The sequence below is a fragment of the Pseudopodoces humilis genome, chromosome 5 (assembly GCF_049639895.1).
Source record: "Pseudopodoces humilis isolate 2021_Gansu_Grassland_sample_001 chromosome 5, ASM4963989v1, whole genome shotgun sequence".
In the NCBI taxonomy this organism is placed as follows: Eukaryota; Metazoa; Chordata; class Aves; order Passeriformes; family Paridae; genus Pseudopodoces; species Pseudopodoces humilis.
This window is the reverse complement of record NC_142204.1, coordinates 29,030,815-29,087,421: the sequence shown is the minus strand read 5'-3', so window position 1 is coordinate 29,087,421 and position 56,607 is coordinate 29,030,815. Positions and strand designations below refer to the sequence as shown.

Genomic DNA, 56,607 nt, shown 5'->3' with positions numbered 1-56,607 from the left:
CTGCTCCAGCCACACCAGCGGCTCTGGGGACCTTCTCGAGGACCTGCTCTGCAGATCAAGGAATGGCCTCTTCTTGTAGCTCTCTAGGGAAAGAGGCTGATCAGGCCCAGGCAGCCATGCCCAGAAAGGGGCAAATGCTGAGGCTTCCTTGTCTCCTGTGGCTGGTGGCCTTTGTCACAGCCCACAGCTGCAGAGGTGATGGTGTCCCTGCTTGGACTTCTGTTCTATTTAACTTCCCTTAAGTGTTAGTTTAATCCCCTGGTTCTATGCCGAGAACATCTGGTTGATGCTCCTCAAGCTACACAAGTACCTGTGCTTCTTCCTGCCCCAGCAGGGCTGCCCCTGCAGCTGTAATGACCTCTCAGGGTGCTCCTGGGTCTCTTCTGCAATCCTGGGGTGATCGCAGGATCCTGTCCTGACCACCCTGTGCCACCAGCACTTCACACTAGATGAGGTGAATCTCTTCTTGTTTGTGTATCTGAAATAATGTTTTCTGATCTCCTACAGGTGTTACTCAGATAAAGCCCAAGCAGAGATTATGCAGCAGATTTGACCACACAGAAGCTTCACAAATGCTTGAGGTCCAGATGCAAGTTGCACCTGATGCAAATGAAGGAAAGCTCTGATGAACAGCAGAGACAGAGAGCAAACATATTTTTTAAACATATACACCTTGAGGTAATAATGTGAGAAATATCTTCTACTAATCCAGGGAGAGATTGTGTGTGAATTTGCCACAGGAAATGCAGTGAGGAGTACCCTTTCTTCCAGGTTAATGCCAGCCTAATGGATGGTTGTTTGGTTTTGATATTTTTTCACCTGTTTATGTACCTTGGCATGTGCTCTGAGCCTGGAGCTGGGCTGCATTTTGCACCTGCTAGAAGGGGTGCATATCTATGTGCACAGCAAGTCAGTTCAGGGAAATTTCATTAATGTTTGATTCAGGAAACAACTTTATTCTTCTCAGCAATTTTTATACAGATCTGAGGGCCTTTTGCCAGCCCTCATTTCCAGATGGCTTAAAAGCCATGTTCTGTGCTAAATAACTGTATTTAATTTCTCTGTGTAAGTCTGAGACAAGAGGTCAAAGAAAGAAATGACATCAATGTGAGCAACCTGCTTGGTCAGGGGGAGCTCAGAGACATGGGCAGGGAAAGTATCCTCTGGGAAATGAAGAAATGAGCATGGGGATGCACATACACACCTTCATCCATGCTTACAATCCCCCTAGACCTTTCAGCAGCCTGGCAAACTGTTTTTATGTATGTTCTACAGCCCAGAAAATGTCCAGGTAGTACTTGGAGATACCTAGAACTGCATATGGCATTGAAACAAAGCTTGAGCATGATGACCTTTTTTTGGGCTACAGGACTCGGTTGGGCTTAAGTGTACCTGTGAGTCCATCACACCAGTGATACATCACATGTTCAAACAACCCAGCATTATTTTTGTTCCAAAGGACCCCTAAAAGTGATGGAGAAGTGAGGAGATGTACTAGACACAGAGAATGGCTCTCCTAATGCCTGCTGTAACACATTGGCCTCTTGGCCATGCTAACATTTTCAATATGCTTACAAGTTTCCCATATATAGTGTATTACCCAGCATTTGAGCCTTGCTGAGGCATCACTGCCTTCCCTTGGAGCAATACAAGGCATTCGTGAAGTTTCTGTGCTGAACTGTGGGAATAGAGCAGCAAGAAGCTCTGACCCCTGGGTAAGAGCATGCTTTGGAAACGCCATCATCAAAAAATGAACACATCAGCCCAGAAGGCCCACAGACAGCTGATCCTCTCCAGCCTTATCAGAGACACAGCTTCTGTGGATGCTGAGGCAGCAGCCACCGGACATTTTTGAGATGTTTATTCTATCCTGTGTTGATATGAAGTCAATATGATAACTAAAAATAAAGATTTAAAAAAAAAAATACACAGCAGCTATTTGTTCCTGAATTGTTATGTTTACCCATACCAGCCCAGATTTCCATTTAGGCAGGCCTGTAGTCCCAGATGTTCAGTCATTTTCAGCAACACGGTCATATCCCAGAAGATTTAGCCTGCTGGAGCAACTATATTAAACATGCCTGTAATTTTCCACTGTAACTGGAAGATTGCATTCCTCAGAGGCGAGCAATTGCTGACTGGACAGGCCCCGTGCACATGCAGGCAGCACAGCCCTGAGTCCTCTGCAGCCTCTCACTAGGGCAGGAGGGCACAGCACTTCTGTAGCCCAACAAGGCTTGGTCTGGGATGAGGAAACTCCCATCAGCAGCACTCCCTAGGAGAGGTGGCCATGCAGCTGGAGATACCTGGCCAGTTGCTGCTGCAGGGATGGATGTGGCTGGGCCTGCAGGTGGCTTCTCTGCTGGCCCTCCTGGCACTCAGAGCTGTAGGCTTTTTGCATCACCTCTGTTGAGGTGATCCAAAGAGAAAAATGGTCTTTAACTGAATAAAAACAGATATTTCACCCTAATCACCTCCTGCTTCCTAATGAATGGGCTGGGCAGAGGTACCCATCACAAGGTCCTGCACAGCTGGGGAGTCTCACCCTGCTTCCAGGCACTGGTGTAAGGCCACTTCTCTGAGGAAGGATGGGGCATGTCTCTGAGTACAGCCTCCTCTAAGAACCCAGCTTCAGGTCAGTGAGAACTAATGGACAGATCTGTGTGGTTTATTCTGCTTTCTTCTACAGGTAGCAGTGGTGGCAGAGGACAGTGGAGAAAGCCACAGTGGCTTAGTGCCTGTTCCTGACAATACTTATGGCATAGGATTTCCCTTGGAGAGTGCAAGGAGGCACAGAAATCCAGTTGGAGCCAGGTGTTCCCTTCTCTGTGCCAAAGCATCTGCTGAGAGTTCATGAGCCAGAGAGTGGAGTGCTCATGTCCACCAGAAGGAGTGAAAGATGTGTCCTGTGAGTGTCTTGGAGGAACACAGGTTTGGATGCTGCTGTGCTGGAGGGGCCGTATTGCCCTCACAGCCAGGGTTGGTGTTGTGGTGGCAGCTGGTTCCAACACACCTGCCTTACCTCCTCCAGCTGAGCACAGGTTACCAACATGACTCACTCCTGCAGTGCTGACAGACAACCAGGAGCACAGGGGCTCTGGCAGGCAGCCCCAGCCCCTATCACTGATCCCTGGCCACTGCTTACATCTGGCCTCCAGCCTTGGAGAAAGGAAGACTCCACCATGCTTCCTTCAGCAGCAGGGAGGTAGCTGTTCTTTTGGTGCAGGTAAGGTATAAGGACATCTCTAGGGAGAACTGTGGCAATTCCCATCTTTGGTTCCTGAAAATCCAGCACTCACCTCTTGATAGGAGCAGCATGATCCAGAAAGGGCAGCCTGGCCTCAGCTGCCAGCTTTGCCTGTATCAGTGGGGCAATTCTGGAAGAAAAGACCCCTAACTTCGATTATGGCTGGGTTGGTTTTCCTGCCACTGATTTTTGTCACACAGAAGGATTGGTCAAGGCATTGCTGCTCCTGGAATCATCAAGCAATGTATCTGCTCTTCAGGTGGGCAGAGCCAGACATCCTCTTCTCATACACATAACAGAGGGGAGTAAACAGATAAACCAGGCAGGCTGCTTCCACTAACTCACTGAGCTGCAAAGATTTAGTGTCCAAAGCAGCTTTTCCTGCTAAGGAGGGCCTGGCTGGCCGTCTTGTGATCTCATATGAATAGAGGGATAGCAAAGGTCTGGAGGGTAAGTCCTGTGAGGAATGGCTAAGGGAGCTTGATTGTTCAGCCTGGAGGGAAGGAAGATCAGAGGAGACCTCTCTCTCTACAGCCACCTGAAAGGAGACAAGAGAAGAGGACATAGTCTCAAGCTGTGCCAGGGGAGATTCAGGTTGGACATCAGGACGAATTACTTCACAGAAAGGATATTAAACACTGTAATGGACTGCCCAGGGAGCTGGTGGAGTCACCGTCCCTGGAGGTATTAAAGAAACATGTGGACATGGCACTTAGAGCCATGGTCTAGCTGATCAGCTGGTGATTGGTCAAAGCTTGAATTCAATGATATCAGAGGTTTTTTCCAACCCAACCGATTCTGTGATTCTTTTATATCCAGCTCACCTGCTCCTGGTAATGGGACACTTCTTCCAGCCAAAATCCCCTGACAGAAGTTTCTCATGGGCAGATTTTCCCTACAGAAGTTAACCCTTTTCCTCCATAAAACCATCAGTGCCCTGCTCCAAAGCTAGGACAGGAGTCAGACAAGATGCATAAGCAGCACTGCCGACAAAGGCATCCTGGTTTCCTACAGTGCTCAAGCTGGCTGGGACAGTGGGATCACACCCTCCAGCTTCCACAAGGTCACATGAATCAACTACCCATTGCCAATGTATTTTTAGTGTCATTAAAATAGAATGAAGGTAAAAATATGTCAAGCAGGTAAACACACAATTTCAATTCAAAACAGAGCTATTGGAGGCTCTTGGTCACTGAGGGCCTCATAGGAGAGCCTGTCCCTTCACTCTCCTCCACCAGGGAGATGGGTGCTGCCGTAGTCACTGATTAACCACCCACCCAGGGAGCTGCTGCCCACACTGTGGATTATGTCTTGACCCCCTGGCCACTAATTTCTGATGCTTGACTTCACTCTGCAGTGTTTTTGTAGACCTTTTGCCACAGCATTTGTTTCCCACAGCTTTTTGTTTCCTCTTAGTAGCTTCAAATGTAGGGAACAAACCTTATTTCTTGCTTCTTATAAGTACCTGTTCTGCAGCTCAGCCTTCAAGCCTGTGTGGAGGCAAGGATCTGGTCAGCTTTGAAAATATTTAGGTACAGTTCCCCTTATAAGAAGAGCTTATAAACTTCCCAAAACTAGAGGTGAGATGGGATTTTTGTGAGCCAACCATGCTACCTCTCTTTCTACCACGTGTTGCATTTCATCTCCCAGCCAGAGAGGAAAGTATCCCCCATGGCAGCTTCTCCTCACCCAGTGCAATCTTTGCTTGTGCTCTTTAGTGCAGGCATGAAGACCCTGCTGCCATTGGCAGCAACAGTAACAGGAGAAGAAGATGTTGAAATCATATTATATTTATTACATACATGAGATACAAAAACAAATTACCAAAATAGTATCTTTTTTTTTGTGAGTCCACAGGACCTTGAAAGAAAAAATACATATGTAAAGTGGATTGATAGACCAGTGACTTTTCTGGTGTTGTATGTCTTCTTTCCCCTCACACTCATGAACAAAATACACTCTATGAAATGTGGTTTAAAGATGCTTTACAGAAAAGATATATTTTAGTGCTGAAAACTGCAGTAAACTGTGCTATATTTCATACTGGTGTTAACGAGGAAGTATAATGGCTGTATATATTGCAAACAATAACACAGAAGAAAACAAATAAAATGTTCAGTTTTAAATACTAACATAAAAATAAAATAAACTCCAGGCCCACCATGAATCGCTGGGTTGTGATATGTGAATGCAAGTCCTTTCCATTCTCTGTATCTACTCCTTTTCCTGCAGTCAGAGATTTTCTCCTCTGGCAAATTGCATTTTTATCTCAAAGTCTCTTTTCCTCGCTCTGTTTGCAAAGTCTTGCTGGAGTCCTGCCCACGGGGTCCAAGTGCTGGTCTGAAGCTGGGACTTCAGTGCAAATACTCTATCTTTCAGATTGCATCCTCAGATATTCTGAGTGGCCAGTGCCAGGCTGGCCATTCCCTTTATACTGTTAACGCTGTCCAACTGCGGGGGGTCTTCGGGAGTGCTCCTGTTTCAGGGAGTTTTTTTCATGTGCCACCTTCAAATTCTTCTTTCCCCAACACAATTAGACTTCCCGCACCGTGAAGTGGCAGGTAGTAAAGTGCTTTATACAATGAAATATTTACACTAGGGCTAGGTTCATTTTTTAACACTTCAAGGACAAAAGCTCAGAGACGCTGCACCCTCTGCAGCTGGCTCTTCTCTGCAGCCAAGCAGTGGGCGGAGAGCTGGCCTCTGCCCTGCATCCCCCCTGTGCCAAGGCAGAGGGATTCAATTCACTCCAGCAGCTCTCTCCTCAACAGCATCAGCAGAGAATCTAGCCCCTGAAACCTTCAGCAGGGCAAACAGGTTACAAGCAAGTGGCACCCAATTCTCTTTGACGGGTGCCAGGTCATAACCTGCGAGGGGGTGTTTCTAAAGAGTGGTTCTCACTGCCACGCTGGTGCCAGCACCTACCCACTGCTGTGGCCACTGCCTTCCCCACAGCATCCTCTGGGAGCCCCTGGAAGTCACTCAGGATCCACACTAGTAGTACTGGCAGTGTTTTGCTTCTCAGCAGTAGCTCTTCTAGGATGGCAATTTAGTCTTGGGTGAGCAGTGGCTTCATGGGAGTTGCTCCAACATTGCACTGGAGCAAGACAAGCATCCACCACCTTTCCTTATGTTTCCCTCAACATTACGATAAGCAGGGCTCAGGGTGAGGCCCTGACAAGGAAGCTATAGGCAAGTGAAAGAACATTGGCCAGAAAGAGTTAAATTAGACAGTGCCTACAACTCTGAATGCCTCGCTACATGTGTGTTGGCACTATTTTCTTACATTCCAGTTTTCATGCTAGAGGTCTTCGCTCTGTGGAGGCTGTTGCATTTTGTGCATAAAGAAATGCCCTAGGCAGTTTCACAGCACTAGTTGCAGTCTCTTTTCAAAATCTCCAAGACCTTTCTTCCAAGAGCCGACTTCCACTGATGGACAAAACTTTTCATGTTGACAATGAGTCTGCCCGTTCGGACGTCCTCGTGTCCTGCCACAAGATACTCCAAGCCTGCAAACCAGCAAAGCGGTCAGGGACTGCACAGTACCATGCTTAAGAGGCCTATTGAGCTGCAAAGTCAGCCTGGATATCTAGTCCCATGTAAAAAAGCACTTACACAAAGAAATATTTACATATATTGACCCTCACATATATCTGTATATCTATAGCTTCATCTGTATCTATGGCAAAACGAGCCCTGTGGCTACCTGTCAGTGAGATGCAGCACCCAAAACGTGACTTTGTTAGTTTCTAAATATAAATGAAAGCTGAACTCTGGGGGCAGCACTGCAAGTTTTTATACCTTTTCTGGGAATTGCTATTACCTTAATTTGGCAGCCATCTGCCTCACTTCTCCTTGAATAAATCTGGGCCTGGAAATCAATTCAGCAAATTCAAGGAATGGAACAGTGCAGGATAGTCCAGTGCTTGGTATCTTGCTTGGAGTGGCCAGCGGCCCCTTGGAGGAAAAGGCATGCCAGACCCCAGTGAGAGGCAACATGTGCTGGCACCAGTACCCTAGAAGAGCCTGAAGGAGTGGCTGTCACACTGAAAAAACCTGCTAATTTCTGCCTCTGCCAGATGTTTTGGAGACATGACAGCAGGGTCTGACAAGAAGGTCTGACTGGTTGTCCAGAAACAGATAGAAAGGTCTGGAGTGTGTCCCTGTAGTGCCCTGCTGCAGGTCTTTCCTCAGCCATCCAGGTCTGTGCTTGACTTTCAGGACACAACTCAAAAGAGTGCTTGCAACCGGGTAACTACTGATAAACAGGGAGATAGAGCAAAGCCTTTGGCTTGGATTAGCTAAAGAAACACTGCCACAGATCCAAAGAACCAAAATGGGCCACAAATGTGCCATAAATGGGGATAATAAGGAGGATAATCCCTTTCATGGCAGGAGGAGCTCCCTGCCAGAGTCAGCATCCCACTGCAGCACATTTAGGATATAGCCAGCATTGGACTTCTCCTGTACCCACTCCTTCTTGCACCAGTCAGGGGAGCACAATGCGCTGGTGCAAACCAGCCATGGGAGATGGGCCTTCCCCGGTGCTCTCAGTCATCCTGCTCCATCCTGGCTGCAGCTTGTGCTGTCTTGGGTTTTCATTTTGCAGTCCAGAATAAAGGGAGGGTACCTCCCAAGTCAGAGGTCAAGCAATGCAATTCGCTTTCTACTTTATCTGAGTTTTTTGGGCATGCACATCCTCTCTTCTGCCAATTAAACACAGCATATGTGTGTGGCAGCATTGTCCTTCACAAGGCATTCATTTTGGCCAAGTCAGTCTTACTGTTACAAGCATCACTTTTCAAGGGTTCCTGGATTAGAAATGTGGTATGCACACTCAGAGAGCAAGCAAATATTGCCGTGGTTGCTGACTGTGTAGGGCTTTCTAGATTTTCAGCCTGATGCTACAGAACTGTAAAATTAAAATGAGTCAAATGACTGAGATGCCACAAGCCAGGACTTGAGGCTGTGCAGTTTGCCCTGGCAGGCTGCTCTCTGCCTCTCTGTGACTGTGCTTGGCAGAGCTGTGGAAGGGATGGGCTCCTCTTACCTTGAAAACAAGGTTTAAATCTTTCAGCTCAGTGTCCCCCCCAGAAGCAGAATCTGCCTCTGTGCGTGTGTGGAGCAGAAGGTGTGCAAGGGTGGTGAAAGGGTTCCCCTTGTAGGAACTTAAGCATGTTTTTCATCTGAAAATAGCCCACAGAGATTTGATAAATGCTTGGAGTTTTTTTTTCTTGTCAGAATCTTCAAGAGCCTACTCTACTTTTGGTATCCCTTTAGTTCTGTAAAATAGTATAAAAACACATCTGCCTTACTTTTATGTTTATCTTTGATCTCCTCTAGGTTTTTGAAGATGTGATTTTCATTATAGCTGTATGTCAGAAAATTGTTTTATGTCAGCTTGCCTTTTCATCCATCTGGTTATGGTTTATTCACCTGTAGGCCATAAGCTCTTACTGTCACAGAGGGTTGAATCTACTAATATTGTATTGCAAGCCACTCAGAAGTGAACGTGGTAGCTAAAGAAAATAAGGAACTAAAAAAAATTCTGGGATCCTTTTTTCCCTCTTTGACATTACTGAATCCCAGAAATTCACTCAATGGATGTTTTCAAGTTTCCTATTAGCAACAAACTTCATGACTTCTCTTCAACATGAAGGCTGAGACTAATTTATGGGACCAGCAGCTGCATTTCAAAACAATACCAAGTTTCACAGCATTAATCATGAGAGCTGGCAAGGAAGTAACAAGGGAATAACACCTGATGTGTCAGACACCTGGACTGTAACTAAAGACAGTTGCATCTCAACCTTTCTGCTGTTGTCTAAGAGACCTCCATTGGTTCTGTGATTAATGCTGTCTTTTCATCAGTTGGGGAAAATCAGTGAAGCTCCTCTGATGTTAGTCGAGTGGCAAAGCTGGGTCTCAGGTGTGAGGCTACCCTGCAGGCTCAGTTTTGGACAGCTTCCATTGCATTCCTTCAGGTTCACATTAAGGCAGCTGCATCTGGGCTTTCTTGATTGTGTTTTCATTGCATATGGAAAAATAAAACAGCTATAGCTATTTGATTAGTGATTTATGGTGTTCCAGCAATATCCAAAGTCTTACTGCACTTAAACAGCAGAGCCCTGCCTAATGCTGCTGGTTCATCTGACCTTTGCACCTGACAAGACTTCCTAGCTACAGCTGTGCTTGCCTTGGAAACCAGACAGTCACTCCTGTGGACATGAAAGAAGACTGCAAACACCTCATCAGTGAATAACCTTTCTGCAGGACCCAGCCTCACAGACAGCCCTGTACCCCCTCGTTCCTAGTGCTGCACATGAAAGGGACCTCTCAGCACCTACATCAATGCTTCCATTGCCAATTTCCCAGAGGTGTACACACCTTATGGAAAGAAAGCCCTTTATCTGAATAAGCTGGTAGCTGCTCATTTATCTTGGAGTACTAAAGAGAGGTGTGTCAGCTGGAGCTCAGTTTTACTCTGTGGAAGAAACCCCTGAATCTGCATGTCCTTGTCCATACTGGAGACTGCATGCCCAGTTTAGCCACCACTGGTTATACTCCATTTCAGTGAAAGAAGACGGGAAGAAACCGTGGAGCTCTCTCCTCACTGCATATGAAAATTTCTTCCAAATCTTGAAGATGTAAAGTTGTGTTACTTACAAAGAGAAATCTTCCCTTGAGTTTAGATTAGATCTTTAGTGCAGTATCACAACTCAAATTAGATTTAAATGTGGTTTTATGGATTCAAATTAGCTTTAGTTTTGAAAGATATATCAAGCAATTGTGGCGTGATGTGCACCTCCCTTCCTCTGGGAACAGAGACTGGTAAAACTGAAAGTCTGTTGCTATGCTACATAAAGTGAACTGTATGTTTCAAAGTCCATAGGATGAACCAAGTTTTTCTCTGTGAAATTTCAATTTGATGGAGATTGCTGTTGGAATCCAAGTGGTGTAACAGCCAATAATTTTTAATCAGCACTGGGCTGCAATCTCAGCTCACTGGTATGAGGGGACAGAGGGGCAGGAAGGAAATCCATGTATATGTGGTGGGGCTATACTGTTCAGGGACTCAAACTTACCAGGATTGAGGATGGGACAAGTACAGCCTCTGTTAGTCCAGGATTCAGGGTAGAGTGTCCTCTTGCCCCGGAGGATCTTCAGCTTTGTAGATTTCAAGACTTTCTTGATCTTCACACTGACTTCTGCATGGGAGCCTTTGTCATGAGCTGATAAGATCTTCGTCTTGATCACTGGGAATACAGGAGTTCAAAACCAGGAATATACAGACTATTTACAGGGCTCTCTTTTTTTCCCTGGTCTAGTGCTGGTGTCTGGATGAAGCAGCGAGGACAGTTGCTTTGCCACAGTGGAGTTAGCCCAGTGCTCCTTGCTGGGGAGCCCAGGATCAGAGCAGGCACTGGGGAGCACGTACATCCCCACACCCATGGGCAGAAATGCTGTCAGTTGTTTTGGCCATGGCCCCTGGAACTGCCATGAGGGCATGAGGTTCCATTTTCCCCCAGAGCTCAGCAAACCCTTTGTGTTCCTTAGCACTTTTGGAAATCAATTTGATTTAGGGATGGCCCTGGAGGCTTTGCTGGCCTCAGCCTCATCCCACCCTGGTGGCAGTCCTGCTGCTTTGCAGAACTGCCAAATCCAAATTCAGTGGAGAAGAGTGAGACATTGGTGGGGACTGGGGCAATTCAGGGAGTACTTTGAGCTCACCATACCCACAGGCACATTTCTACCACCTGGCATTCCACTGCTGAGCTCCTGCATGATGGAGGTTCAGGGCTCAACTCCTCCATCCCACCTGCACTGGTATCCCCATATGGTGGTGCTTTATTCAGCACGTACTTTGGGAAACTCAGGGCAGCCTCTCACAGTGTGGCCTCCTGGAGCTCATGATGAGCCCCCTAATTCATCTGTCTCTCTAGTTTAGCTGACACCTTCACATGTTGACTGATGAAAGGGGGGGAAGCCTGAGTGCACTTTAGATTTATGAACTTGGAGGTTTTGTGACTTTTTTTTTTTTTTCCTTTCAGTTTCTTATATTTTGCAAGATTAAACACAGTTACTATTGTGTCTGGAAAGCAAAACAGAGCAGAATCAAATTTTTTCCTAATATCACTAAGCCAGGGATACATTTCAACAACTGGCAGCCCCTTGAACTCCACTTTGTGGACTGCTCTAAAGCCTGCAGAGGTATGGGCTATCTCTCTGTGCATTTTCAACTTCAGTGTGAGATGAAACAGGTAAGAGACCCCTGCAAGAGATTCCTTGCAAGGGAAGGGAGTGCTGCACAGAGCATTCCTTGCTCTGCCACAGTATGAAGAAGGCAGCTCATTGGCATACACCAGGGAAGTCTTGTGACAACTTGCAACAAAGTGCCTCTTCTCATTCATTTAAATCTAAGAGACACGTAGACACATACATCATCCCATTGCAACAGCTGAACTTTGTTGACAGGGGAAGGTTCCCAGTAGCTGCTGGAATTATTTTATCCATGGAGTGGTGATCATGGTCCCTCCTTACTTTCAGTCTCAGATCACTCAGATACAGCCAGTTCTAGATTCCAATTGTGGCACCTTGTCTACAGACAGCGTTTCAGTGACCCATTTTTGGTAAGAGTGGTTTATAGTCTGTCTTGGACCTAGACAATCTCCCAGGGACACTTCCAGCTCTTGTCCTCCCATGATTTTTGTACAAGGGTGTTTTGCTTGATAGCAAGACAGAGGGGTAACAGAACAAGATGCTCCACCCACCTTGACTTGGAATCATGGTAGCTGTACAGGTTGGTTGATGATCTGCCTTTAGACAGAGTATCCTGTGGGTTTGACAGGATGGAGTGGTGCACACACAGCACCTCTCATGCTTTATGCACACTTTTGCACTGACTTGCAGCACCTCCCTTTACAGCCCCCTCACCCACAACTCACCATAGGTGTACTTCATCCCGCAGAAGACCTTGGGATTCCCTAAAACTTGCTCTTTACATTCGCATTTACCTGGGGAAAAAGAAGGAAGCAAATGGCTGTGAATTGTGCTCGAAAGACAGGAGCATTTGCAGGAAGAGACTGGGAACTGCCAGAGGTTTTTCAAATGGTCCACAAGCCTCCTGCAAAAAAAAAGGAATTTGCAACTGTTTTCAGACTGAGAGCGAATACAGACTCTTAGTCCAAGGGCAATTACTCCTTGTTTACAATAAGAAGAGAAGGAAAACAAAGGCCTTATTATTTTGCCTTGGGATGCAAATAACATGCGTATCTTTCCCTGTGGTATTTTCCACACCGTAATGTACCAGACAAAATTTTAAAAGGAAACGTTGCAGAGGTTAAGGCAGATTAATGACTTCCGTGATCTTAGAACAAAGAATAACATGATAGACTTATTTACGTTTAAAATGAAATCTCCTAGACAAATGATGGAGCTTTCCCCTCAATTAACTCAATTATTGTATCTTCAAGATGTTATCAAGCCGCTCTCTGAAAATGGAGGAAATGACGCTTGCCTGCTTGCATGCAGCAGCTACAAGGGAGGACAGCTTGATGCTGCCCCATGGGGCCAGCCTGCCTTGCACCAGCCTTCATGTAGCACCCACCTCCCACAGCCTGGGAACACAGGAGGGAAATGACTTCTCCAGCTGCATGCTAGACCATCTCAAATTGCACCATAAGCTGCAAGTGATGCCAAAACCGTTGTGGGTATTGGGGAAATAAATTCTGAGTTAGAAATCCCTTAATTGCCTGCCACTGAAGTGGCAAACCCCACTCTTTAAATAAAGTTGCTGGTTTGTTGAGTTTTAGTGCATATAAAGATACTTTAAAACATGATGGTCAAGTAAAATGTGAGGGCATTCAGCCTTGAAATTCAGAGCTGGAACTGCAAATTCTTGCCTTACAACACCTAAATGCTGGGTACAGGTGTTCCCAGCTGCATGGAGCATCTGCCTAATGGGTTTGCACAACCTTGCATTGATGGGATGAGCCATAAGGCTCCTCTGGGTCTTGGAGGGGAAGGAGGTTGTCACAAGGACATTCCTCCACATGTTAGTGGGGGAATGTCCCTTCCCCCCTGCAACTGCCAGGGTGCTAGCTACAAGTCAGTGCAGAAGACGAGGTCTGAGGTGGCTGCTGGTGGGAGGGATTGGCCAGGGGGAGCACGTGCAAAGCCGCAGTCCTACCAGAGTGCCGGAGTGCTGAGAAGCCCTGCTCATCCTCCCAGCCCCAGGTGGGCTCGCTGTCATTGAGCACTGCCTGGAAAGGAGGTGCTTCATTGTGCCAGGTCACATCTGAGCTGTTGAGGGGAAAGGAAGATGATTAGCCTTCCTCCAGGAGCCAGTGGAAAGGAGGGCCACTAGCAGCCCATCCTCCAGACACAATGTGACTGTCTTGATGATGGTAAATGCAAGAGGCAGTTTTGGAAGGTGAATGGGTTGAGTGTTGTCAGAGAGGATCATGGATCCATTTTGGGTTTAAAATACATTATAGGGATTAATATACCACGAATATCTTCAGTTTGGTAAAAAAAGCAACACGTCAGATTTGGAGAGTGGGGTATTATTAAAATGTGCTGTTTTCTAAAAGTCAGAGCTTGACTCCAAGCCACAGTCAACATAAGCTGAATTACAACAGCAAAATTAAGCCTTTTGTCTTCTCTCACTCAGATGTCCCTGAGGCCCACATTTGCTTGTGGAGAGGAAATGACTGTGAAGGTTATGGAAAACACTCGATACATTAGCACCAGCACTGAGAGCAAAAATTCCAGCATCGCTGGTGCCCTGCCATGGTGCGCCAGGTACCCAGGAAGCTACAGCCTCAGCTCCCACTCTATCCCCACTCCTTACCCATACCAAACCCCAAGGATTTCACACAATGGATACTTTTCAGCCTGCTTGCCACGTGTAAACAGAGCCTTCCCTGGCACTGAGATCACAGAGGTGTGGTGAGGTATGGTGAGACCCCCCCAACTCACCTGCTGCTGTGGCAGTCACCGGTGTGGGGGTCGCAGCTGCGGGCGCAGTCGCAGGGGCGGCAGCCGTAGGCACCGAAGCCCCAGTAGCCGGGGAGGCAGTGGTCACAGCGGGGCCCTGCCACGCCGGGCTTGCAGGGGCAGTCACCGCTGCTGGGGTCACAGAAGGTGCGGGGGCCCAGGGGGAGCACGGCCGATCCCACGGGGTGGCAGGAGCAAGCTGCAGCAGAGGGACACGGTGAGGGACAGAGCAGCTGTGAGCGCACAACCTCTGCATTGCAAAGCCGCAAGAGATGCCTGCAAAACCACCTCTCTGCCTAGGTGGGGTTTCTGGGCTTTTTTATCCCTCACCCAGAGAAATCTGAGCAGAGTCTCCCTTTGGAATCTGTAGAATTTTAACTTTTGTGAGCTAGTTTTTAATTAGTTAGCCTACCCTGATGTCGTGTCATGTTTTGCCAAACAGGCCTTTATTACTTTTCTTGCAGCATCTGGATTCTAATCCGGCCAAGCACCCAGGGATGTGCCTGCCTCACTGTGATGTTTAAGCAGCTGCGGGTGCTTCATTGCAAAAATGAATCAGAGCATAATTGCTTTTTAAAGTAATAACAACTGTCTTGCATCCAGGAGGTTAAAAAACCCCTCAGAACAGTCATTTTAATTAAAGTGAAGGCTGAGCAAAAAGTACCCCTCTGTCTGTGTCTGATTTTTAAAACCATCAATTAAAAACATTAGGAAAAAAGAATGAGAAAACTGACACTCAGAGATAGGCTTTTGCATATTCTCCAGGACACAGGTTTGCAGAGTGCACATCAGAAATGCCAGCTGCTCTCTTTTGTCCCTCACAGCCCCTTGCATCAGAACAATGCACTAGAAGTGTGCTGTGGTGCATGTGGTGGTGTGAAGTTTTCCTTACCTACTCCTTAGAGGCTTTTTTTACATAAACATAATTTATGTCTGTTACAAGGCTACTTTCCCCCAAAGATGTTAATGTTTTCAAAGAACAGAAATACATTTTTGAGCATAAGCCAAACCTCTGACTCTGTGGCCAGGTCAGCAGGCGATGCTGTGGCCCACAGAACCAGTAACTGCCTTGCTTGTGCTCTTCTTGCCCCAGGGTTTGGTTCTCTGACCAGGACATGGTACAGTCAGCCTTACACATTACAGCAAAAAATTCCCTGCTGAGAGACCTTTGCCCAAAGCTTCATTTACATAAAATTGAGTTTCCTGAGAAAATTATACCTGTAGGGAATACTTTCACTAAATTCTAATACCAATCTTTCTATTTTGCAACTGTGAAGGCAATAGAGCAGGAAAGCCACTACAGGCAACATATTTCTTTCTCTTAAAATACTTATTGCTGCACACTTACATTTAATTTTGCTCTGACAACATTTTTGTGGTTTCAGGAATCTGACATACCCAGAGTATAGTTTCAAAATATTAAAGGATAGATTAGTATTGGCAGTTAACTTAGAGGCGACTATGATTCCAACATCTTTGCCAAAGTAATCCCCAAAATTTCCCCACCCTTCCCACTCGCAAACAAATACAATTATATAAAATTAAAAGATTAGAAAGCCTCTCCACAAACTGTGTAAGTAGCTGCAGGCAGTGAACTCTGGTACCTTTAATAGCATAGTTTTCAACAGTGTGCACTGAGACTTGCATACCTTTCTCCTGAAGTCTGTGAAGTGTTTTACACCTGATACATATATCCAAATGCTCTCTTTTCCTACTAGATCAGGAGGGTATTTCTGGCATTCCTCAGGCCCTTCAGGGGAAATATCAGGCACTTAAGGCTCTTCTATTCCCCTCCAGTTAATGAGATAAACCCACTGCTCAGCCAGAGATTTGGTCCTGTTTTGGTCAGGTTTCAGCTGAATTTTACATATAACCCCATTGGGGTTGGAGCTTTTATGTTTTAGACAATTCTTTTACACACTTCTTTATTTCTAATATAAAATTTAACATCAGTAGCAACACTATGGTGAAGCATTAATATTAATTTTACAAAAGCTGTTATGAAAAAGAGCAGTAAACTCATTGGCTATCTAAAAGACAACTAAAAATGAGAATGTACTTGGCTGTACATTTTAATAAAAGCCACAAAGAGACGTGTTGTAAAGGCTGGTAATCTCTAACAGGCCTGCATATCCACTTCCATTGATTCCATCCTTCCTGGCTGCTCCTCAATGAGCCACCAAGGTGTCAATCTGCTTTCCAATGGTGGCTGGCAAATTGAAGGTTTCTACTCTTGTATTTTGGGTGAAGGCCCGGAATGACACTAAAGGGCATTAATCTGAATGGTTTGGGTGGCAAATTTTCAACACAGTGAATGTGATGGGCTGTGGTGGGAACTTGCTCAGCAATGCAGACATGAAGTGAAGCCCATTGCTGTGCACCAAAAGAGGCTCTAGAGCTCAAATGTGAGTGTGTTATACCACACTGGAAAGAAAAGCACAGAAAAAGGATGGAGTGCTTCCATACTATGGCAAGGGCAGGAGGGAAAATATTGCAGGACTGATTATCCAATGTTTGAAAGCTGGAGCTATTGGTCCCTCATGGCCAGCTGTGCTTTGCTGGGTTTAGATCCCATTTTCTTCCTTCACACAATCTGCACCTCACTGTAGTGAAGGCAGTAGGAGACCCACATCCAGGAAGGTGAGAGGAACAGCTGAGCAGCAGGAAAAGTAGCTACAGACAGTGTTGGATGGCATTTCATTGTGGATACACAGAAGTGTGTGTGTGTGAAGAAGTGTGAGGCTTCTGCACAGTGCCTGTCTCATGCGCCGTGGCTGCTTCACCAGGGAGGCTGGGAGTCTCCACAGCCAAGGCAGCTCCTGCGAGGGAAGGAACGGCTAGGCCTCATCCTTGGATCAAGAGAAGGCTTCCACAAGCTTGATCCTCTTGCTTTTTGATTTGTAAGCAGCATTGCTAAAAATGCCAATTTACCAGCCAGTACTACATAGCAGGAGTCTGCATGTGACTTTCCATGCAGAATATGAATTAACAGCTGCCTGTCCTGGCATTGCATGTGCTGACTGGGATGGAAAATCAGTGAGTGGGATGACAGCAGAACTGGATTTCCCTGCCCTGGATTGGTGATACTGTTGTGGTTTCCTCGGCTGCCAGCTAACCTTTGGAAATTACAAATATTTACCCTCAAAACCCTACAGTTAAAAAACAAAATAAACTTGGCAATTATAAAACTCGATTTTATTGTCTGCAATTGTATTGTACCTGAGGCTTAAAAACTCACAAGGATGGAAAGAAAAGGACTCATAGGTATGACAGGGGGAAAGAGTCATCAGATTGGTGTTTTAAACAGCAGAATGTTTCATTTTATCAGGTACACGCCTACTCCTGAACAAATATTATACACACTCTTTGCCTGCAAGAATCTTTAAAGTATCCTTAAAGATTATGGCTTAACAACTCCTTTATTTACTTTGACCTAGGTATTTTTAAATTTTCAGTGATTGAACAATAATGGTGTCTTGAGCCAAAAACAAGCAGGCAATGCCATGGCCTTCCCAAGAAAGAATAATAGAGCTCCACGCATGTCCCTTATTATTGCAGACCACGGCATGGTCCTTGGAAATGTTCCAGGCATAGGCTGCAATTGATCTTATACAATTTAATTTAACAGTCATTAGTCATTTTCTACGGCCCCGCAGCTGCTATGACCCCCGTGAGATGCTGGGTCCCTGGGTGCAGGGAGCATTCTCAGCAGCAGGAGACCAGAAGTGAAGAGGTGAAGGGGTCTTAGGGAGGAGTGCATTTGTGAGGGTTTGAAAAGCCCAGAGAGAAATCATCTGGGAGTTTGTAGTAACACGGTCTCCGAAAGGAAAGCATTCAGATAATCCTTGTATTTGTGGAATTCAGTTTGTGTTAGGAAAAGTTGTCTTCCTCAGATACTTGAGGGAGTATCATGCTCTGCAATTCATAAATGCAGAAAAAAAAAGTGTCATGAAGTAGATGTACTTAATGCAGAAGGTAAATAAATGTAAATTTTTTCTCACTATACTCAAGAGTATCTTACAGTTCTTGTTAAATATATGTTATCTTTGGCATTTAAACACCGTAGTTCATGAATATCTAGCAATCCATAAAGCTGGATTGTTGCATTAAAGAGTAATGGAGACACATTTTTTTTTAAATGTGGAAAGTAGAATGCCATGGGCCAGTGATTCAGAGATTAATGCAGAAAGCCAAGAGAACCAAGCACTGGCATATGTCAACAAAAATACCCATTAATCATCAAATATCCACAGCTTCCTCCGACTCATAGAGGCGGGGAGAAACTTTTTAATCAAGAACCCTAGAATTTGGCTAACACATAGTTAATGATGTGATGCACTGCCTGACTTCATTAGCAATGGTCTAACCTGCACACAGGCACGTGCACAGGGTTGGCAGGCTTCCCTTTGAGCTGGGGCTGCTTTGCAGCAATATGTCCTGAGACATCTTGTTTCCATCTGGCTTTGCAAGGGAGGAGGCTCTGTGCTGGCCAGCCCAAGAGGTGCCACTTGACTTCCTCTTGGACCCCCCTACAAACAGCCACAGATTATGGACTGGGAATTCTGGCACAAGGACAAGCCTACAATGAGTCCCTCGTGAAACTCCATCCTCCCAATGGACTGAATGAGGTGACGAAGGAGGTAGAAGCCATTTTTACTGCTTCCAAAGTGAACAGTGGTGTTTTTACGTATCAGAAAACCACACTCAACCCAGTTCCAAAGCTTCACTTGTTCAATGGCCTCAGAAGAGTGCATATTCTTCCCTGAAGAGAGCTGGCATGTAAAGAATATCAGGAATTCCAACCCTAGCAAAGGTACCAGAACCACAGTATAATGATGTTTCAGAGCTTGAGGGTGTCATGCAGCATTTATTTCAGTCTTCAATCCTGCACTATCTACCAGCAGTCAATTAATACTATTTGTTCTTTTTTTAATTAGCAAGGATGAATCCATGAGTTAGAAAAAAACATATAGCTTCTGCTTTGGGTCTAAATGCAAGACTTAAACTTGTTTTTTTCCTAATGAGACTCCAAAAGTTCATTGCCTAAGTTCTGGCAATAATTAAGAAGGGAAAGTATCTGATGTTACAGAGGAGACTCAGAACTTTGATGAATACAAGTAGGTAATGGAACTTTTTAAAGTCATTAAATTCACTGTTTAAAAGAAATTATTGTGTACATACTACAGCAGTGAAGTAATTATTTACACAAGCAATGGAGAACTGTGGTCAATTCTGTTTCCATAAAGAGAACCAGGGTGGTAAAACAGGCAGTTCAGCTGTTGCTGCCCCTCCTTGCAATGAGTGAAAGGTGGAGAGGAGGAACACACCTGCAACAGACTGGTGGGGCTGCCGGGAATCTCACGAGGATAATATGCAGCAAGGGAGCAGGACAAAAGCAGATGTTCCCCACCAGACTCAAAGAACAAACTGAAACCTCACACACCCTCCCAGCCTGGGGTGCAGCTCCCCACCGCAGGAGGGTTCCCTCTTCCTTTACATGCAGGTACTTCTCCTTGAGAGGGGAGAGATGTGCTCAGTGTCTCCTCAAAGGACACAGGCAGGGTGTCAGCTGGATTTCTTTCTGTCACTTGTGAAGGTCCCCCTCATAGTAAGTGAGTCAGCAAGGAGAAACGTGGTGAAGCCGGCTGTAGGCTCAGGGAGGAGGGCATGCCTGCACCCCATATTTAGCTGGCCAGTATAACGTTCTCAGCATAATTTGGGGATCTGGAGTCCCCCCATGGTGAGTCACCATCCTCACAGTGGCCCCTGGGGAGTGTGGCTTTTGGATTGCTTCTTTGCTTGGGAAAGATTTAATTTCACATGTGCCTGAATAATTGCTTTTAGTCTTGCCTCCTCAGTGTCCCACCTTCTGGAATATCACTTAACTTGTTTTCCTGCCTGTCCTTCCATACCCACCTGCTGCTGCTGCGAACACAAACTGGTGGGCGACGCTATTTGTCAGCTGCACCCCTGCTGGCTGAGGAACCTGATTCTGAGGTTACAACAATCACCAAACAAGGAGAACATGAAAACAAGATGCAGCTTTTCCTCTCCAAAAATAGCAGTAGGAGAAAGTAAATGAATCATCTCTCTTCCCCTGCCCTCAGGCTAGAGGGATTCTTGGGACAGATTTGTCGACAGCATCTGCAAACTTTCACCCTGCAAATATCACCACTGCTCTTTGCAAGTAGTATCACAAAGAGGATTCAAAGAGCTCCCTGTCCTTCACTGAAGCAAGAAGATTGCTCCAAGGAGGGGCAAGAAGATGTCACCTTTTGTTTGACACTTTCCCACTGGAGAAGTACAAGGTCACTACTGACTTACGTTTGCAGGCGTCTGGGGCAGAGAAGGGCTTCCTGAGGTCGCGGTAGAAGCCCAGCTTGCAGCGCTGGCAGTGCTGCCCCTCCGTGTTGTGCTGACAGTTGTCACAGACGCCGCCACTGCGATTGCCCGACGCCAGCCACGCATCCATGTCAAAATGACAAGTGTCAGCATGCCCATTACACTTGCATGCTGAGGCAAAGCCAAAGGGAACAGAAAGACTCATTAAGGCAGTGAAAGATGCTGATTTATAGAAAAGAGATACAAATACTCAAACTGTGTTTTGGAATGGGGACTTGACCTGTTACTCATTCAAATGCATGAAGTATCACTACATTTTCATCCGTACTTTCCAACCTCTGTATAATATTTAAGAAAGAGTATTTTCTTTAAATCTTCTGTTTCCAATACAGGTTTTCCACTACAAGGACAGCCACAGGTAGTCAGGCCAGAAGAGAGACCCACATTGGTCCTGCTGAGGAAGGGTCCTTCCCTCCCAGTCTTAGAAATCAGCACTGCCCTATACAACATCTGCCATGAGAGTGCTGTCAGGATCTTCCCTGCAGCTGATGGAGGAAAAAGGCAGGTGGAGGAGAGGTGTGTGAGAGAGGACAAGCATCCTTAGGATTCCCCTGCCTCCAGCACTCACCCTAAGCGTCCTTCCTGGCAAAACTGATCTTCAAACCTCTAGAGCCCACCCTCAGTGGCTGCTCCCACCCTCAGTGCCCAGGGGTGAGCAGAGCCCACATTCAGCAACAGAAAGTCATAGCTCCTGCACAGGAGCTTGTCAGTGGCGTCCATGGAGAGGACAAATCCTGTCCCCTTGTCACCTCCAAGCTACCCTGGCAGGCTGCAGTTTGCCCACAGCAGCAGACCTCATCCCCAGGAGATGCACTTGGGTCCCAGAGAAAGGCCAAACCAACAGACATCATGGTTTCATGAGGATTTCCAAGTGAGGGGCTGTGCAAACAGGGCTGTCTGTCCCTGCCACACAAATGTGTGGTGGGTGCTGGGCAGGGCCGTGGCAGTCACTCTTCACTCACTGAGCTGCTCAGAAAGCACCTCCCCACCACCCTGGGATGTGCTGCCTCTTGGACACATGGGAGACAGGCACACATGGAGGGAGCTTTTCCCTCTGGCAGAGGATCTGGAGACACTGTTCCTGCTGGCTACTTACACTGACACTCTTTGGGGGCTCCGGTTTTGCCGTCAGCAGCCTGCCAAGGCTGGTCGTTGTAGAGCGGGGCACAGTGCTGGCAGTGGGACCCTGCGGTGTTGTGCTTGCACATGCATTTCCCATGCACCTAGTAGGGGAAAGAGAGCAAGGATCACCCACAGCAAAGGCCAGAGTCTCCAGGGCACAAGCCCACACACAGGAAATAGCATGCCAGCTACATGCTATTGCACTGACTAGAAGGAGGGATATAGCATGACGTCCATTCCAGCCAATGCTGGAATATTTGCCCAATATTCTGTAGTTACACTTTCAGTTAGATTAGTATGTGTAGATCTGCATGTCATTGCATAAAGAATTCCCAGGAGAGATTAAAAAAAATGCCAGGATTCAAAGCATCCTTGGGAAAGACTGTAAAACTTTTCTCTTTTCCTCTCTCATAATTATGAATACATCTTTGCAATACTGCAGGAATAGCACCTACAATCGCAGCACCCAGCTCTGTGTGCCCAGCTGTCTCCAGCACAAGTAAATATGAGAAAAAAGAAAATCATCCCCCTGAAAGATAACTATCTACCCATCCTAGGCAGAATTTTTGCCCCACAAAGGAAAAGTCAAGGATAGCACAAGGCCCATGACTGACTATACTCGGACATGCTCATGACAGATAATTTAACAGCTAGACAGGCCAGTGTAAGGGAGTAATTAGAGATGAAAAGCCAGCACAGCACACTTGATGCCAGCTGCCCTGTCAGTCGCTGGCATTACTCACCCTGTTGGCAAATGCAAAGAAAACAGGATGTAGCCAAAGGGCACGAGCAGCCCGGCAGTGCCTGGATGCAACAAGATCAAGTTCTGCAGCAGCAAGGCTCTGCTGGCAAGACTGAAGGCCCTGCCTTTTCCCATGGAGCATGGCAGGTAGCTACCTACTGTAGCTATTTTGATATGTGCCTGTGCTTGCAGCTTTACTCTGCTCCACATTTTGCTTTTAAATGCATGGTTTGGCTTCTCCCGCTGCTCATGACTGAGCTGGGGGTCTCAGTCTGCCCTGCCAGCGTGGCCCTGTGCTCATGCCACAAGCTGGCCATGAAACCAACGGAGCTGCACCAGCTGCCGGCTGCTTTTGGCATCCAGAGGAGCACAGGGTGGTTGGGGTGCCTGGTGATCCGGCCTGGAGCTGGGGCATGGCTTTAACTGCTACTGGAAACTGCTGCCTTCCACACAGTTTAACTTGTGGTTTTACAAGTGTGCTGTTCCTAACTGCATGACTTGCTGCCAAGACTGCCACAAAAAGGTTCCTGTGAAAAGCCTGAACAGTAAACAAAACAGAAGAGGACCTTGAACATGTTGTAAACAGCTTCTGCTTGTTACATATTGCATACACACACACACCCACCACACACACTCCTGGCTATTGATGACTTTCTGATTTACTCATTTTTAATGAATAGATTTCAGCTGCTATCTCACAGGAGTCAAATGCAACCAATACAGATAAAATTTCAAAACTGACCTGGAAAGTCCTTCAAAGACTTTTACGCAGAAATGAAAATAGCAAGATCTTTCAAAAACTTCTTGAATTCATTCCTGCCCTATTAAAATGTGAGATCATCAAAAAATACAGAACAGGAACTGGGCTTTGTAAGCAATGAATAGGTACAGATGAAGTCAGAATGCACAAGCATCTAAACTAAAGTGAAAATACTAAGCTAATTGTTTTCTGTGCAAAAGTCTTTGAAGGACTTTCCAGATACTACTTGGTCTGTCTGGCTTACCATATTGATATAATCTTAAATGTGTGTTAATGAGAATGAGAAGTAAATATAGAAAAGAAACAACAAATTTGCAGAGGGTATATGTAGTTCTCAAAGTGTGTCTTGTGTTTTCATATTTGTATTTTTGCTACCACCAACAAAATGTTCTTCAAACTCTCAGATACCTCCCTCTCCTAAATTACCACTCGTTAATAAATTTCTCTCATATTTTTTAGGCAATCTCTTCACACACATTTAAAAGCATACACACCTGCATGGAAACAGAAGATGACTAAACCTGTACTGGTCATCTTCTGGTGGTTTTGATGGTGTCCTAACTCTTTGATGTCACTTTTGGTAGGAGTTTCTTGCAAGCCCTTTGGCCATTGAGTGGTTAGGACTAGACATGTTGTACTAGCCTGAACCACATCTGTGGCAAGAGACATTCTTCAGAAATCCTTCCTCACAGGCCTGTCCCAGCTGTAAAGGTGTAAGAGAGACCCACCAGACCCAGGACATACATGATCAGGAAGGGAAGGTGACTGGAAGGAGTTGAAGGGTGCCATAGTCAAAATCAGGAGGTCCTTTGGTGCTTTTGCAATCATGATGCCAAAGTGAGAAGGACATGGGAGAAGAATTGCAAACAAAAATTGTCTCAGACATGGGGACACTTGGGATTACTGTGGAAATGTGTGTGCCCACTTTCTGTGCCCACAGCCTGTAGCCTCACCCTCCAAATTCACTTTGCTCCTTGCCAAATCCACACAAAGAATCAGTGGGGACCCAATCAATCATCCAGAGGCTGCTCAACATTAATAATCCAAAAACTCATCTGAAACTCAGCAGCATCTCAGAAACCCTCTATGGATTAAACATCCCAAGACATCAGCAGAGAGTAAGGCAAAATGCTCCACCAAGGAGCATTCATGGTTCCAAAGAGCAAGAGCTGTGATTTTCTGAAAGCCCAAGTACTGTATAATAGAGCGTGCTGCATTGCTAGAATAAAGGAAGGTGGGTGAAAATAAAACAGAATAGGATGGGTATCCCAAGAGTTTGCCGTGCCACCATTAATTTGGCATGCAGAACTAATAAGTAAACCACTGAATAGCTGGGCACCAACATGTTAATATTAATCTGTACGTGAACTCTAAGGAAAGAAGTTGTATATAATTAAAAATCTGTTGCAGCAATAGAAGGCTTGTGGTCTTTCATGCTGTGGCAAGGAGAACTGCAAAAGAGCCAAGTCAGAGATGATGCAAATCAAGCCAGCTGGTGTTTATCTAGATAGACTCAGAGGCAGAGCATGGCATTGATCATACTCCTGGTATCGATTGCTTGTAAAGGTGCCATGCACCTGGGAGAAAGGAAACAAATGATCTGGCTGAAAAGCTTAAAAAATAACACAATAGCACGATTCTGACGTCTGCGTAAAGGCAAGAGTGGGACCAGCACAGAGGCCCTGTAGGCTTGGGCTCCTGCCTGACTCAGTGGGTGCTGAGCTCCTGGGCCAGGAGGAACACGTTCCCCATTCTCATCATACGGGTGCTGTGTTGCAGTGTCCTCTCCTCAGGGTTTATCACAACCAGCCTCCATCAGCTGCTCCCTCCCAAGCGCAGATCCCGCTGTGGATCCCTCTGCCCACCTGGGCAGGGCCGAGCATGGCTGTTCAGTAACCCAGCCTGCAATGCACCCTTTGCAAACCTCTGTGCTGAGCTTTTGTCTGTGCTGTCCCAGTTCTGACCCTGCCCTGCCTTTATAGCACTGCTGCTTAATCGGGCTGAGAAAACTTTGCCTCTCCCAAGGTCCCCTCAGGTCTTATCGTGGCCCCAAGCCCTCTCAGCCAGGCAGAGCATGAGGTGCAGACCCACTAATGAAGAAGCTAAAGAGCTAAATGGGCAAACAAACCAAGGGAGCAGAGGGAAACAGAGTCTTTAACAGCTTGCTTCTCAGTACAACCGTTTAGTTAGTACCTTCTTTTCCATATTCCTTTTTCACAGAAGTTTAATGAAAAGTCAGACCTAAGTGATTAAAAAATCTTGCCTCAGGCTGATGTATTTGGTATCTTAGAATAGCATTACAATGAATACCACCCAAAAGAACTCTGCTTTAAAATGTTCCTCCGACCTAGCTTTATCCCACTGAAGAAAATATCTTCTTTCTTTTACATAATTCCAGCATGACAGCAAACATTTTCATGCATTGGAAACAGCAAAAAAGGTGGATACTAGCAAGCCCTTTCTTGCAGCCCATAGGTAGACATGCAGGTTTTTTAGTTATAAAGAAATACTGTGAGAGCAAGAAATACAAGAGGTATAGGACAAGAAGGGGTAATACAAGGAGAAGTGGCAGCAGGTGAAAAACAGCCAACAGACTGTCTACACTGGGCAAAATGAATGTCTGTAAGAGCTGTAGGAGGGCCACTTGCAAGACTGGTCTGCCATGCAAATACCCTGTCATGCCACAGAGCAGCTGGGAGATGGGGCTGAGAAACCAGCCCAGCAGCTCTGCTGAGACAAAAGTAGTCTGGGGAAATGATGTACCTGGCCTTCAGGATTTCTCCAGCATCTCAGCACCTTTCTGAAGGCAGAATGTGATCCCTGTGCATTGACAGGAAAAGAGCACATATTTTCTTCCCTTTGCATTCACCTCAGCTTATAGTTAGCTGTAAGGCATACCCACTAGGGTCATTATGGAGCATCACTAAGTACACAAACACAATTCCCAGTATGTCTCACTCCTTTAAGCATTCACACGGCTCCTGACTCATTTAAGCAGCAAGGCCTTCTTATAACATTTTTCATTTTGTCATGGGTTCTTTATATCCCAGTTCACTTTCACACTGTTCCCCTTCTTAGCTTGACAGCCCCATCGCAACGTCAGTCATTAGAGGGCACAATGCAAACACTGTTACAAAAGTTGCCTTCTGTAAGATAAACGAGCGACTGATTTCTCTATACAAAGACAGTTGCTAGGGCATGCTTCCTTCCAGAGCCTTTTGTTGCCAAATTATAACCTTCCAGTGCTTCCTTTCAGATTACAAATACATAGGGCTTTTTCTCTAGTTGAATCCTATAAAATCCTTTTCCCCATATTTATCATGTTAGGCAGTGACAAAGACTGTTGCACTGGAGGAAAAAAGCTTTCAGTCACCTGTTATGAATTGATTTATATTGTAAGAACTCACCCACTATATGGAGTCCAACACAAATGCACACTAAAAGAAAATCAGTGTCCCAAAGACCTGATAGCTTAAACAGTCTAAATAGCTGGGAGGGGCAACTGCTTTTAATAGAATTTCCTTTTGGAAATGCTAAAATTGTATTTTTTTTTCTTTTTTTTCTTTCTTTTTTTTTTTTAGCTTTTATGGAAAACAGGCATGATACTAGCCTAAGGGAAAATGGCAGCATTCACACTGAGTCTCTAACCATAGCTTTTAAACTGTGTTGTGCTTGAACTGCTGTGCCAGTTTTAGAACCAATGCCTACTGGTGGCTGACAGCATGCAGGGAGGTATTCTTTTCCCAAAGCACCAGACAACCAAATTTATGCATGAGAAAATTCTCATATCCTATCTTGTTCTTGTGAAAGAATACAAAGCTTGTTGTCCAGGGTGTGGGGGCTGTGTGGTGGGTTTTTTTAATTCCTGGTACAATAGGCTTCTGTCAGCGTTGCTCTGGAAGACCTTGAACATCCTTTGATGTCAGTAGCATGATAACAATTTATAACAGCCACTGGGTTGGCCACATGGGAAGTGGGGGGGAATATTCACCCGGCCTAACTACACAGAGGTGCTTTAGCCAAGTATCTTAGTCTACCCAGGATCTCGACCTTCATAACTATGGAAGAAGCCTGGAGAGATTGGCTGGCTAACCTGCAGGAATCTCTATTCAGGGAGGGCCAAGGAGTCTCTGAGATGGATGAACTCCAGCTCTCACCTTGAGACAGAATTGCACAGCCCAGGTGAGGTATCTCTGGGCTTGCTTTGCCCACTTTGGAGTCCTAAATTGCAAGATCCTACTTATCTCCAGGCTAGCACAACACTTGCCTCTCCTCTTACAAGCCACTTGCCATAGCTGCAAGCAGGCCACAGGGATGCTTCAGCTGGTAAGAGGTCAGGCATGCAGTGCAATGGCTCAATGTGCAGAGCTACTGGCAAAGGGTGAGGAGCTCCTCTGCCACAGATCAGAGGAAAATAATAGTTTTCTCATGGCCACTGAAGATCAGGAGGGATCTCCTAAATATGTGAATTTGTTTGTTTGCTCATATTTGTGGTTTGCCATGTGATACAGCTCACAAAGTGATCAACTGCTTAGCATGGTATGGTAGGAGGTCTCTTTGTACATGCATTATCTTTTCCTGAGTATGCACTGGGCTGTTCCTGATGAGATTTGGGAAGTGACCCTTTGAATAAATTTGAGAGAACTGGGAAAGAGAGAAAGTGCATCTGTATCAAACTTGTCTCTGTATCAACAGCTGTCTGTTTGTACACTGTACACAAGTGTACAAAAAGGGACAGTCAGGATCATACTACCCATGAGGAGCAGCCCTTGCCATCCTAGGAAGGCAACCAGGTCTTCTCTGTAGCCTTCCTGGGGAGCTCATGGAAATATACCTTCCACTAGAGCAGAAGTTCCAACTGTATATTCAGAATTCAGCTAAAGGCTGACATGGCATTTCTGACACTCAAACAAAACCAGAGTTTTCCTACACAAATTCCATTCTCTTTTAGGATAAAGGCTAGGTGGGGGAATTGCCAGAAGGAGAGGAGCATCATGGAGAGTTTTGTAGCTAAACAGTGATGAGGGCACAGAAACAAATCTCTTATCAGACTCTATAAAGTTGAACTTTGGCTCAGACAGATTGCAGATTGCAGAGGTTTCCCCACCCCAGAAAATGAAGCTAGAGGTGCTTCTGCCAGGGCAGAAGGAGCCCATCTTTGTTCATGAAGCCACCCTGTTTGCATCCCAACCCCACACCCTGAGGGTATCCCAGGTAAGTATTATCTCATGGCCAAGTGGACTTGTAGCCTCACTTCAGCCACTCACAATATTTGCCATCAAAACTGTCACCTTCTCAACTCAAATAATTGCCAAGATCTCAAGAAAAAAATACATCCAATGTGAGGAATCTTGTGGTAGCAAGCTGGGCCCATGTCCCAAATGACCATCCTGGCCCCTTGGGTCAGGATCCTGCACCAAACCTGCCAGAGCAGCAGCCCCCAGCATTCTCACATACCCGTGCCCTTTTGTCAGATTGAGTCTGGGTGAGGTGCCAATCTTCTGGTCACTTTGTGAGATCTGGCTGAGACCTGGCAGCTGTGCCCAGTGCTGCTGGGATAGCCCAGCTTACTGCTCAGAGTAGCCCAAGAGAAAAATAAATATATCACATCTCGGTCTTCTGCTGGCCAAGCAGGGACTGAAACTAAGGCTGCAGTTAGGATTTTGTCTGTAGGCTGAGAAAAAAGTGTGGGGTTAAGAAAACTTGCACATAGATTTTTTGGAAAAGTTGTTTGTTTTTTTTACTAAATGATCTTAATCATGCTTATATTTTGATGTTAACTCTCTGTCTTAGAGGATATTCTTCAGGAGTGCCTTTATCTAAACAAGCATAAAAACAGAGCCAGATTTTATAATCATATTGTGAAATGATACTGTGTTTCCCTGCTTTTGTTGTCCTCAGTTTTATACTATTAAAATTATTATTGGTAGATAGAGTTACATAACGACTATACTGAAGTCTCCATCTCCCTCTTGAATGACTAGTCATAATTCTTTAGAATTATATTTGCTGTGAGTTTTTCAAATGTAGAAAAATGCTCCCTCTCTGAAATCCTACTCTGTTTTCAGAAGTTTTCTGACTTCTCCCACCTAAACAGCCACAGACATCGCAATCTTTCGTCCCTTTTCATTCCCATGTGTGATGAATTCTTTGTATCACCTTGGAAATAATTCTCTCTTCCAATCTTGACACAATGCACTGGCAAACCCTGGGATGGGTTGCATAAGGTGGGTGCCACTGCAATCCCCAGATAGCAATAGTCTCATGGCACAGGAGTCTGGCATGGACTAGGCTCAGCCAAAACTGCCCCAGCTCTATGATGGAAAAAGTGGTATTGGGAGAGGAAAACTCTTACCATGCCTTGGCTGTCCCTGCAAACCATGGGGTTATGTCACCCCTACACAGGCACATCCCTGACGAGGCATGCAGGATGAGGCGTAAGTAAAACACAGTACGACACAGCAAAATGAGTCAGCCTCACTGTGGAAACGTCACCTTTGGGACTCCTGCCACATAAACATTTATAACCGGAGTTGAATTTCCCCCTCGGGGCCAACGCAAGGGTTTGTTGCTATTTCTTGCTCTGTTTTCAGTGTGATTTTGGCACTTGTTTCCTTCCCACAGCACTGCCTGTTACCTGCACACCATGGCTGCCACACGCTGTAGCTGTACTGGAAGCCTATTTGGCTGCAGGCTCTGTTACAGCTCTCAGTGGTGCTCCAGGGCATGCTTCCATGCAATTGTATCCCACCAAAATAATCCTGAGCAAACAGCTCCTTTCAAAGATTTCACTCAGGGGACATCTGTGGAAAGCAGAGCAGCACTACTTGAAACACTCTTATCAATCACAGTGCCGCATGCTTTCAAACTGGTATATTTTCAAGATGTTGCGAAGCTAGCCCTATTAGAAGGGAAACATCCTGTCTGCTTCATGCCTGAGACTGTAATTTCAGTGAAATGAGAGCTCCCCAAAGAGCTGGACTCCTTACCTTGACTAACTGCCTTCTTTTTTTTTTTTTTTTTTTTTATGATTTTTCTCTTTCTAACATTTTCCAGCACAGTATGTTTGGCTGCTCTGTCTTTCCTTACTGCTCCTCTGCCAGCAAAGCCAGAGCTTTCAGAGCCAGCCTAGATGAGCAGAAAGGACAAGATGTACTGGGGGCAGCAAGTGTCCCTGGACTGGCAGGGTGCAGGCACGCCAAGCCACAGGCATCCAACGTGTTGGCCACTGCTGTGTCCATCTCCTGCCCAATGGGTTAGCTGCTCTTGCTTCCCTGGAGTTTAGGTCTTGGTGAGTCCTTAGGGATTTGGGCTCAGAGCTCTTGTGAGGGCCCCCTTGAAACCAGAGCACAGGGGTTTTATGCAGAGAAATGTATTGCAATGTGTAGCAGGAAGCCCACGAGTGAGAGTCAAAACCCATCTCTATCCCCTTGGTTCAAGACCTAACCCAATGTCCTTGGATCCTCCAGAAGCCGTGGTAGTCAACTGATGACTCTGAAAGCTCTCCTCCTTCTATGTTACCAAAATGCCCTGCATTTTTCATCCTTTAGATATTGTGTTATTGCAAGTTAGCATCTGGGGAAAGATGGGTGTCAGCAATTTAAATTTATTTTTAAAGATGTACTTTAAAGAAGTAAATAAATTACTGTGGAGCACCTTTGAAGGATGACAGTCCCACACCAAGACACAAAGGAAGTTCAGCACTTCAGCCCCACATGGAGACCACCTCCTTCGTAAAGACCATTTCTGCTCACTGTGCTTGAGTGATTCCACCCTTGGAATCCAGGGCATCACACGTCAAATTTCGCATACTTGGACCTACGCCATACTCTATACCCTCCCTTCCTCTTTTTAAAATTCTGCTTTCCTGCAGGGCAGACGCTGTTGGGTGCATGTACATACCATGTGGAAAACACCAGCCGCCTTGACGGGCTTGAATCCAGTGACGGGGATGCAGTGGTCAGCATGGCCATTGCAGAAGCAGCTGCCCTTCACGATGAAGTCGTAGATGGCATAGTGCAGGGATGCTGGGGGCTGTGGGGCCGGGCTGGCCGGGAGGCAGGGGCAGCCCTGCCGCTCCAGCAGCCGCACCCGCAGGTTGGTGATCTTCAGCTGCGCCTGGGCCTCCGCGCTGTACGGGTCCTCTGCGGCGTAAGGCGGTGACAGGGCTCGGAAGATCACCTGGGCAGAGAAACACAGCAGGTGAAGCAGAAAGGAGGATGCCAGCCAGCCCCAGGGCGTGCCATGGGGTGGAGCGGCAATGACAGCAACCTCTGGGAGCATGCAGCAGGTTCTCTTGATGCTCTTCCCCCTCTACAAGGGGTGGGAGCAGCAAATCCACCTCCAAATCAGTGCACACAGGGTGATCCCCCCATGATTCCTTACGTTCCTCTCCACAAGGAGTAAGGACCTGACGGGTGTCAAGTGACATTTTGCCACTAACTCAAATCAGAGGTGGGTGCCCCTGCTACGTGGTGCGGCCCAGCACAAGGACCAGCACCCTGCTGGGGGACGCACAAGTGGGGGACCCTTCATTAACATTCTCTCTCCCAGAATGGGTGTATTTTTTAACAAATATAGCTCATATTTCCAAATATTTGGTTCCTATCAGTCCCAGGCTGCTTCCTAGTGGAAAAGTGATTAGGTGTGGCAATTAGTGACAGCAGCTGATAATCAAGAAAACTGAGATAAGAAAGAAAGGAAAGAGGGGGGCTTCCAAAGTTTAAACAAATACTTAGCATTCATTCTTTATTTTAACTTCAGTCTGATTGAATAGGTAAATATTGGCTCAAGCTGAATATTGAGAGTACAAGATAAAATTAACCAATTTTCTTGAAAAGGCCTATTTTAAAGTTTTTGGTCTAGCTGCCTACAATGAGAAATCAGAAACAGCATATACTTTATATGACTACTACTGACATAAAACAGCACATATGTGATATGTATTAGTTACTGGTACATTCAACTTACAGTGACACTTTCTGAATAGTTAAGTAGTTTTTCAGTGAATAGTCACTGACAGCTTGATGAACTACAATAATTATAAACAACATTTGATCAAATCACTTGAGTGCTTGAGGGTGCGATGCAGGCTAATGACTGAATGCACTACTCCCAGCAGTGACTTAAAACCTCCTCAAACTACAGTGCTGCCCCACTGAAGCCATCCATGCCACCCAAAATGCTGGCCAGCAAGGAGGTGACCACTGTTTCCTGCCAGGTGAGAGGCGGGGCACCAACTTGCTGCTGTCGCTATCAGGGATCACAGCCTCCTAGCCCTAAATGCACTCCTTCCAAAGAAAGCGGCTGATACGCTTCAGCTGATGAAGCTTTCCCTTTTATTTGACCAGGATCCACAGATCCTGGAAATAATGATCACAGTGCTGCCAGCTGGCTGGCCCACAGGCTTTGCCTACCAGCTGCTGCCTCCATCAGCCCCACCACTGCTGGCACTGCTCCTGGCTGGGACCTGGCTTTCCTCCAGAGCTGACAGAATCCAGCCAGAGGAAGCTTTGTGTCAGCCTGGAAGGAGATTTAGCCCTTGTTTTGGAGCTGAATGGCTGCAGCATGCTTTTGCGTGCCCCGCCAGCCTGCCAAGCACAGTTGCCACCAGCATGCTGGTGACAGCAGGGCTCGGCCGTGCTGGAGCTGAGCGTTGCATCCTGGCAAAGACATCATGGCTGCAGTTCTGCACTGCCCTCCTGCAAACACTCCCTCCTCCAGAAGAGCATCTTCTGCCAGAAAGACACAGATAAGGGAGAAGGTTTACTGGAAGAGGTGGTCAGAGGACAAGGCTGGTGAACCTGCTCCTTGTGCAGAAGTGTTGAGTCTGATGAGTCTTTTGAACACACTTCAAAAGAGGTCTTTTCCCCCCTCTCTTTCAGGGATATACAGATTTTTTTTTCTTTCCTAAAATAAAGATACAAACCAGACATCAGTAGAAACCCAAGTGAACCCCAACTATCAAGTCCTCCACCCAAGGCTTGTTATTTACCCAAATTTAGATCAATGCCATTCTGATCACATTTACTTGCTAGTGATTTTGTGAACACAAGATGCTTTCAGATATGGAAAGAAAATTCCTTGGAAAAAATCCAATCTGGAGACATTGATTGCCTTTTAGTGGAGTTGGGTCAAGAATTTTCAATAAAAACTAGCATTTTGGGTTTCTTCATATTACATAAATTGCATCTCAGAGAATCCTTTCTTTGTCCTAATTCAGATGAGAGCAGGGAAGAAACCATATAAATGAGAATAATTTATGCTAGATGGAGCTGCAGACTTTCCTCTCGTGTTTTCAGTTTTCCTTGTTTATCTATCCCTGTTTAATGCATGTGACTGATGTTTGTGGTTCTAGTAAAGACAACTGCAGCAAGAAAATCAATAACCCCTCTGCACTGACAGAGTTAAATCTTGTCCATGTGGAATTCAGGGGGAGTTATGCTGCTGATTTCAATGGAGCCAGTATTCCTGCTCAGACCCTAAAATGCTACAAACATTTCTTTTTATGGCTGCATGAAAACAGTGATGCTAAACACGAGTTCTGTCTGTAATTCCCAGGGGCTGTGGGCTCTCAGCTGCTCCCCCCTGCCTGTCCTGAGCTGCTCTGGCTGTGCCCAGCAGCCTGGCCTGGGCAGCTGCACTGTGCCCTGCAGCTGTGTACCAGAGTGAGCCTGGTCTCAGTGCTGCCAGGCCAGCAAGTATCCCCATCCCTCCCTTCCAGACCCCCGCAGCCCAGCTCTAACAAAATACTAACTGGTCATTATAACATGTAGGGCATCATACAAATAGCAATATTCTGCTCTGACACAGCAGATTCAGGTGGGATTCTACAAGCCTTCAGACACTGCAGGATAAGGATAAGGATAAGGATAAGGATAAGGATAAGGATAAGGATAAGGATAAGGATAAGGATAGAGGATAAGGATGTGTTTCCCAGCAAGATTTCCCTGTTCAGTCATTAGCATCACTAATTTATCCCAGCTGGGATCAGGTCTCAGAAGTTTGCACAATACTGGGGCCACACTGGTCTTACACAGATGTCATGGGTTTGCACCCCTGAACTTTCCAGCAGCCCAGCCACACCTACACACATAGACAGTGCCAGATTTCCTGCTTTTACCTCTTAGGCTTTCCCATGCAATTGTCTCACCAATAGGATGGGTTTCAGCATCCTCTCTACTAATGAACCATGGTTTGCACACCAGACCTGACCTCTGGTTCTGCTGGCAACTCCCAGCTACTGCAATCAGAGGTCTCCCCATCCAAGAGACTGTTAAGTTTCAGCAGTGTAGGGATGGGGTTGTAGGAAAAATTGGAAAAGAACACTTTGTCAACATGTGTGCACATCTGATGATGTGGTTTTATAAGCCCAATGTCCCCCTGGTACCAGTGTCCAGCCAGGACTCTCTTGGGCAGTGGTCCCCAGCCACTCTGTAGGCAGCAAGCCTCACCACTAAGCACTCCAGAGTGACCAGACTTCTGTCTTTCCCACTCAAGTCCAGCTCTGTGTGTGAGGCCTTCTAACAAAACATCAAAACCCAGCATCACAACGTTAGGCACATGATGTGACTTACGCAGTAGTCAGCCCCATGTATGACAGCAAAGTGAGGGAGGCCCTGATCTTTACATCAGCAGCTCTGAAATCTGTGCACCAACTAAAATATTATATTTTGTAAAACAAGTCATAAGTAATACAGTGAAGCATCCCTGCATTTCTGTGCTTTACATCTATATTACATCCTATCAGAAAGATGTTTTCATTCCCAGTGTTGCTAGCTCACAAAAATGTCTTACGATATTTGGGATTCTACCTAAATGCAGTGTCAAGAACTGAATTTTTATCTCAGCTTCCATTTAAAATTAAGTATCCAGCAATAACTCATGTCACAAACCAGGAGGCAAATAGAATTGCTAAGAAACAAAATATCTAGTCCTTGGGGTAATGTTCCTTCTGTGACAGGTGGAATAATGCATTTGGATCCCACCTGCTTTAAAAGCAACTTTTGCATAAAGCAACATCAATTGAAGAGCGATTTAAAAGTTGCACAGAGATTTTTTTTGGCAGGGTGGTGGTCTCTACACAGCCAAATAGGAGCTGCAGTCTGCAGTCTCTGAGTGAGCTGTAATCTGAGAGTCTCTGAGTCTCTGAATGTCACTGCTATGCCTCAAGAGGGTTGGGTTCCCCTGACCCTTAGTGCGATGCATGTTGGTGGCAGGAGGGAGCCCACCCCACTCCCACGGGAAGCCCATTCCACTCCAAGAGAGCAGGAGTGGATAAGCTGTCCCACAGTACCTTGCACGTGCCATGAAGTAAAAATGCTCTGCTCTTCAGCCAGACCACTGCAGCTGTCTGCAGTTTGGTCACATCATTACACAGCCCCTAGTACATTTCCATGGGATTTCGGATTTCCTTGTGGGTTTCCATGAGCAACTCTTGCTCTGTTGATTATTTCACAAGTTCTAGTGGCAGAAGAAGCCCGAGCTCCTCACCATTCCACAGATGCAGTAACATAGCCCTGTATATAAATAAAGCAGCAGCCACGGACGTGGTGCACTCAAGTAACCACTTGCACCACAATGACCTTGATATATAAATAAAGTCCCTTTGCAAGAAGTACCCTAATATGTTTACATGTGAGAGGCAATGAAAGGACATCTTTATACACATCTCTACAGTGGGAAGGAAAATGCTAAAGGATGATTCTGACAGCAACAAAATATGCTGTGAAGTCTAAGTTGCCTGAGGAAGTCAACAAACCCAGTGAAAGGCTTGCCAGGAGCAAAGGTTTCTCAATGAGTCACAGGCCCACCTCCACTGAATGCAGCTGCAAAGGCCTGGACCTTTGCCAAGATGCAAATGACCAGAGCAATGGAGTGGGATCCTTGGGATACAAATGCCTGTGACATTCAAGAGACATGGATGATCCACAAAAAGTTTCTTCCCCACAGACCCCCAGGAACAGGCACAATTACAGAGGCTTTGTGCAGGGTCTTGCAGCTGCTGTGCATGTGCCTGTTCCCTGGGTCCCTGCACCTGGCCAGAGGAGCCATGCTTCAACCTCCAACTGGGAGCCTGGCCTCAGCCAGGAAGGCAGCAGGAGATGGTTCATGAAATGGCAACACCAATAAATTACAAACAGAGAGAACAAATGAATAGAAGACTCAGAAATAAAAGCAATAAACAAATATGAAAAACATAACCACATTTTTACTTGGTTGTAAATGAAAACCAGGGTGGTAATGTTGCATGAATTGATGTGTGATTTCTTTCCAAAAGAGACTGATGAACTCTACCTTGTATTGTCTGACCTGGATGCATGAAAATGTATCCATAAGTACTCTACAATAATGACATCTATATTAGTGATTCATATAATTAGCTCAGGGACATTAGATAAAATCAGTACTGGTTTATTTGGTATTTGCTGTTAGATTTATCCCTTTCAATGCATTTTACAGGAGAAAATTAAAAAAACCAGAATGGATAAAAAGAATGCAAAGTTTGTTGCTTTATCCAGACAGACAGCCAAAGCAATGAGGGATGTGCACCACTTTACAAAAGGGTGTATGATATCTAAGTAAGTGTTTAACAGAAAAGTTAAGGTTTGCATTAGGAGGCTGCAGTGACTCTTGGTATGTAGGCACTAAATAAATGTGCTTAACTGGCCTGTATTCTGGGGCCCTGTGGAATCTCCACGTCACTGGAAGTGATCTGATTTATTTAGTGTCTGGACAAGACTCTCAAAAGCAGCAAATGCAGTGGTGGAGCTCTGCCAGCACATCCAGGACCTCAGCCCTTTACCTCCCAAAAAATTTCTCTCAAGCACAACAAGCAGCTGAGGTTAGCCCCTTGCCTGGTGCTGGAGCTGAGCTGAAAGAGAGCCCCTGTCTCTGACATCCTGGCCCTGGGATCCCCAGTTGTGTGCCCAGCATTGCCTCACCTCTGCCTGTGCTCACAGGCCTCAGCTGTCACTTCAGACTTTGGCACAAGCTGAGATAGTCCATGCTATATCTGCTGCATGGTGCACCTCTGCCATCCCCCAGCCACTGCACCCCGTCCCCCTGCACCTCCCTCCACAGCCAGCCCAGCCCAGGAACTCTCCTGTAGGCACTGCCCAAAGCCTGGGCTGGTCACGTCCTGAGAAGCTTAGTAGGGAAATTTTATTGTGGCAATTAAGCTTTCCTGCTCAATAGATGTAAAAGTTATAAGTAGTTAATTCTCTTGGTAAACATTATGGAAGCTCCCAGGGAGCAATAATACAGGTTTGTAGAAATGTGTAACTGAAAATATTAATAATGATGCAGTATGTGTGCCAACTGTTGACCTGCCATAGTGTCTGCTTCCAACTCCCACACAAGAAACATACTAGGAGCAATAAATTTATCATCACCACACGATTGATGGAGCTGGATGTAAATTTAGCTGCAAGAAATGCAATGCCAGTCAGGTGCTCCCCCTTGGTTCTCACACCTCTTTCCTACACCCCTGCTTAGTGACCTTCAGTGCTGCAGAGGAACCTTGGAGCTAAGACTGTTCTGTGCTTGTCCCCCTGTGCCTTCCCAGGAAAGAGTAATTAAACTTCTCACACCACAACACGTGCAGGGAAGACTGAGGTGAGGCTGTCCTACTGTTCATGTGAGGATGGCTTGATTTTCAAGGTTTGTGCCATACAGCAAGACTCAAGCTGCAGCAATGAATCTTATTTGGTATCTCTGGAGAATAGGGACAGTCCTACTTGCCCTGACACCTTTGGGGATCTTTTTTTTTTACAGTGGGAAGTCTCAGACACAGGAGCTGCCTGGTTTAACAGGGCTCTCTCAGCAGGAGCAGCTCAGGCACAACTACTGTCAGATGCACGGTCTAAACACCAGACCTAGTGTTGCCAAGAGCCAGCAGGTTCCCTGCCCTCATATGCCTTCTGAGAGAGACACAGACTGCAGGTAGCTTCTTTTGTCTCCCACTTTCAGTATCGAGGGTGCAACTCTATGCTAGCATTTACCCTCCTGGTCAGTATTTTAGTTTCTGGGATTTCCTGCTTCAGTGTGGTCAAAATCTGCCAGGCTCTCCTTGGCTCTTCCTTGGAGGGGACAGCTGTGTCTGCAGAGGAATATTCTGCCTGCAAAATTAGTACCCTGCAGAAACGGGCCCTGTGCCATTGCACTGCATGTGTATCCATGTCCCTGCCCACCAGCCCACTGTAAAAACTTCTGAAACCACTAACTTCAACCACCTCTTGGAGGTATACCTTAAAGATGTTAACCTCCTGAAAGATTAAAGAAAACAATCTCATTGCTTCACAAAATCAAGCCTGTTGGACTACTACCCCCTGTGAAGAAGGCTGATAAAGCCACAATGTTGGTAGCTTCTACTGACAGAACACACTTATTTCATATATTACCGCACCAAGCAACAGGATTTTAGGAGAGAAACTAATGTGCATCTCTGTGCTATGTTCATTGCAATGACCCTAGGCTAAAAAAAGACAGATCTGCTTTTGGCAGATGCTGCAAATAAATCACATGGCGTGGAAGGTTCATCAGCCTAAGCTGGGCAGGTCCTCTAAAACACTTTTCTGTTTTTCTGCCTTTCAGACCAAGTGGACTGCAGGGAAGAAGAGCCTTTTTTTCTTGTGGAGAGGTCTGACCATCCCCATGGTGCACACTTCAGCATCACCTGGATGAAGTGAAACAGCAATAGAAATTGGAAAACCTGCCTTGCCACTGCAGAGAGGAGACCATCAGAGACACTAAGACCACAGAGAGCACTGGAGTATTGCAGGCCACAGTGTTTGGCACTCCATCAACATCCCTGAGCAACCATGACAAAAACCCACTGTGTACCACCACCAGCAGTCCCTGAGCTGCTTGAGGTGCAGGAGAAATGGCACTCCTGCAGCAGCCTTAACAAGGCTCCTTCATGTAATTTGACATAAGAAAGCATTTGGCCCATGCCTCCAGCCCTTCTGCAGTCTTTCACAGCACATAAATCAAGGCAAATAATCCCTTACCTCACCATCCAAAAGTTATGCAATCTTACAAAGACTTCAGGAGGAAAATCCAGCTATTTCAAATAATCAGCCCTCCCAAATTAATTTATACCAAGGTAACTTTTATCTTTTGGGAAACTCAAAGCATTCTTCTGCCATTCTCAAAAGCAAGAAGCTGTACAGGAAGAGCTCCAACCCACATGCAGCAGTTGACCAGTGAGGGGCTGGAAAAGGCACAAGGAGAGCTAGGGAAGACTCTTGGGATTTCTACAGGATCCTTGAAATCTCTGGCAATAATCAGCCAGATGAGAGCCATCTTCTCAGCTTTTCTTCAACATTCAACATCACAATCTCATCAGATGAAAATGAAACACTGCTAGGTCATTCCTATTTTCATGCAGTCAGTGACCACAAAAGTAATGTTCTTATCAGAAAGATCTCACTACAGCTCAAACCTCTTGGATTTCTTCATCTCTGGTTAATAGTGCTTCTCCAATAATTGATAATTTATTCCACAATGGCTCCATTTTGCTTAACCACTGCTTTCGCTCATCCAACAGAAACCCTCAGTTTCTTGGCTCACAAAACCCTCCAGATGTGTGATATCATTGGCTATGAATTATCAAGGGAAACAATTGCTGCCTTTTTCTCATCTTTAGAATCACATTTCCAAGGCTGCGCTAGCCCAGTCAGGAAAATGAACCAGCACATCTCAGCTGATGACATGAAGTCCTTTGACCCATCAGCAAGAAACATGGTATTTAAATACTCTTCCCTCCAGCAATTCCCCTCCTTTCCCTATCCCCATAAAAGATTTATGTTCTCAGTCTTAGCCTGCTGGCAGTACCTGTTGTGCATATGGAAGACCAAAAAAACCCTGGAGCTACCTCCAACGAGTCAGACAAAGGACTGGACTTGCTTCTTCATTGGCAGGGCTGTAAGAAAAGCTGGCTCACTCCCCAGAGCTGCAGAATAACCTCTTTAACAGTGTGTTCTGAGCACAACACACCACTGCAAAAGCCTGAAAGGCAGCAGGTTAGTGTTTCAGTAACAGCAATGGTACTAAGGATCAAGGGGATTTCTTTCAGCCTAAGAGTAACAAAATTCCATTAATATTTTTCAATTGCTCTTGTTTATAATGAAAAGGCTTTGTGTCTATAGGACTGTCTGCTTGAGCTACCCAGCTACCATGAGCTACACTTAATTCTAGGAAAAAGAACACCTGTCAGAATTATATGTAACTACACACTGTCAAAAAGGTCACAAGAAAAAGCACCCCTTTTTCAACCCATAGCTATGGATTTTGACTACTGGAATGAGGGATGCTGCAAAAAGACTGAGGCAAAAGACTCTTAGAATATGCATCTAGTGAACTGGGTTCTGGATGTTAACTTCTTTTCCTCCTGTAAATGTTACCCATGGAGAATTTGAGAACTTCACCATTTGTGTAGGATTTTGCATGTCGTTAGACTGGGTGTCTCACACCAACACCCACTGTTGCATGGCAATTAATCTCAAACGAGCTTTTGATCCAAAACTTCTGAGACACGTCAATACATTGCTTTAGGTTACACGCTTCCCATGTAACCAGTTGTATTCAGGAATCCCAAAGAGAAACACGGCAGTCCTTTCCAGCCAGAGAACTGGGAGCTGAATAAGTGAGTTAGCCTTCTCTTCATGCCAAAAATGAAGTGTGAAATGAAGCAGTGGGGTGCAGTGCCTGAAGAGAGGCTCCAGAGGCACCACTAAAATCCCGTGGCACTTTTCTCAAGGGAAGCAATAGTCCTGCTAACAAGGCCAGATGCCAATTTAGAGAATTAAATTCTGCCTACCCAAACTCCTCTTGTGTCATGTGGGTACAGTGCTCTTCACATCCTACATAAGAAGTTTGGAAAGGGTCTCCTGGAGCCCTGGGACCCATTCCCTCCTGCTGTTGGCAGCCTACAATATCCCCCTTTTCACAGACTGGTCAAGCTCCCTCCAAAGAGTAATTTGTTTTAGCCATAATTGGAGGTTGATCCAGAAGCAGTTGTTAGAAACTTGCTGTTCCAAACGGGGGACTGCCGATATGCACTGTTAAACACTGGCTATGCTCCATCCCAGAGGTGGCTGCATTTCAAGAGCTGGCCAAGCAGAAGGCCAACCCCCAAGTGCCAAAAGCACTGGGAAATCCAGGAACAAAAGGAGACGATCCTATGGGCTGGCTGGAATGGGAGAAATAGTGAGGAGGATCATGGGGCAGGTTGGAGAAGCATCTTGCTCTTCACAAGCCCTTGTCCTTCAAAGATGCTGAGCATCCAGGAGGCCTCATAACAGGACATGTCACTCCTCTAGGAAGGCCCGTGGAAGAGGGGGAGGGATTTGTCACAACCTGGCCCCCAAATCTGGCAGTGTCATGCCTAGTACTCCACAGAGAAAACTTCAAAGGCAGGTGCTAGTGCCCTGAAAACAACAGTTGTGTTGCTCAGCCCTGCAGTGACTGAGCTCTGAAGTATCTTTCATGGTAAAATTTGTCAGAGACCAAAGATTCATCTTCACATGTGCCCAGAATGACCCTTGTCTCTTGTCTTCCCAGACACAGGTGAAAGCTAAGCTAAAGTTTCCCCTTTTCCCAATTCACTTTTTTCTGCCCCATTATTTAAAGGGCAAATCTCCTCTCCTCCACTGCTGGAAATTTGCACTGGCTGGGAAATACCCCACAGTGCTTGGGAAGGTGGGCTTCCCTGCAGGAAGGAAAGCTTGAGGACCAAACCAAGGGATGCATTTCACCACAGCCATCAGCAAGGTGGCTGGTGTGAGATGGTGCCCTGCTGGTGTGCTGCTACTGCCAGCTGCCACAGCCTGGGATTTCTAGGCTCCTATAAAATTTTATTGACTCCAGCCTAGCCTCATTTACTTCATCTCATTAACTATTCCCCTATAAATCATTATTCTTGCGCTTATGAAGCAGTGGTCCCCATGTCTTGCTAGTTTTAGTGATATAATGTGAAGAGCTGGACAGGATTTAGCCATCACCCCAACCACCCCTAGCTGAGCAGCCTCTCCTTTGCACGTGGCATTTCTGAACAGAGGCCAACAATTTGTGTTTTTCCAAAGATAGGATGACCAGGAGGATGCTGTTAAAGAGGTATTTTTCCTACAAAGTGCACTTCTATAAAGCGTAGAGATGGGACTTGAAAACATACTTCCATAGGTGTGTCCTCACAGCTAGGCATGTCCTGAGCTCTGCTGAATGCCTGCCAGGATCCCTCTTTCCTTCTTATCAGTTTGGGCCTTTGTTTTCTCTCTGTGCAGATGTCAGTGGCACATAACAATTAAAAAAGATGTTTGCAGCCCTTGGTGGTTGGACATCCTAGGCTGTTTTGAGGTTATTCTTGCGTATTTGCCCAGGTTCTTTGTGGAGACCTGCAAGTGACTGAACTGAAATCTCCTGTTACCCACAAGATCCTTGAAGGACCTCAGCACAATAAAAATGTAGCTTTAGTTAAGGACAACAATGATAAACTTGAAAACCAAGTTTATTTGGGCCTAAAATGTAAAAAACCCCAACCAGGCAGAAGTTTCTACAACCCAAAATCAGGACTAAAAAATAAAAGCTACTGACCGTCTTTAACTCCTATTTGTTTCAGCAGTGAGTGTTAAAACCACTCACTGTGTGTCATGGTCAGACTTCTGAGTAGAAATACACAATTTACTTCTGCGCTGTACAGCTTATTTCAGGTAAAACCAGTAGGACTGGTGTCCAAATCCTCAAGGAAGAGAGGCAGGCTGCATGCAGTAACAGAGAAAGGCAAAACACGTGAAGGTTTTTCCGCTGCAGAAGGCACAAGATCAATAAAATGCTCAGTAGGACATGCATCCCACAGCAAAACAGTGGTAATGTGATGTTTCAAAAGTTAAAAAGCATGTCAGAATTTGTTGCTGGAATATAGTCAAACTGCAAATATGCCTCTTCTATAAATAGCAAACAGCAACAATAGCCGAGGTCCCCAAGTGATTTATTAGCAGTATTCTGAATAGATGAACGCTAAAATAAGTTACCAATTTACTAAAATCTTGTCAAGGAGACTCTGCTTCAGTAAGCCCTTTTATCCTGGAGCTTGTCTAAATGGGGACACTCAGGCGAGCTAATCTGAATTGACCACAGATGGGAATGTAAAGTGAATGAGATAATTGCATTGCAGAGTGGACAGTCACTCTCACTCACAGTTAAAGAATTAACATCTGCTAAGGGCCCCTTGTGGATGAGCCCTCAACAGTGATCCCTAGCCAAGGATAATTTTAAGATTAGTGTGTTGAAAAGGAAATATTAATATGATCTGAACTATGGGAGGGAAAATAGCTTTTTATGCATACTAGTAAAATTAGTACTCCTGTCTGAGCATGAAGCTGAAAGAGTTTATTTCTGCATCTTGTTTACTTAGATCAGATTATGTTTGGCTGGTGAATCCAGTTCTGATTCCCCTTGCAATAATGTGGCTGAAGGGTTACACCCTGAAAACCAACAAAAATACTCATCATTTGCAGCATTTTTGTATGATTCAGGCTAAAACTTGGCCATGGCCTTTCTCTTAAAACACTGGTGATACAAGGCTAACATTTAGAAGTTTCTGCCTATGCTAAACAAACTGCTGTTGTGAAACAATTAACTCACTTTATTAACCATAGGGGAAGCCTATAATGACCTCTCTGCATGCAGCTGATCTGAAATTATTCCCTGACATGGAAATGTGTCCCCTTTGCAATGCTGCAAATCCAACTCCTCGAACAGGCAGATGCTTGAAGCTTGCTGGAAACCCACTTTGGCTGTACCAAGGCTGGGATGCCAGGGGAGGAGATGGGCACCCACCATCTGCCTCCTTTCTTTTTCCTGTAGTGAGGAGAGGCTCATTTGGTTAGTTTGACTTCTGTATACCTGCAAAGAAATCACTGACTACCTTGCTGGTTGTTGAAATAGTGGTTCTTCTTTGCATGAGGTCAGACTGCAGCCAGGCTGCCCTGATATGGGGCTCAGCTCAGCAGAGCCCCTGAGGTCTCTGGACACATGCTGACCTGTGGCTCAGGCTTACTTCCACCAAGAAAACCATTTAGACCAAACCCAGGGCATTTTAATGCAGTGTTCCAAACATCAGTACAGCCTTCAACCTCTTTGCTTGGCAGTTTTGCCCAGATTTGTCTTTTCCTTCCTAATCCCACCACTGAGCTGTGGATCCTCCATCTCTTGCCTGCCTCAGGCTGGAGCCGCATCCACATCAGAGATAACCATGTCCTCTGGACTTGCAGCATTAGGGACAGGAAGCAAAGAAGAGCAGGGACCTGCCATGTCACCTGGTGAGGTGATTCTACCCATCAATAGACCATCCAAGTGCCACACATGGTGTGACATAATGTCTGGTTCCCACTGCTGAGGTGGCACCCAACTGAGGTGACTGCAGCACCGCGCCGCCTTCCAAAAATATCGCTCTCCATCATACCCCAGTCCCACTACTGCAAAGGCAAGCCCAGAGCCACTCTGCTACAGAAGGATGAAAGGCATCTCTCAGAGCCATTTCAGCATTTCTGAGGTCTGGGTCTTTGAAATGAACCTAGAGGCTTGGCAGCTTGTTTTCTACACTATCGTAAATCTCCTCAAGATCAACAACATGGCAAATTCTGATGAGGGAGGATTTTTGTCATAAGAGTTGAAGTAGGCATCTAAGGAATGACTCATGATGATGAGAATGCAAAAAGTCTGATCTTACTTTTTAATAAAAAGTGGAGCAGATACACCTTTGACCCAAATTAAGACAGGTCATATATTGAAAATAGGCCCTAAGCCCCTGAGTGCTGTGGGGTTCTTCACACTGCTGCCTTGAACTGGGACTTGCAGGCACCATGACAATCAGCAGAAACGCAGGTGGACCAGCACAGCCTGTTCTTTACAGAGGGCAAAACCAGAAACCACCAGCCCAACAAGCCATAGGTCTGTGCCAAACTCCAGTGATATTTGGGGTGAGTCACCACCACCTGAGGCTTCACCTGAGACAAACTGCTCATCCAAGGGGACAGACAGCAGTGAGTGAGCTGCCATCAGCATACAGAGAGACCCCAGCATCCTGCAAAATCCTGCAAGCCCTTAGTGCCAAGCCCAGAAATGCACATGTGGCATTGGAATGTCTGAAGTGCAAGAAAGCAGCGTACAGACAGGGTGACACATGGTTTGGATCACGGGTTACAGTTGTTACATCACAGCTGAAAAGAAATCTAAAAAAAGAAATCCAGTGGCACTCACAGAATCTGTAGTTGTGCTTTAAAGAAAACGAGTAATACCCTTCAGACGTGGACATTTTGGATGGCTGCATATTTGAAACCACTGTTTCAAGTGAAATTACCGTTTCCATATGTCTGAAATTAGGTGCTACCAAAGTGGGAGTAAAGCACAACATAACTCCAAACAGAACACAAAACTCTGGTGTTTCTTTAGGTCAGATACATGTTGCTATTGGCAGCTACTAGTAATTGCTGGAATGCAGCACACTGTAATAAATTAAATGTGATATTTGCTAAGCATGCAGGCTTGCCATCTGGAGAGCTGCTGCTATTACTTTGCAGGTAAAAGGTAGTGTTTAAGTGCAGGAAACTGAAGTGTACCATGTAAGAAAAATCTTCTACACTCCAGCCCCTTGGATGCAATATTTGTTTAAAACTTGGAACAATTAAATACTCTTGACTTTTATAGCTTCTTTGCAATAACACAGACTAAAGTGATGCCAAAAGAAGAGGTCCCACGGGAGCAGGCTCTGTACATAGTCTCTTTTTGCAGCATGCTACTGCAGATGCATCAAACACCACCAAATTACTTTTCTTCTTGAGACAGGCATTTGTTTCTACACAGACCTTGATTCTACTGTCCCTACATTGCACCAGCCCAGAGGGGAGCTTGCCCAAGGTTGGGATTTGTACAGGTTCTCTCTCTCCAGGCACAGCCCCCATCCTGGTGTGCAATGACCACAATGGAAACTGCACCAGGATGCTAGCAACACAGGACCTAGTACCAGTGAGGCAAATACTGCCTTGTAGGATGTCCTGGGTTTCTCATCCCTGAGTAAAAATCCCTGAAAAGATAAGAAAAGGAGCTTGCAAATCATATACCCAAGAGAAGTCCCACTGGCTGGCCTAACAGCTGGGGATTTCTCCTGCCCTCCATCACAGGCTGGCATAACTTTATGATTCAGGTGGTGGGACCCAGAGTCTGGCACAAGTACTGAGGGCCTGAGAAATTCCCAGTGGTGTACATGCATCCTTCCTTTTGTAGGTCTTACTTTGTAGTTAGTCCTGATTCAGAACCACAGAATTATCTGGCTGAGAAAAGACCTTCAAAGATAATCGAGTCCAACATTCCTGCCATGGGTAGAGATGCATTTCAGTAGATCAGGTTGCTCAAAGCCCCATCCAATGTGGCCTTGAACACTTACAGGGATGAGCCATCCCCAGCTTCTCTGGGCAACGTGTGCCAGCGCCTCATGACCCTCATAATCAAAAAATGTCTTATGCCCAATCTAAATCCATTTCAGTATAAAACTGTTGCCCCTTGTCCTGTCAGAAAAGGCCATGCTGAAAAGTCTTTTCCCACCTTTCTTGTAAGCCCCTTTATATACTGCACTCTGAAAGAAAGTTTAGGCAGCTTTTTGGGGGCACAAGCAAAAGGTGGCAGGAAAAGAAAGGTAACATTTTTTCTCAGCAGCCATCTGATTTAAAATGTAATGGAATAGTCACCCTGGATCTGTCTGACAGGTCTGGAGATCCTTGTTTCTCAGCTGGTGAGAGCATGGAACAGCTTCTCCTAGAGCAAGACATCAGCTGCCTCCTGAGACGCAGCTAACAGATGCACTTTAGTGAAAAACAGCTCTCAGTATTTCTGCAGAGTGGCTTCCTAGCCAGAGCATGGCTAGAGGTGACTACAAATGATTGCAAAGGGGTCTGAACACATGATTTTTCTCAGCATGAATGCTGGTCCTCAAGGATCGGGCTTTCACCTCACAGCAGTTCTCAGCAGAAACTACAATGATGTAAGTGATCTCCTGATTCACTAACCAGATTTTATCCTTTCTCTGTGTTAGGTCAGAGGGAAATTTTGATTAAGCTTTCAGGCAAGTTCATGAAATTAGGCCACTAGAGGGAGCAGCCTTTAAAGTCCGGAGCTGGTGGCCGGGGATGTGTCCCCACGAGTCGAGGGACGCAGGAGCGCGGTCCCATGGCCGCGGCTCCCAGGGGAAGCTCCCCAGCACCGGGGGTCAGAATTGCACATTGGGAAGGGCATTACTGGTAAAGCCTCCAAAGGCATCGCTTCTTATCTGCTGCTTCTGATACTGAAAATCATCCGACTTTCACGTGTATTTTTCTTCTTAGCAACTATGATGTTTTCCTTCCTTTTTTCCCCAAGTTCCTGTCATATAAGTGTGCACAGGAAAAAAAGAAGACAAGGTATAATTTTTAAAATTACTTGGCTAACCTGGTTTATGGGAGCCATACTTCAGCGTGTGGCGAGTAGCTACGTTGAGTGGTTACACGCCAACTTCTCAGTGAAGTCAGTATTAAAAGTCAATCTGGTGACTATTAATTTTAACATAGTTGCATGTTGGTCAGACTGATTTGCATCACCCTAAAACCACACGACTGCAAGATCTGGAGAAAGCTGTCTAGAGTGACATTCCCTTTGGCGTTCCCGAGGAATCAGCAGCACGTGCCTAGGTTGCAGTTGCGTAGCGGAGTTCACCAGATGAAAGGAAAGGAAAGGAATTTTCTGGAAAAGAGAGGGACTACGAACGCAGCAAAGCAAGAGGCAGGGCGGTGCCTACATCACCTAGGAATTAATTACGTTAATTTGCCTCGTGAAATAAGTGTGATGGAGATGCTGGTGTAGTGAAACACGAAGCGTAAACACGGGCGCAGAGATTGCAGAGAAATGGGGCTGGAGCAGGGGCTTTCTCGCCCCAGCCCAGGCAGACTTACCTCTCCTCCAGTGCAGGGGAAGGGGCTCGAATATCTGGAAGTGCAAATGGCTCCTCTCTGCCTCACATCATCCTCCAGCCCGAAGGTGGCCGAACAGTTAGCAGCAAAGTATTTGTAAGGCTTCCACGTCTCGCCGAAGTCCTGGGAGCGCTCCAGCACCATGGCAGCAGGCCTGGGCGACTTGAAGACCATAATCAAGTGAGTGAAGTAGAAGGCGGCTTCCAGGTCCAGGCGGATGGTCTCTCGGGGCGCATCCTGGGCCGCCTGCCACCAGGTGCGGGGCAGGCGGAACGGGGAGTCGGCCATGGCTGCGGGGGGATGCGCCAGCCCCGCCTGGGCCCCGCTGCAGCGGCCGCACGAGGGGCGCCGGCAGCGCCGCTGCTCGTCCTCGCTGTAGCTGCAGAAGGGCTCGGCGGCGCGGCGGCCGCAGGACGTGTCGGTGCGCAGCGCCCGCCCGTGAGCCAGGTTGCCCATCCGAGGGTTGCAGGCCTTCTCGCAGGGACTGCTCGCCGCCGCCACGCCGCCCAGACCTGCGGGGCAGAGAGCGGCGGCTGAAGGCGGCTCCCGAGGTGGGGGCACCTCGCCCAGTGACAGCAGGCGCTGCCCGTGGGACGCTGCCCCCGCCGAAGCCGTGTGTCGCCGGTAGGCACCGAGCTCTGGAGGGGCTGTGCGACAGCGTGCGGCACTGCTCCTCAGCTCTCCCCTCTGTGCTGCTCGGTGTGCCTATAAAAGAAACCCACCCCCAAACCTTTCGGGGTTTCCCTGCACTTGGGAAAATCCCTACCTACCAAGAGATGCAGAGCGGGCAGCAGACAAGGGGGAGAGATGAGTACACCCTGCCCTCCCGCGCCGGGGCACCGGAGCAGGGCTCAGGCTTCAGAGCCATGCCACCCATGCTCCGAGGCCTCCAAAGGGATCCAGGTGGGCCTGGGGAAGCGGAGAAAAGCAGAAGAAAGGCAAGCTGCCGCCAAGGTAGCACGCTGCCGCGAGGCCAGGAGGCTGTCATGGGGAACAGCGCTGCAGCAGCCCAGCCCAGGGTGCAGCAAATCGGGTGTCAGGGGTGTGGAGCACTCAGGAGTATCACCTGCCAGCAAGGACCTCAAGTCTTCACCTCCTTTCCCACTACTCTATCCCTACCCCAAATCTTTCCACAATCAGAAACTGCTGTTGACATCAGTGTTTAATTGTAGCACCACTTAAGTTTGGAAAGGCTGTTGCTAGTGTGTGTAAAGAGAAGGGAAAAAAAAAAAAAAAAAGTTTTGGTTGAAATTATGCTGGCAAGCTGCCGCACAGCTGAGGCTCTGTGGTTTTTGTTCAAGCTTTTCTGGAAGTCCTGTCAGTTTTAAAATCCAGTTACAGAGTGAAAGAAAAATAAAATCACCATGGGCTTTGCTGTGAAACCATGTCACTCTCACACATAATCAATGTAATTCTTGGTGCAGGAATGCTTGATTAGGGGCTCTCCAACTTTTTATTAATGAATGTATGAATAGGTCAAAGTGGTATTTGGTGAATTGTTTAACATAAAAAAACAAAACTCTGTTGACTAGGATGTGTACAGGTCAAAAAATCTGAGGTTCATAATGTCTTCTTTTTCAGCAGGCCAGTCATACACAGTCAGCTTTGTGCACCAATTAATGTCTTCTTGGCATTTTTGTTATGTCTGAAGGTCATTTCAGTTTAGCATCCAATAAATCCTTTATCTGGGGCTTATTCAGCTTTTGCCTACAGTGTCATAGTTGCAATTAAACTATATCATGCACTAGCAGTGCTAAGCCTTCCAACCTTGACAGCATCCCCCACTTCTCCCGCTCCTCAAGAAGCACCCTGGATAAAAACCACTTTTACCACCAAGGCTAAAAATCTATACAGGTTTTCTAGAGTGTTTCTTCAGAACAGATGTGCACCCCTGCTTGCTATGCACCCAGTGCAAGGCACTTCTGAATCCAGTCTCTGGATTTCACTGAGTAAGCAGTCTTGGGAAGTTCTTAGTGAACAAGAAATGCTCAGTCAAGTTAGCTTCCTACAGTGTGCTGGTAAAGGTGTGTTGGATGTGACCTATAGTAACTGTGCAGAATACGTTTGCTCTAGAAAAGTAAACAACTAGAACTGTAAGGTCAATGTAATATCCCTTACAACTCCTGAACATCCTTTTCAAAGCCTTATAAACATTAACTAACTTACGTAGCTCTCCTGAGGGGTAGGTAAGTTAAGTGCTATTATCATATTATCAGTTAGGCTAGCCAGTAGTTGGCCTAATTTATGTCTTTGGCTGCTTTCCTGGATTCTTTGGCTACGTGTAACACAGTGCAGTTGGCCGCTACACAAGTAGATGAACATTTACTGCGGTTCCCTCAGTTGTGGGATTGCAAAGCAGATTTGGGAAGTGGTAGGAAGAGCAGGGCTCAGTCAGCACCATCAGACAGGTTAAGATTACTGTTTGTGTTCATCAAGTCCTTTTGTTTTTTGCACACCAGACTGCTGCCTCCAGGAATGCAGTGGAGGAGGACCTGGTCAATGGAAGGTTTCCCTGTGACTGCAGTTGGTGTTAGGGCTGTCGTAGATGGCCCCAGGGCAGGGACAAGGCTCTGCCTGAGCCCAGATGGGAGGGGTTGGCTACAAAATCCCATGTCAGACCCCGGGAGCTGAGAGCATTTGATTGCTCCCAGCTCGGGGTGTGCTCCAGCCCTGGTCATGCACGGTCACTGACTGCAGTTGTCTTCGGGCCAGGCATAGAGGGTCCCTTCCTCACCCGGGATCACATCTGGGGCAAGCGACCTTGGCTTCAGCAGGATTTGAGAAATGCTGCTGGCACATAGACGTGGGTCCCAGGGGCAGAAAGGGGGGAGAGGAAACCCCCTTTGAAAGGGTGTTTGTTTTCACTTGAATTGGAAAAGAGTTGCATGACAGATGCAGAGCACTTCACGTTATGAAAAGTGACAGCTTTCGAGTGTAACACTGGCTGCCACAGCAATTCAGTAAAAGGACAAACTGAGAGCATAGAGATTTCTATGCTGGCAGTCACAAGTTCACAACTGCTCTGACACAGCACTGGAAAAGGTGCTTTTCCTTATTGCACTTAATGCATCTGCCCAACTAAATCTTCCCATTCCATCTACTGTACATGCCAACGGACTGGGACCTTCAGTAATGAGTAAGAGCATGTAGCAAATATCATGACTCACCTGGGAAAACATCCATGGAAAATCATATGCTTCCTGCTTAAGCATTTTAGCAACACATGCCTTGTGATGTTTCGTTTGTATCTTGTGCCTGATTAAATGTTTGTTCCCCATCAGAGTTTTTTTCTTCTTTTTAGAAAAATAAATTTGGCACTCGGCTTGCACCCGGCCGAGGAAGCGTTACGCAAACTGTTTATGCCCGAGTGTATCTGCTGCGGGACCCCGCTGCGGGCAGCTCTGAGCGCCAAGTGTTTATGCTGCGGGAAGGGGCTTTGAAAACCCTGCCCGCCCTCCTCCGCACCCCGACGACTCGGGCCACCGCCGCCCAAAGCGCCCGCGGAGCCCGCAGCGCCCGGCAGCCGGGCCCCGCTCCCGCGGCATCCCCCGAAGCCCCGGCCCGAGCCCCCCCGTCCCCGCCGCCCCGCCGGACGCTCCGCGGGCAGGGGCGGCGGGGCGCGGTGCGGCCGGACCCCTCTTTGTCTGCGGCGCGGGGCGCGGGGGGGACGCGCATCCCGGCCCCTGCCTTTCCCCAGCCATCCGCGCACCCCGCGTACCGACGGCACCGCACGTGCGGACACACGCGCACCCCGCCCTACGTGCGCGCACATCGGCGCAGGTACAGACGAGAGCGCGGCCGTGCGGACACGTGCGTGCGGAGACCGACGCGTGTGTGCCCAGCGCGCGCCCCGCGGGTGCGGACGCTCCGCCGCACGCCCGTACCCGCACGCGCCCGCGCATCCCCCTCGCGCTCCCGCGGAGGACGGAGAACGCCGAGCGCGGCCGGTCACGACCCACCTGCAGCGGCGGCGGCGGCGGCGGCGCCCAGCAGCAGCAGCGCCAGCCGCATCCCGCGCCCCATGGCCGAGCGCCCCGTGGCCGCCCGCCCTGCGAGCCCCGCCGCCCCGCGGCGCGCCCGGCCCCGCGCGGCATCAGCGCCCCGCGCCGCCCGCCGCCCGCCGCGCACCGCGCCGCCCCGCGCCGCCCGCCGCCCGCCGCGCAGCGCCCGCGCCCCGCCCCGCCCGCCGCCGCCGCCCTGCCCTCCCCGCCGCCCGCCCGCCGGGGGCGCCTCGCCGCGGGGGGCTGTTGCCGGTGCGCGGCCAGGCGCGGTACTGCAGCGCGGGGCGCCCCTCCACACACACGTACGCACCCCCCTGCCCGTGCCCGCAGCCCCGGGGGCTCCGCCGCGGCAGCCCAAAGCTGGGAGACAGAGAGAGATCCGCGATCCCCCGGGACAGGGGGCTACCCCTCACAAACCTCCGGAGGCTTCGTCTTCCGAGCCCGGGCGCGCTGTCGGGCCACAGAGGGTGGAAGTGAAGCTACAAGAGGCAGCCTTCCGCCGGCCCGGCTCGGTTTCAAACGAGGGACTTAATTTACCACAAGTAACCCCGGCTCGCTCAACTTGGAAGACGTTACTTGTTTTATCGGCTCCGCTGGTAACTGAGTGATGGAGCCACGTAAACGCAAGAGGTTTTCCCTTCCTTCCTAGGAATTGACAATCTATGTCTTAGCTCTCTATGTCTATTATCTATGTCTTACTGTCTGATGGGTTCGATAGCATCGATCACGATACCGCAACCGCAGCTTTGGGCTCTGAAAATAGAAAAAAACACAGTTGAATCCACTGTTCGTCACCTTTTTAGATCTCAGCAAAGGACCATTAAGAGAGCAAGGGTGGAGCACTTCTGAGCAGTCATTTCTTTTTACTTACCTGAATCTAATCTGTGAGGCAAGCATATTGCAAGAGCTACAAAATGTTGCATATGTCATTCTCTGCACTTTGAACTTGGACAACTTCAGAACAATTCTGTTTTAAAAAGCAGTATGACAGTGTCTTAAGACTACCATGCTGCCTCCTGTAATGTGTTTCAAAAGTGCCTCACATTTTGAGCTGCTAGGATTATATCATCACCAAAATGAGCACTGAAAGGTATTTAGTGCACAATCATCTGACTGGACAGTGTTATCTCTCTGTCTTTACCTCAAAAGGTACAGGAAGGTTGGTCTTTGCCATCTTTCCAGTTTTTCAGTGCTGAGTTACATGCCGCAGGGAAGCATTTTGCTTGCCTTGCTACTGTTGTTTTCTCTACCCTTCAGGTGAGACAGTCTAGACAGGGACTTCTAGTCTCCAGGCACCTGTTGAGTCCCCATGTCTCAGGAGGCTCTTCAGGAGCTTTTCCTGCAGCCTGCTTGTCATGGTGTGGGCTGCTCCCACACGTCTGAGCCTCCTTATAGCAGTGACCACAGAGAAAAGGGATGTTCCAGAGGCTTTCTGCCTTGCATCTTTCAAAACAGTGATGTATTGCCAAGGAATCACACAAGGGTTTGTGTTGTTGCAGGCAGATTGCAGCAGTCACATTCTGCAGGGCTGGGAAATGAAAAGTGCAAGCCACAGGTGGGGAATTTATCTCCATTGCAACTCATAACTCATAGCTCCTTCTACGTCAACAGTGCCAGGTGATAAGTCTGCTGTAGGCTGATAAGTCTGGGTGGACCTGAACAAGAGCTCACACTACTGTGTCAACCCATTTGGTGTCAGGAGCACAGAGCAGGCTGAGGTCCATAAATAGTAGGAGTCATTTTCTTGATAGGGCAGAAGATAAGACTTACAGGAGCAGAGGATGGCTCTGGAGAAATCCCTGAGGCAGGAGGGAAGGAGATTATCTGGACCAAAAAACTGCAGAACAAAAATTTTGAGGGAGATGAATGGTGCTATCACTGGCTGGAGAGAGAGTGCAACCAGGCTCAGGATTAAATTGGAAGAGGGAAAGCAGTGCCCAGTGAATGGAAATGAAGAGAAAGGTGACACAGTAGGTGTGTAATTGTGGGGGTAGGAGAGGGAGAGAGTGTGTGCTCAGAACACACTCACAGCATTGTCAGAGGCAAGAGGTCAGATATTGCTGAAACAGATTAATGGTATAGGAAACTGGAGAGAATAAAGCACAATTTCCAGAAAACCTCAGAGATGACAACCAAAAGTCATCTTAGGTATCCACACATTTGAGAGCTGGATAGCATGAGCCCACTTTGAGATGCTGCTTGGCTCATGTGCCTCAGTCCTCTTAAGCCAAATAACTCACTTGCACTATCTTGCCTAGCAGCTCTGCTCTTCCTAGAGGACTTTGTTTTACTTGTTGGAGACCTCTCAGTCTGCAACACAGGCAACAGGGAGCTTGTATCCTCTTGCACCCCTTCCCTGGCTCCTGGAGGCTCCATGGGACCTGCACACACCTGCAGCCATGAGTGCACCCAAGCCAGTGGCTCAGTGAATACATCCTGGGGAGCTGTGCATCACCAGGAACCATGGACATCTTCCTAGGGCAGGTGTTGCTGCTTCACTGGGCTGCTGGGAGTTCACCAGAAGGTCAGAAGGGCACAGAGGTGTTTCAGCACAGTTTTCTTTTCTTTGTCTGTCAGTGTTGCCTTTTGAGTTGCCAGAGGAAATAAAATCACATATTTGCAAGGAGGGGAATGTTCACCTCTCACCAAATTTCTTCAGGATCATAAACTTTAGGGTTCATACTGTACTGCTAATTAAGGAAGCGCAAGAGTTGTTTACAGCTCATCATCACCTTTCACTGTGGGTGTGGTGAGGCACTGGAACAGAATGGCTCAGAGGAGTTGTGGATGCCCCATGACTGGAAGCGCTCAAGGCCAGGTTAGATGGGGCTTTGAACAACCTGGGCTTGTAGAAAGTGTCCCTCCCCATGGCAAAGGGTAGATGCTAGATGATACTTGGCCTCTTCCAACCCAAACCGTTCTGTGATTCCATGATTCCTGCAGTGTGGCTGTAGGTAGACAGGTAGATGGAAAGGCTCAGAATGCGAAGATCACCTGTCTGAGGTATGCATTTCTCAATTATACTTAAGAAGCCTTTAAAGTGTAATGATGTTCCCTCAATGAAGGTGTCACAGTAAATGTGAAGGAAATAATCGGGGATGGCAGACCTGAGGGCATGGCCTCTGCCTTCTCGGAGATGCTGAGGAGGTAACCTGAAGGAAGGAGCCTGCTGCTTTGGTAGAGGCCCCCAAAGGCATGATGCTATCCCTGGGGAGTGGAAGCAGAAGCCTTTTGGCCTTATCTGTCAGTGTGAAATCCCAGCCCCTGAATCGTGTGAGGAGAGATGATCCTCAGTGAATCTCCTGCCCAAGCACCCTACCAAGGGTAAGGATGAGCTGGGGATAACACTTTCAAGCCAGTGTATAAAGCTAAATTTAGAAGCAGACCACGGGGGGCGGGGGGGGGAAGGAAATACCTCACCCAGTCAGAGCCACCTGGTTTAGACTTTTGTCATTAAAAAAATCTCAAAAATTCAAAAGATCAAACTTATTTTTAACTAGAAGCTTGTTCAAAGATCAGCATTTTCTCTGTTGGCATCTGTGTAAGTATGCAGAACTCCTGTTACAGTTTAACAGGAGGCCCTTGGGGTCGAGGCAGTCCTTCAGACATGCCTGACTATTTTAAGTGGTGTGACGTGTGCTATCTTGAGCCTGCCAGTTCATTCACTGCTCCTCCACGGGCTGGGCATGGCCTGCTCAGTGCTGTGCAGGGAGTGGAGGTGCTACCCAAAGAGAGCATCACAGCCTGGCAGGGAGATGAGAGGCTGGATTGGAGCAGTCTCTGCCAAGCAGTATAACTGCAGGGCAGCAATTCCAGCCAAACAATTACCTATGTGCTTTAGCTCTAGAGATGCTTATTTTTAGTTTGTTAATTGTTTTTTGTTGAGGGACCCTTTCAGCATCCTTTGGGCAGGACTGGATGTATCTCACTCTGCTCAGCAGTAGAACTGGTCCTTTACTGTGTAGGAAATGGTGATGTTACTGTTTCTGTGAAGGAACTACTGGATTAGCAGTCTTTTTGGTTTCAGAGAAAATTTGGATGATCCAGATCCTGTGGCTCTTGTAATTTTCAGGAGATGAACTGCCCCTTTCTCTACGAACAGAGGTTGATGTACCATGCACACATTTTAAACATGTTAGTAGAGCTTTGTAGGAGAGAATAGAAATTTGTTTCAATAAAAAATATGGTTTTGATTCAAAGCCCACTGAAGTAAATGGAAGTTGACAGCTGATAAGTGGATTTTGGATGGGGTCTGAAGCCACCTCCCTCCTCTCTGTTTTGGTACCACATCTTTAAATCCTTTCTATTAAAACACCTTGTTAACTCTTGTACTTCTC

General features: G+C 46.8%; 1 protein-coding gene across 4 annotated transcripts; it reads right to left on the bottom strand.

The window, feature by feature from the left end:
- Positions 1–2,652: 2,652 nt before the first annotated feature.
- Positions 2,653–51,673, bottom strand: NTN4 (netrin 4). 4 transcript variants are annotated; one of them, XM_088055258.1, is made up of 10 exons: positions 51,437–51,673; positions 48,252–48,781; positions 31,174–31,452; positions 21,744–21,870; positions 20,570–20,758; positions 14,228–14,444; positions 13,437–13,549; positions 12,193–12,261; positions 10,333–10,503; positions 2,653–3,785 (listed from the first exon to the last, which is right to left on the bottom strand). In XM_088055258.1, the coding sequence occupies exons 1-10, from the start codon at positions 51,450–51,452 to the stop codon at positions 3,757–3,759; spliced, it is 1,740 nt and encodes a 579-aa protein (XP_087911384.1). In that variant the 5' UTR covers positions 51,453–51,673; the 3' UTR covers positions 2,653–3,756. The 4 variants fall into 4 exon arrangements, with proteins under 4 accessions (XP_087911384.1, XP_087911382.1, XP_087911383.1 ...); XM_088055256.1 differs by lacking the exon at positions 2,653–3,785 and adding an exon at positions 5,022–6,756 and having other exon boundaries at positions 51,437–51,668; XM_088055257.1 differs by lacking the exons at positions 2,653–3,785; positions 51,437–51,673 and adding exons at positions 5,022–6,756; positions 49,040–49,463.
- Between the last annotated feature and the right edge of the window lie 4,934 nt (positions 51,674–56,607).

Coding starts and splice junctions, on each gene's coding strand:
- NTN4 (XM_088055256.1), bottom strand. Junction 21,871..31,173: donor CGGCTGGTGTTTTCCACATG/GTATGTACATGC, acceptor TTCCCCTACTAG/GTGCATGGGAAATGCATGTG. Junction 10,504..12,192: donor CGGGATGAAGTACACCTATG/GTGAGTTGTGGG, acceptor CTGTATTCCCAG/TGATCAAGACGAAGATCTTA.